This window comes from Apostichopus japonicus, chromosome 17 (genome assembly GCF_037975245.1).
Source record: "Apostichopus japonicus isolate 1M-3 chromosome 17, ASM3797524v1, whole genome shotgun sequence".
NCBI lineage: Eukaryota > Metazoa > Echinodermata > Holothuroidea > Aspidochirotida > Stichopodidae > Apostichopus > Apostichopus japonicus.
In genome coordinates this window covers 5,587,268-5,659,356 of record NC_092577.1, presented here as the reverse complement: position 1 = coordinate 5,659,356, position 72,089 = coordinate 5,587,268, and the positions used below count along the sequence as shown (strand labels likewise).

Genomic DNA, 72,089 nt, shown 5'->3' with positions numbered 1-72,089 from the left:
TATGTATTTGCGTTTGTGTGTGTGTGTGTGTTCCTTTAAGGTAATCGAACTGCGATGATTTTAGGATCGAGTTTTGACCAGACCACTTCATTAAGTCCTTGGGCTATCAACATTTAATCTCAATTGCTTCTCTTCACCAAGGTGTGTAAATGAAGTAATTTGTAACATATAGTTGTGTGCGCATGTTAATGGATGCAACCTGCAGTGGGCTGTCCCCGAGGAGACGCGTTAATGAGGCTCATGTTTATGACCCCACTTGAACTGTGTTAGAATTTGAGTGTATCAAGTCGATATACACACTTCAACTTTCAATTTTAATTTTATTACGACATTAAAATGACCAAATTGATTTTATTTAGTAAAATTGAATTTTGTCAACCCTCCGTGACCGATTGCTTTACTTATTTGAATATTTATCTCCCGAGAAAAAAAAAAGTAGTTTCTGAAGTTGAGCTTTAAATTGTTTTGTGTGTCTCGGTAGAAAGTTTACCACTACTTCTGCCTCTAGTTTGAACATAGTTGTTCCAATCTCTTGACACATTATGTGAAACTCAACAGTTTCCGAGTCCCAGTGAAAAAAAAGTTATATATTCCAGCATCATAAATGTTCTTGTTGACTTATTATTGCGATGTGATACGTATTTCTGAATATATCGTATCCTCTGTTTATCTAGATGATTCCATTGTTATATAGGAAAATATAATCATTGTCACGTACTTTGTCCTGATGACGTCATCCACGCTACAATCTCAAACTATATCAATATCAAATATCATGAGCGATTAGTTTTGAACTCTAAGTAGCAGAATATGTCTAATAAAGCAGCATCTAAAAAATTAATCCATAGAAATATCAACTTTTATTTATTCAAGCGATGGTTGCTCTACTGAGTACAATTTGTAATCAAACTGTAGTCATTAAGGCGTTCACGTGTCTCGGTTACAATGGAAAAATTGAGAGTAAGGTCTAAATATTAGTTAGTAGTAATCTTAGCGATTGGCCAGCCGAAATTTGGCCGATATAAAAGTCAAATTTCGACAGGCTAAGTTTCAATTTGACCTAGATCAAACTAGTTCGTTGAAGGATGAATATTATTCACGATCGCAACGGCAATTTACTTCAAAACAAAAACGAATTAAATAAAGATCAGGTTGTCTTTTATCCGTTGTAGGCTAATGAGTAAATATATACTTATAGTAGCCACCGTGTAGTATGAAAGAAGTCTTAAGAGGATTTTCTGGCGACAAAATAATCGTGACGTTCTAATATGTTTGATGTTAACTAATAACAAATTGTTTATATGTTCTCATACCTTTGTGACTTTCATTGAGGCATTAAGACATTTACTGATTTAGCACCACTTTGCGTAGTTTAGCTAATGAATTCAAGGAAATGATCAGTTTGCATTCTGGAGACGTAGTATCAGTTGAAGGTGAAAATCTTGGACTGAATCTTTAGAGAAACGTTTAATAGCACTCAGATTGTTCTTTTTTTTATTATATAGATATATATATATATATTTATATTTATATATATATATATATATATATATATATTTATTACTATTAGTATTATATCACGATAATCTGCAGCAACCACAATATCCCCTTTAACCACTTTACCACAACACGCAACAACGACGTAACAAAATGTGAACAATTGTGTACACATGTTAATTAGAGTATCATAATAACTGGTTCATATTGTTTAACGGATTACCAGACAGATACAGGTCTTGATGTGTAATTTTCTGTGTTCAAAATCAAATTAAGTGTGCACTCTATAGATGCATTGTATATTTTTCGAAGCAATAAATACTGAAATGTCCAACATGACTCCATCAAGTATTTCAGCTGAATACTCCCTTGTATGCCATAGGCAGGCAGCAACGTGAAGGAAGAAACAAATTTCAATTGCTTCCTCACCCCCCCCCCCCATGTTTTCCTTTTTTCTTCTTACTTTTCAGACCTCTGGAGCGAGACAGGAGCAAGCATCACTATTCTTACCCGTTTTTAATCAACTTTAACGAGATTCAGCACAACGCTCTGATTACATTTTTTTCCCAATCGATTCCATTGTTGGCTTAGGGTAACGCCAGCAGCATATTTTGTTCAATAAAGAAGTCACAACGTACGCACTATAGAAAAAGGTAAACTGGCTGAGAGGTTCAAAGCCTGTCTTTGAGGATGTTGACTTCATGAATGTGTGCGTATACGTGTGTGTGTTTTTTTTTTAAACTTTTTTCCCCACATTTGTTTCGTTAAAACATTGAGTCTATAATCTGCAAACTATCTTCTCCTTCACCCTTTCGAATGTCGACATTTTTCAAGTCTTAATATGTGATGAAAACAAAAAGCTTGGTTTCAAGAGGCCTGTGTTTTTTTTCATGAATAAGCTGTTACCCTGGGGAATATTATACAACAGCCTTCACTCTCAAAAACAGTCCTTTTTAAAATCGTGTTTATAATGGGGCACGTTTAAGGGGTTTATGGATAACAGGAAGTAGATGAATAAGAATGGGACAACAACTGAAAAATATTGATTAAGCCATCAAAGATGTATAGATTTTTCTCCTTTTTTTGTTTTTTAGATCAATTCTTTTCTTCTTTAGGCAGAGTATTGTTGATTAAGGACTAGAGGATATTACACGATGACTTATTACCAAGCACGATCGAGTGCAAATAATTTATGCAAAGAAGTATGTTTCAATCTTCGTTTACTTTATTCTTATGTTTATTTGTCTCTTGCAATAGGCCTATATGTGCAGTAACAGTTGTAACGGCTGTTAAGGTAGCATAATCCTATTAGAGTCTATATCAATCAGCCAGAATCTTCTCCTAGCTCAGGAAAAGTGCCAAAAAAAGCAATAGGAGAACATTTTTTTCTGATACGTTATCAATCAGGATCTGGTTTGTTGTGCCTTGCATGTTGAAGAGCATGAATGGAAGTACAATAATTGTAGACCACTTTAGGCCCGCCCAGGAGCAGCGTGCGAAAATTGTTTACTACTGAGTGAAGAGGTTTGTTTACAAGTGACGAACACTTCAGGCTCTGATAGCAAAAAATCTGCATTTTCATACTACGGAAAATTGATGGTGCCATGAAAGGCCAACTCGTCAGCTATCCAGAGATGGGTTACGTTCAGCTAATGAGAAGTTTTATATAGACTTAGAGACCACATTACTTTCGTAATTCAGTGTGTAAGTCAATGGGGCTTTTAATGGGCGTATGCTACCTTAATGTATGTAGCTTACTGTCGAACGCCGTTTGAATTCAGATTCTATTTTAATAAAGCCTATGCATTCAACCTTGACTCTCATAAGAAAAGATGGCGTTCAGAAGACTGTTCATTTCGCATGAATATATACCGTTCCGCGTGATTATTAAATCTATGCTAAAAAAAAATAGAGTCTCTTTTCCGATTTCTAAAGACATTGTAGTTTTAAATGTACTAATCACCTCATTTATTTTATTCAAGAGAATAATTTATTCTTGAAAAATGAAAAAAAAAGGACGAAGGCAGTCGGCCGCTGATATCTTGCCCACTCAAAGTGTTGGAGTTATTACCCATGACCAAAATGGCGGCATTTGGTTTCAGTCTCACAACTAGCTTTCAGTAACCTTAGAAGTATGAAATTTGAAAATGAAACAACGGGAAATTGTAAAGATTCAATCCCCTATAGAGACGCTATGATATTACAAACTGTAGCAACTTGTAGGCCCCTGATTCGACGTTTAAACCGTGATATTTCCCAAACGTAACAACATTTTGTTTTCGATATTGTTGGGAGTTATCCGTCACACCAGGCGCGGCGGAACGGAAAAATTATTGGGGGGGCTAATGTGTGGAGACTATCTAAGCGGAGCGCCACCATCGGTTGGCGCGGAGCGTACAAGAAAATTTTGGTTTTTTTCAAACCCCCAGATGGCCGGAAACGGCACTTTCCGAGTGTTTTATGCTGCGAATACCTAGCCCTAAAATATGGGTCTCAAGCCTGCAATTTCTCAGATTGCACGTAAAAGTCTGTAAAAACATTGTAATTTGTATATTCGATGGTTTTTTAAGAGAGTAGCTATTACTCGTAGTGTACTCGCAAAGATGTTTTTGAGTGTAGTAAGGGCAGTGGCGGAGCTAGAGTATTGGTCAGGGAGGGCAAGAATGGTCTGTAGGGGCGCTCTCGACACTATCCAAGCGGAGCGCCACCACAGGTTGGTGCGGAGCGTACAGAAATTTTTTTAGTAAAGATACTCCCTAGATTGCAGAAAAAGACCCTTTCCGGGGCCTTGCTAATTTGCAGATAAACGGAGAATAAATAGGTGTCGTCGCCATTTTGTCGGAAAATTACACCAACAGAATATGACAAATGTCAATAGGTATATGAGAGCGCAATAAAATAGTCAAAAATCGCGAATAAGTAAAAAGTAGTGAAAAGCTGAAAAGGGCGCCAGCAGTCCATTTGAGTCCGTCAGGGGGGGGGGGCATCCTCCCCCTGACTGTATATATGGACGCTCCGCCACTAAGTAAGGGGATGTTGGAGAACTGGCTGAAATGAGGCAAGTCATTGGCCTAAGACGAAGTTGTGTTACGCTTACCGGTACTCACACTCACTGCTTCCACTTTTCACGGGGCGTGAAGACGCGGTTGGGGTGACAATGTGGTCTATAGCCAGGGGACGGGCCGAGGGTCCCCCAGCAATTACTAAAATTATTACACCTATAGAGTATACGTGTGCATCGGACAGATCGACAAGTATGCATTGAAAAATGGGCAGATGCACGTTTCGCAGCCTTGGTAAATATTGGGGGGGCTTATCATGCATTTGCCCCCTCAACTTTTTTATTGGGGGGCTGAGCCCCCCCAAGCCCCCCCGGTTCCGCCGCCACTGCGTCACACAGAAATATAAAAGTAAGATAACGAAAAAAGCTTGGAAGGACCTCTTCTTTAGTAGTAATAAAGTGAAATTTATATAATATATGTAGCCTTGCACAACTTTATTGACGTTAATAGGCAATATTTTATTCCAAACTCTAACCAGATATCTTCAAAACTCCTTTTTTTTACATTTTACCAAAAAAAAAATTACATCAATTATTTAAGCACTAATTCCGTTCTTGAGCTATAAGGAGAAGTTTTTATCTTTGAAGTGATTGGCATTTGCCATATAGTATGAAAGGTTCTTTTCGCGGTCGCTGTCATCGTAACACGTGATTTTCCACGTTATTTATAATTCAAAATATGATTCAGTTTATAGCACATAATGACAAACACCTCAATGTTTGTAAACCTATATATTTACATAATTTATTGCACAACACCTAATAGGTAAATCAAAACAGCGTTGCAGATTTTTTTTTGTTTTTTTTTTTGCTTTTATGCCGTCGTGGTTTCCTTAAATCAGCCTAAGCAAAGATAATGACAAGGTCAAGCGGAGAATTTGATCTCTTTTCATTTCCATAAAAGCCAACATGTTGAGGCAATTGACGTGAATTAATATATACGAGATGTCTATTTGGATTTCAGCCTAGAATTTAATCTTTATAGTGGTTGTAATGTATTATTTAAAGAATCTCAAAGTGTGTATTTGAACTCAGGTTTGTAGTAAATAACATCGTTGCTCGCTTCTTATTTTCATATTTAAGATCTAAAACAACACCTGCCAAACGTTTTCCTATACATATTTATCGCTACTTTTACTGATGAAACGAAAGATGCTGTATTTTTCATTACTCTGTAGCAATTATAAAACCACTCATATTTCCGTCTCATCAGAAATGAAGCAACGCTTAGCTCATATTATATTGTTACACCAACGCAAAGAAGTTATAAATCTTTCCCACCGAAACTGAGTCAGTGTGTTTGTAATTAGCCCAAACGACTGTAGTGCTATACTGGTTTGTCAACGGAAGACACTAATGAAACAAGCCATAAATCTATAATGTATTCTCATATTAGTATGAGGCGTGTGTCGCGGAATAGGTTACATACACACTCTCTGTACGCAATTCAAACAAAAGACGGATCGATACAGTTACTATGGTATGGACAAAGCCCATATGACGGACAAGAATTATTATTGTATAAGATACAGCAAAATGAACACGGTGATAGCGTGACAAGAAAATGCTTTAAAACCGATGAGTATTATTAAATACATGCATATGAGAATACATTACACGTATATATATATATATATATATATATATATATATATATATATATATATGTTTACAGAATGCATATTCATGTTGTTAATAATATTGATAAACAAGTTAATATTACAGCTAGACATTATTATAGAGTGATTCCGAAGTAAACATGAACCATTCATGTTTCATGAACATTTCTTATACACATGGGTCCTCCTAAAAAAAAAGATTAACGTTTCCTATGTCGCTAAACCACAGCGAAAGACCTAACCAGATTAGAATTTGAAGATAGGTTAGCATGCCACAGGTTATACTGACTAAGGAATACGGTACCAACATTTGAGCTATGCAAACAAGATTGTTCGTGAAGCTGAAACGCCTGCTTCACAAGGCATTAACCGTTTCTTGAGTGTATGTGGGAGTTATGGATATATATCCGCAGGGTAGTATATCTATGAGAGGCCACCCCATGATATCCATGATATTTGTATTAATTTGTATTTTACATTTTGATGACCTTAAACCTGACATCGAGAAACCATAAAACCTGGACATAGTACGACCGTTATAAACTATACGGTCACGTGACAGATCTTACTATTATAGCGAGAATGGCCCATTAGTGGCGGGGGGGGGGGGAGGGGTGATACAGTAGCCTAATATATATTTACAGCAGTAGTAGTAGAACAGGTTATAGCTTCCATTTTATGTGAAATGAAATAATCATATATTTGTGTTTGTTCCAAATCATTTTTCCCCCTTCTAATTGTTGTTTCTATCTTGTAGAAATGTCTCATTTATGAATAAAGTAAATCACTTTCCTTAATGTAACGATAAAGAATACAGTTAAATGTGTAGGCACAGCTGCTGAATGAACGTCTTACCAATGAATTAACGTATGGGGGGTGGGGGGTGTTAATTTCTTTTCTTATTTTTTCTTATGTTTTTTCTTTATTTATTTATATAAATGTTTGCGGTTCTAAAACATTGAATATGCCCAGGAGAAAATTGGGGAGGGGAGATATGATTTTTCTTATGATTTTTTTGTTAGTTATATAAATTTGGACAGCTTTAAAACATTAAATAAGCCTTGGAGAAATATGGGGAGGGGAGGTGTTATTTTTTCTTGTGTTTTTTATATTTATTTATATAAATTTTGACAGCTCTGAAACATTAAATATGACCCTGGGAAATTTGGCTATGTATCCCTCGGTAAAACATGACAATACATAACATAGTATTTATAGTCAAAGCTCACGTAGACGAATCTTACCAACATAGCACTACTTTATTGAATAAATATTATAAGTAACCTAATGTGTAGGTGTTTTCAGTCCTACAACGTACATGATATAATCATACTGTGACGTACCCATTATAAAATTCACAATGATAATCCCAATATTCCCCATCAAAACGCCACAAGAACAACGAAATGACGGAGCATCAAATGGTGTCCCTATTAAACCATGCGTATAGCTTGTTGCATGTGTATCTGGGTACAATTTAACAGTCTTTTTGATATATATATATATATATATATATATATATATATATATATATATATATATATATATATATATATATATATATATATATATATACTCAAACATCTCTGCTGGTAATATACATTAAAAACGAAGACGAAAAAGATTTGATAGCATTTCTCACGATGACCTTATAAAGAAAATCAAGGAATAAATGTAGCTCTCTAAATATATATATATATATTTAGAGAGCTACATTTATTCCTTGGTTTTCTTTATAAGGTCATCGTGAGAAATGCTATCAAATCTTTTTCGTCTTCGTTTTTAATGTATATTACCAGCAGAGATGTTTGAGTATACATCCTTGGTACGAAACACGAGTTTTAAAAGGAAATTTTCTGATTATGTGCAAGAAGCTTAATGACGCAATTATTTACAAAATTCGACGAGAAAGAGCTGTTAAAATAAAACTTTAAAAAATGTATATTAAAATATCCTTCGTGAAAGACATCGCCTGCTGAATAAACAACCGCGGTCCTTGTAAAGCGATCACGCAGTAAATTGTAAGACCTATATCAGATCGTGACGCTATAACTGAATGACGTAATTAACAAAAGGGGTGTTATGCATCTACAGCGATTAAGTTACAAGTTCTAGAAGAAAATATAAATCTGAAAAGGTTCACTTTTATGTATAGTTATCAATTTTCATGAAAATTGGTATTAAAAAGATATAGTTAAAAAAATTGGGTTGATAAAGTCTATATGTTGGTCAAAACTGATGAATAAAACAGAAAAACCTCTGTTGAATGATGAAAGCGATAAAATCATCGCCCAATTTATGACGCGAATCGCCGTTATTACCATATAATTATACTTCTAATAAGGCAAAAGATATTAAGTTTGATATGTTTTAGATTGTTGAGAAACACTTCTGCTATCATTACCAGGCACTCTTTTTTTATTTCTGCCCCACATTTACCGCTTAAGAAATCACATTTTGACAACCAGTGGACAAAATGTATGCCTTTAAGAGAGATCAGCGATTGAAGTTTGAGTTTTCCAGGAAACATAAAATTAAAAAAAAAACACAAACATGATCAATTAAAGTGCTATTATCGTGACAATTCTAAATGTTGATTAACGACAAGAGTATTATCAATATAATATTTAGATAATGCGCACAATAAAACGACAGAGTTTGTTTTCGCTTTGTCATGCGCAGACGTAATGCAAATATTTCATTTCATATTTACTTTCATGAATGAAGAAAACATGGTGCTATAAGTTTATACCAATTTCTCACTTGTCATTGTCTAGCTCATTAGCTTGACTATAATTAAGTTTCATTTCAAATAATGAAAGTAAAATTTGAAAATTCCATACTCCAATATGTTTGTTTTTTATTACAGATAGTCAATTCATAGTTGATATTAATGTGTGGGTGATAACACGTTCCAAATTAGAATCAGATCCATTAATTAGTCAATTGATTTCATTCATTGATCTTAACTTGATGAAACAAATATAGGAGGATTTCTAGTTGGTTCAATTGGAGTTATATACTGTCTGATTAAAACAAATATCAAAAGGATACGTTAGTATCAAACACTGAAAAGGTCAAACACAGCCAATTTATTATATTTCATATTCATAAAAAAAATGAATTGATATGAGTTAAGACGAATTTTCTCTCTTTTTCCCCCCTCAATGTTACTCTATTTGTATTGGAAATTCACTTGGATAGATTTTTCCAAACGGTAAGGCCTATAGGGACTCGGATATTGACCTTACCAACTTTGCTCTTTCCACATTTTCTGTTGTTTTTACTGATGTAGATGGTAAGTGAAGTTTTCATTAAGTCACTCCAATTATACCATATAATTATAATAATGTATACTCTTCATTCCAAAGGAATGAAAATTCACTCTTTTGAGAGTTTCCAAGATAGTCATTCCTTTATTCTTCTTTTTATAACTCTGTCTCAATTCATCCTTTGGAAATCTACCAGCTAGACTGTATATGCTAAACTAATGTTGGCCTCTTTTGTATTATGAACAACTTGTGGTAGGATAAAGGTTCGTCTTCATTTAGATACTTTGTTTAACTTGTTCACTAGGTTGTGTGTGTTTTATTCCGAAAGAAGAGACATTTCTCAAAATTCAAACTTGTTACAACATTACAGCCCGGGGTTACTTAACCTGAGTTTTTTTGTGTGTAAATGTCTACAATATATGGAATTTAATATTGTGCCTACAGTCTTCTATTAATTAACGTCTACTGTACAACACCTTGGTTAATTAATATACCGTCATAGTTTTAAACTCTACGAAACTGGATAGCATGACACCTGCGACATTTTCAACCAATTGAGTCAGTATTAACTGTGCTTATATCTTATTTTGGTTTGTTGTTGTTCTTGTTGTTGCTGTAGTTGTAAAGCGAAACAGTAAAAAAAATCAAAGTCTTAAGATTTAGTCTTAATGTTAAATCTTAAGGTTAAGTCAGAAAACTTAAAGGGTGTGAAGACTCGCGCACAAAGAAACGTCTAAAGCCGTTAATTTGACCTTGTTTCGAATGAGGTGTAACAGAAGTGTTAAACACCACGATCGATCCCAGAAAATACACACACAGCTTACTAACGTCGGTAATTAGACACTAGTGTACAGTCAGTACATGTAGCTGCGGTCAATACCCACAGCACAGTATACAAACGATAGAGCCATGGACATCTCATGTCCAGCTAAAGATAACAAGGTATCACGTTTCATTACTGTCTGAATTTTGTAGCGACACGAACAAAACGTCACTTGCAAGCAACAGAATGTTAACTTTTTCAGATGGCCGCATTCGGTTTGGGGCGAGTCTTCAATGCCTTTAAGGTTAAGTCTAAGACCGACTTAGACGTCACATGAAACATTCTTACTCAATCATTCAAATTATGCGGTATAATTTTTACATGGATTGATGCCATCTTACTCTAGTCTAAATTACAGAACAATCCTATGATATACCATGATAATGTATTGAATTGCTGGCAGACGAAACGACTCATCTGTCTGTACAAAATAACTGACATTCAACATGCAATCGTACCTATCACTTACCTCTCACAGCAATATTCCCTTAGCAACACGTGCGTTAGTAAATATCATTTCCAAACCAAAAACAAGGGTAAACGTGGCCTCTGCTCCAAGCCATGTTAATAATACGCTACGTAAAGTGAGAGATTCTCCCGGTAAAAATATCATACGCCGGTTGGCTAGGCTGTGTTTTCTCCTTGCGACTGACAATAAAGTCTATATACTACAATGATCTAACGCTGAAGCCAATATTTTCTTCAATTCGGGTCATTGTTCAAAATAGTCAGTCGAACCGTGATTGTTTCTTGTTTTTGAGGTTTCTAATGGAGGCTCAATATCCGACAGTGCAATGTCAATGTTCAATCCATCTCTAAAAGAGTGATTGATCAAATTGCCTAAGGTCTTGTTTTCAGTCCTAACAATGCCACGATTGCTGCTGTTAATGAAAATTTCCACATCACATCTCGTTTATTAAAAGTACGGATGCTTTGAAGAAATGGTACACTGTGAGAGTACTGATATATATAGTTGTACGTTATGTTCATATACGTGAGGAGGAGGAGGAAACTTAATAATCTGGTGTGTGAAATGAAGGGTAATGAGTTACGAGTAAATAGATAAATCGGATGAGCATGAAGTCAAAGAAGGTCGCCTGCTGTGCAAACATTTGCGACAGTTGTTCTTTAAACACGTGTACCACTACTATCTTTGTGCTCATTTTTGTCTTGACATGAGGGAACCAACCAAAAGCAAAATGCTTTGAAAAGGTTAGCAGAAGACAAGCAGAAGAGGTAAAGATTGTGATCAGTTATTAAAAGTATAGTGTTAACTCTAGCAAGAGAAAACGCATATGTTCAACCCAAACATGACTGTAAGAAATGACGTTCTGTTTCCTGAAAGCGTAGTTGTTGCCAATCCAGTGACCTCAATGTACAACTCAGTCCTAATTCCTAAGTGAAGTGTGTATCCAGGTTAGCTGTTTGACCTATAGGTTCACGAGAATGTTTTATGCGACTCCATATAACTTACACTCACAATCCAACTCCTTATATCCATCCTCAATACCACCGATGCACGCCCCGACAAAAAACGAATAAAGAAGGTGGGCCTACAGTTCCTTTTGCATTTGCATATATATATATACTTTGCATATATATATATATATATATATACTTTTGCATTTCGTAAAATTAAGGAAATGTTTTCCAGGCTAGTATTGATAAGTTATACCTTGGAAAAAGTTTACTATTTGTAAAACATTGTGGATAAACCAAGCCTCGTTCTTAAATTGATATAATACACAAACACCACATTTTATGGAATAAGAAAATACCGTAAGTTATGATAAATTAACTGTAAATATATATTTTATCTTTTTTTAAGGAAAACTGGGTAAACTTCGTTTCAAGTGATCTTTATTCTCTTTTTATGTCGTAAAATACATCTGATCTGCCTTTCATGGATGATGCTACACCAGGTCAAAGATCAAACAACCAGTTCGGATAGTGTTCATGCTTCAAAGCACTCGTATTGCACAGTACAAACAGTTCTTAACCTTTATCTGAGAGAAGCATGATCTTCATACTGAAAATACAAGCTGGATGTCAATGTAGAGTATAGAAACCATTTTCCCAACTGGGTAATGTGAAACCGTAGCTTTATGAATAAGAGAGAGCCACAGAGAGAGACCTGGCTATGAAATGATTAACGAAAAAGTCAACATCAAAAGTGCTGATTAATCAGCAGCAGTTGCAAATAAATGGAGCCGAGTTCTATCCTATATAGCAGGGAAGAGGCTCAGGTTACATACTAAATTGTGTGTCTGCAAACCTAGCTCTATATAGTATTGTGTAAACGGGGAAAGTGCGGCTGCATTGAGGAATGGGTAGATCTCTGCAGGGAAACGTAACACCAATATAGGCAGAGATATGGAAACTAAACTGGCAATGATTGGTTTGCATCTTAGCCTTCCATCAATACCATAGTTAATATATTCACACAGTGGTAAGTTGTTTCATATATTTATACATAGGGAGACTACATTATTCACGAGGAGCTTGGGTTTGAATCGGTGGAGACTGGAAGTTATCTTCAGTTCTAAAATCTCCAACTCATTGCTATATAAATATATATATACATATATATAAATATAAATATAAATTTATATAAATATATATATATATATCCGCCCCGTTTACATCGGTACAAAGCTTCGCCATACATTTTCAAAATCTCTACGTTTACAATGTCGATTTCTCTCGATAGTCAATAAGACCTTCGCTGGGTATCGTTTTCGTCTTCGTTAGATTTGCGACATCTTAATGAAAGAGGGGAAAATCAATACGTAAAATGAAGGTTTTGGACAAAAAAGGGGGTTGTGTTTTCCGTTTCTTTGGTAACGGTTAAACACAAGCCGTTGCCGAGGTCTGATGTGATCAGAAGAGTGACTATAAAAGTTTTCGGTACGCAATGATGGCAAACGTGAAGTGTCGAATAGTGTAAACAATATATATATACATATATATATATATATATATATATATATATATATATATATATATATCAATACATATATATATCAATACATATATATATCAATACATATATATATCAATACATATATATATATCAATACATATATATATATATATATCAATACATATATATATCAATACATATATATATCAATACATATATATATCAATACATATATATATCAATATATATATAGTTTGTTTGTAGGGTCATGTGTGCGGGTGTGTGTGCTTGTGTTTCTTCATATATTGGTATATTTATTGAGGTTGCAAAGGTTTAAAACCTACGTTGAGTCACATATGGGTGGATTGCCATTGATGATAAGTATGATGATAAGCATAATGTTAATATGATGATAACAATGATAATCAATTTGATGATAACAATGATGAATAGTATGATGACTATTATGATGATAAGTATGATGATAAGTATGATAAGAATGACGATGATGATAAGTATGATAATTAGTATGATTATAAGACTGATGACTAGTGTGATGATAGGTATGATGATAAGAATGATGATGATGATAAGTTTATGATAAGTATGATTTTAAGTATGATGATAAGAATGATGGCTCGTGTGATGATACGTATGCTGATAAGCGTGATGATGATAAGTTTATGATAAGTATGGTTATAAGTATGATGATAAGAATGATAATAAGTATGATTATTAGAATAATGATAAGTATAATGATAAGTATGATGATAAGTATGATGATAAATATGATAATAAGAATGATGACAAGTAGGATGTCGGACAGACAATGGACGTACAAGGTGACACTTTTCTCTCAGTTGGTGCCTTGTGCATGGTAGTTCTGTCAGTAGGAGGGAGACTTCACTAAACTGACATGGCTATATAGTGTACAAACATGTGCATCGGACAATAATGTATTTTAGATCCTCCTGCAAGCAGGAGCTCGCGAAGAAGCCATCATTAGCTTATCAAAGCCGCAAGCTGACCGAAGTCGGTCTCTTAGATTCATATTTAACGTCCAAGATTATGAATTGTCAATTGTCAACAACTCTGTAACTGGACGACATATATTAATCTTGGAGTGACTCGAACCGGGGACCTTATGATTGAAAGGCACCGGGCGTTAACCACTGAGCTAACACTCCGTAATGGTTGGACAACTATTCTAAACTCATATGTAATATCTAGGGCGGATCCGGAAGAGGTTCGGTTGTTGAATCGGCATATTACTCATAGTAGGTGCCTCGTGTATGACAGATCGGAACTAGAATGAACTAGAATTTCATGAATATATTAGGGTTATCAAGTGCACTTGTGTATAGGTAAATAGTGGTTGAACAACAACAACAAAACACATATAAGCCACAGAGGGGGTGGGGGGGGGGGGCAGGGGAGAGGATCCAGCGGAAGGGAGGAACTAACATTAGTAATAAATATCATAAACACACGGTCTACATATTGTTTAGAAAATGTAAAACGTTTTGCATGCGGACTTTTTTTCACCGATGTTGTGTTATCCATCGCCATTGCATTAATAATTTCGGTTTCTACCGTTACTTGTCTCCTATGTGTCTCCTATGTGTGTGTCTCCTATGTGTCTCCTATGTGTCACATGTGTCATATGTGTGTCACATGTGTCTCCTATGCGTCTCCTATGTATCTCATATACGTCTCCTATGCGCCTCCTGTGTATCTCCAGTTAATCCCAGCTACCCTGGATCCGTAGCTGTGTTCCATCACGAAATGACTATTTTAACAGCCCTAGAGAGCTGATACTGCTTGAGAGGGTCACGAAATGTGAAGTGTTTAACAGTCACGGGGGCTACTATTCTCAAACATCTGAGAAGTCTTCCTCCGACGAGAGAAGTTGTCAGAATATAAGATGGATGATTCAGAAAGACTCGACGGTTCTTTGCTTATACTTGAAATGATTTCGAGTAACGGATAGACACGTTTCGCTGGAATATAAGTAAAAGAGGAAGATGGGAATGGAAGACGAAATCAGTCAATTTACCCCAAAGTCTCAGTTTACAATTTAAAAGCATCTACGGTGTCACGATGGAAATTAATCTCCTGACAGGTTGTCAAACGGAAAGCAATTACGAAAAAAATCAAAATGAAGTCCGCATTGACTTGATTTTCGGATCAAATAAACGATAAAGCAATATCAAGGGTTCACCCTCAACTTTCTAAATTTGATAGAACATAGAATCTTAGGGATTTAAGTCAAATCCTATCCTTCTCCCATGATATTAGGAAACTCTATATTTCAAATATAGAAATTATATAGTTAATTCACACGCGATGTTCATGTTAGTATGCATCGAAGGGGGGGGGGGGGGGAGGAACAGTTTGCAGGCTATCAAAGTTACGTCGGTGCATTACAAAATGCAAAGGTCAGTTAATGAATCACCTTATACACATGGCACATTTTCGGATTCAGTCAGCAATCACACAATATTAAAAACATATGGAGGTATTAGGAATAATTTACCGGTGTAATCGTTTGTAAAATTTCAGTCTTTTAGACCAACCCTATACCATGCTACATCCAAAATGTTCAATTATATAAATAGTGAAGATTTTCACGACAAGCATAATTTAGCTCAATCTCCAAGAAAAAGTCGTAATGATAATATATTTACTTTAAATTCGCATCGAGCCTCTCAAAGATCTTTAAAAAGTCAAAGAAAGAGTCATTTACCAAAAAATAAATTGGTTTTGAGTCTCCACACTCCAAACATAAATGATCACAATGTAAACACAAATATTTCATGTCATGTTAATGATGAATGGTTTGTTTACTTATCAGTATAAGAGAGGCGGGGATTGGTTCCTTATATGAAAGTGTTTTTACTAGAGATCAATTTGTTCGCACTTTTGTAGGTGGTTATCAGGGAAAACGTTGAACTAGCCTATATGTTATTTTAGAAGCGAAATAAAACAAAGATTATTTCACTAGGGAAAACTCAGAGAATAGTGTTGTGCGAAGATCATTATTAGTCATTATTTTAGAAGGGCACGGATAGGCATTATATATGTCTATCGGGAAATATATATAAAAGAAGTAAATTGAATGGTCGAATATTATAAATCCTGAAGAACATGTAATTTATGACTCTTACAGTAAGAAAATTAAAATATGCTTTTCCGGTTAGAGTTTACATCTCTGTGTATACAACATACGGGTAATTGTTACACATCGCTGACAAATATTCGGTAAGATACACAGACACACACACACACACACATATATATATATATATATATATATATATATATATATATATATATATATATATATATACCGCGGCTTCTTATTGGCAAAGATAAAAGATATGGTGAATAATAGTGAGCGCCACCAACTTGTTACTAGATATAGCGTTATAATTTATACATAGGGAAAAATATTTAAAAAAACAAGTGTCAACTTACGCTCATCTTCTTTTATTGAATGTTCTTTGTTTTGAAGTTTTCTAGTCTTATTTGAAGTATCAATATAGGACATCAAAGGTGGCATTCCGTCAAGCTCTCTGGTACCTCTATAAATTCAAAGTGTCAACAGGCCTTCTCAGGCCGAATCTCGACAGTTTCATCAAATCCAAGCAGCAGCCCTGAAGCTAAGACTCCATTCTTTCAAAATGTCAAAACTATCTGTCTGATTTTTAATCACGAGGCTTCGCTTTATTCTCTTACTTTTCAAATCTCTTCTGGGAAAGGCGGGCCATGTGATATGAAGGATAATTCGATTGCGTCTTCTCCCAATAGTCGGGGCACAGTAGATAGAGTCGCTTGTTTTTTTTTTTTTTTAATATATTGATTTGAATTAAAAATTGCCCCATGAGATCTGACAATGTTTTTAGTCGTCCGTTCATCTGCAAACAACTTTCGAAATTCCATTCTTTTTATAATTTGTATATCGTCTGAACATCACTATTATACATATGAACCATCAGAACGGCTGTCATAATATTACGAATGACAACCGACAGATTAATTATTTTCTGTAAAGAACGTTTTTTTTTCATTTATTTTGTAGAAATCATTCAATTTAGTATCATCATAACCATCTTCATTTTATTTTTTAGAGAGTTTTAGGGATGTTTTAGACCTATACTCTTCATCATAGTACAACGTAACGCGAACCAGTTAACATTATTGTATTTGATTTTGGAGTCCTTGAAAATGGACTGAAAAATTATCAACTTTGAAAAACGACAATAGATATGTATTATGTATATCTATATATATATATATATATATTTATATATTCTCTTGTTTATTCATACAATTTTTGTTGGAATAGACGAAAGATTTTATATAAAATCATACATTATTAATTACGAAAGAGAAAATCAAATAACACGAAATCTAGTGTTCTAGTAATTTTTTTCACTGAAAATTAAAATGTCATAGATTTAAATGCTTTCTCCAACATTGACAACAAAGTTATCTGAAGATCTCTGCTTAAAAATTATTTAAAAAACTGTTATTGTACCTCTTAACACATACAAAGATGCTGTGTATTGCAACTATGAAAGGCAAAGGAACCAATTGCAGGGATTCAAATGGCAAAATTTATTCTGAAAGTTGAAAATATTTTACGTATTGTTTTAATCGTAAGGCACTGTTGAGGAAGACTTGTTGACCCCCCCCCCCTCCCTCCAACCTTATTTTGCATTTCACTTCCATTCCCCTTATGTATGTCCCCGCTTGCGATTACCCGTAATCACATATTAAACACACTGGAAACCGTGACAATGTATAAACACCGGCGGAAAACCCAAGGGAGCATCTCAAAACAATCATGCCCTACGTAAATGACAAGAAACATGGGGCAAACGTCGCATAATATATCCGTGTATTAATTTGAATGTATACGCGTATTAATTTGAATATATCCGCGTATTAACTCGAATATATACACGTATAAATTAGAATACATATGAGGATTAATTCAAATACATATGAGGATTAATTCGAATACATATGAGGATTAATTCGAATATATACACGTATTAATTCAAATACATATGAGGATTAATTCGAATATATAAACGTATTAATTCGAATACATATGAGGATTAATTCGAATACATATGAGGATTAATTCGAATATATACACGTATTAAGTAATGTTGTGGTCTAGATTAACTACGTTTGGCCTGGGTGTACGTCAATAGATACTAACTTTGCCAGTTATTGTCTGATTTAATACACGTATGTTTGAATTAATATGCGTATATATTCGTATTAATACGCGGATATATTATGTAAATGCATTGCCTGTAATATATATATAACATATGATTTGGACTCAAAATTAAACACAACCCAGCAGTGATGCTTAACTGATAAAACGTTTCAGATAAACTGATTTTACTGTCTGGAAGTTGCCCAATCAGTACTAAACCTTAAACCTTTAAGATAACACACCAGTCATGATGTATACTATGGAAGACACATAAAATATGGAAGACACAAGGCATAACAAATTAGTACAAGGCATAACATAATAAAAACCCTGTGTGCTGCCAACTCAGAGGTTAACTTCTCCCGTACAGCAATTGCAAAAATGCTATTCAACAGGGCGACTCATTATGCAAGTGAAAAGAAGTAGCGCAGCCCCCCCCCTGTTTTTTTTTTTTCCCCCTTTTTTTTAACCCCCTTTTTTCCCCCTTTTTTTTTTTTTTTTTTTCATTTGAACCATAATATTTTTATTAGAGGCTAACTTCAGAACCCCTCGAAACCACTGATGTTGAAGTTTGATCAAAAGAAATATTCCCTGTAAAATTGTTGTTAAACTATGACTAAAATAACTTAGAATATGGTAAAACGTGATGAAAGAGCAATTGTGACTACAGAAGTGATGTTTACAATGTAAGTCAGGATTCGGGAGTGACTGGCAGTTTGCTGTAATATATTAGTATTAAAGGTTTTATCTTGGTATATACTTAGAAGTTTTTTTATTATTTTTTACCTCTTTTTTCTTAAATTTTATCATATATTTACAATGACAACGATGGAATGTGGAGTATGGTTTCAAGATGGGACATTGGCAAAATTGTAAACTTGATATTTTACCTTTTGTGCACTGTTTTTCTACCAGTTTGACACCCTTCCCACTGAAAAGGAATGTATTGGTCCATTGGTCTGTATTCAATCTACAAATATATCTTCTACCCCAAAATGCTTCACTGTAATGACAGTAAGGCCCTAATCCCTTGATCATCAAATATAAACCTTCTGGCTATGGTTCACTCGGTACGTAAGAGCGATTAGTTGATCTGTTTGAAAGACTGCAGTAGAGGAGGTGGGAGGGGGGGGGGTTAACAGGTAGGGTCAGGCGTTCATCTTCTTTCTAAAAGTAACAGCAAAAGCAATAAAACTGTCTGCCGTGATGCTAACACTACAGATATAACACAGTGTGATCATTTTTCCAGATGACCAGACTTATTGTTGCAAGTACCAGAAGCTGTTTCTTTAAGTGGAGACTACAAGCCCACGTGGTAGGGCCCAGGCGTCCTGTGCTTTCATGGCCCTGTAACTTCACAATGTCCTTACCCACATACCGTACAGCTAATGGATCTACAGTGGCATGTTCACTGGCAAACTAAGAGTCTATGGCACCCAATAATTTTCTCTGATTTAAAATACAGGCATGGTGTCAACACAATCAACACCTTCCCCTACCACCACCAACCCTCCCCCCCCCACCGCCCTCTCCCCATGCTCTTAAACTGGGCTGGTATCCTAAAAATGGTATTTTTATGTTTCTCCTCACAGCTGTTGAAATGTGCTCTCCATACCACAGCCAGATATCCCTCCATCCATCTCAAACCTAATGTGCACTCTCGGTAGATTGAAATGTGTCATACTGCTGTTGGCTTTCGTCTTTGTTGTGGCTCATGCCGAGTTCGTCTTCTTTCGGTAGCGGAGTGCGCTCCTCATCGACGCTCCTGCCTCTGTTATAATAACGTAGGACTAGTCTGTTCGCGATGAATAATATGGCCAGCCATCCGACCCACTGCGGAAAATTAAGAAGTTTTACCGTAACAAAATTTACGAAAAATTCCTTCCAAATCAATGGTCATAAGTGACATTATATCCTCCTCTTTATGCTCTTGTCGGTTGTTGTTCTCCAGCCGTCCCCCTCCCCCTCCATCACCAGCAAACCACCCTCAACCTCAAATAAAACTCCCCCACCCACCCCCCATCCCCACCCCCCATTCCCACTTTAAAAATGCATTCTGTACAGTTACAAGAAAGAGAAAACATAAAGAGAGATTAATAAATATTCATTAGCATTGTAACCTCACTTTAAACAAAAGGCTGTTGTGATTATTTTCAAAATTAGAAATCCAGTTTGTGACGTAAACAATTTACCATGTCAGATGCTTTATGGTGATATCTAGGTTAATTCTGTCTCTTTTAAAGTTAAACTTATAACAAAATAAAATATGATAATTATGAACAGTTGTATTTGAGCATGTGCAATGTGCACTTTTTCTTAACGACTTGAACATGAGAGATAAAAATTAACTCTGGGAATACATTAACTAACCTTTCACTTTGTGTGACCATTTTTTCTTCTGGCGGTTTATGAATTTTATGCGCATCAAGTGTTTGAAAGCTGCAATACACCTTGACATGTGTGTGCCCAATTTCCATAGCATTTTAATACATGATAATACCAGATAAATGATTCCCTGAAACACTGACCATTAACATGATCAAACGTCTTTTGCGGGGAAGTAGATTATATTACACTATTTTTTATTATTTTTTTGCTGTGAGGGACCCGGGACCACAGGCATCATGAGCCAGGCTGGGCACTGTGAAAAATGACGCCATCATTGTTTTAATTAATAAAAAATTAGAATTTAAAAAAAAAAAATTATTCATTAATTAAAAACAATTCTAGTAGCTTTTATTCACTGTGAACAATGCTGGCTTTTTTTAATGTCTTCATTAGTTATGAAAATAAGAATTAATTTTTCTTAATGTGCTGTTTCCCTAGAATTCCTCATTGTCGCTGGCCCCTGGAGGGTACAGGCCCAGATATGATACTTACTTGCACAAAGGTAGCCATAAAACTTTCCGGGGAAAATCCGTACCAGGGATGCTTCTCCGTTGAAGTTGCGATAGTATCCACCGTCCACCAGATGATTAAAACCAGGCCTTCCACTGGTGCTACAAATCTGAATTACAGGGCAGAAACAATGGGCTCATTAACAACTTATTGATGGAAAGCTACTTAAATTACTAACAAATATGTAATCAGGTCAGCGCATGGTGCTATAGTGGTGCAAACAGAGTGTAAAGTAACACCAATTCATCAAGACATAAAACTCAGTTAACTGATTTGGTTGTAATTTCTCCCTCTGCGTGAAACCTTATTGTATTGCTAGAGACCGTCCTTGATTTGTCTCAGAAATGTGCAAAAATTGATGATCATAATTTCATGGTCTTAAAGACAACCCATCAACAGTGAAGTAAAGTATGATCAATTGACGATAGAATAAACAAAATCTCCTTGACTAATGCCACAAATTATATGCGAAACATCAAAATTCATGGTGTAAATTAAACACCAGTCAATATTAACGATGTAAATTGATTAATAGCAAAAGCCCATGCAGGCCCCCATCTGGTTACCCAAAAATCTGCATTATAAGAGATGTTAGACCCCATGTACCAATCAACACCAATCTTTGAGGCCATGATTTGACGAATAGCATTCACTTATCTCTCCTTCTCATTCTTCTCATTTTAAGTTTATTCCTTCCCTTCCTGACAATAATGCCAGCAATTTTCAGGCTCCAAATAATGAATTACAATACCTTCAAAGACAGTTTGCACATTCCCTTCTTTCAGAAACGACATGTTTTAAATTCCTGCTAAGTATACCTTTACTTCCTTAAGAAAAATCCGTTCATATTGTTTTTATTCTATTTTTGGTATAATTTACTGGATGAGGCAAGTCTGAGAGAGAGAGAACCTCATTCTAATTGTTTTATTTTCAGAATGTTTTTTTTCCCCTCGCTTTCAGACTACCTCTAATTGGACAAAATAAATTTTAATTGCTTCACTTCGAGGCAAATCTTTGTTCATTTTGCATCGAGGGATTTAATCTCCACTACTTTTTTAAGTTTGATGGCGATTAAGGCTCGCTCCAATTTTATTTCTAATTTTCTTTTGTTGTCATCATTCTTTTCACTCTGCGCTTCCCCGGATGTTAATTCAAACTGAAAATAATGCTCTCGGCTGTGCGTGTGATTTGGGAAACGACCCAATTTTATCTAAAGTGGATGGGGGAATAAGAATACAAAACAAAGTACAATTCATTACAATTTGTAGCAAAGATTGAAAGCTTAATTTTCAGATAAATTGGCAGAGAAAGTTTGAATTCAAAACTTCACTCACTTTGAGGAATAAAATGTTATCAATTTCTTATTGCAGTGATAACAGGATATCAATCTTAAAGCAACTTGCCATGATTTATTAATAAATAGTAAAATCAAATGTAGAAAAAAAAGACTGGGAAGTTATTGACACACTTATTGACAAAATGAGCCCAAATAAAGTTTTGGCTAGAAAAGGATTTGGAGATCCATTGACCTCATTATTAGGAGCTGTGTTCATTACTGTGTTATCCAGCCCTTAGTTGGTATGAACTAGTGATCACAGTATTATCCGCCCTCAGTTGGTAGAGAACTGGTGACCTCATTATTACAAGCTGTGTGATTTCCTAAGTTATCTAGCCCTTAGCTGGTAGGGAACCAGTGGCCTCACTATTACAAGCTGTGTGCTTTCCTAAGTTATCCAGGCCTTAGTTGGTAGGGAACCAGTGACCTCACTAATACAAGCTGTGTGCTTTCCTAAATTATCCAGGCCTTAGTTGGTGGGGAACCAGTGACCACATTATTACAAGCTGTGTGCTTTCCTAAGTTATCCAGGCCTTAGTTGGTAGAGAACCAGTGACCTCACTAATACAAGCTGTGTGCTTTCCTAAGTTATCCAGGCCTTAGTTGGTGGGGAACCAGTGACCACATTATTACAAGCTGTGTGCTTTCCTAAGTTATCCAGCCCATAGTTGGTAGGGAACCAGTGACATCACTATTACAAGCTGTGTGCTTTCCTAAGTTATCCAGCCCTTAGTTGGTAGGGAACCAGTGACCTCACCATTACAAGCTGTGTGCTTTCCTAAGTTATCCAGCCCTTAGTTGGTGACCTCATTGTGACCTCAACCAGTGACCTCATTATTACAAGCTGTGTGATTTCCTAAGTTATCTAGTTGGATAGGCCTCAGTTTCGTTGGGGAAACCGTGAGGCAACTTTTTGAAATCCTGATGTAGCTGTAGTTTCTTTGCTCATTTCAAGTTTAGCGAACAAATTTGATAACGCCACGATACATTTCGGATGCAACCTCACTCATTTTTCAATCAAATATATAATACTGCAAAGTTTTTGCACAGTTACAACTGTGCAAACTTAATACTTATGATTCATATATATACATATATATGCTAAAACAAAGCATTTTTGGGCAGATGTAACATGTATGATACAGGACTTTTATTGCGGTGGCACTATACAAAAACCCAATAATCTTTGCTCAAATATAACCAAAGATGAAGTTTGGAGTATATAGTTTACAAAGGGAGATATAGACTGGTCATTTACCAGAATCTTCAGATGGAGGTTGCATCCCTCAAACACCCCCACCCCACTCCCCCCCTCCCCAATCATACCCCCTCATATATTACAAAAGCAACAATAGCAACAGAGGTTATTAAGCAAAGTGGGAGAGTTTATAATTATTGAGACTGGCCATGTTTAATATGTTTCTTGGTCCAATTACTTTCTGCAGTAAAAATATGCATACTACAGTTTAGTATACATGGAAAATTCATTTATGTAGTATCAAATGTTTTTTCGTTTTTCAATAAATTCACATTTCATGAAAGGGAAACTGTCATTTCCACTCACCAATCCTCCAGTCTACATTTTATATTGTTAGGTACGTGTGTTTTAGATAATAAAGAATCCACAGATCTACAGAAGCGTGAGAGCGTGGTGGCCAATTGGCTATTAAAGGCGTTGGACTCGTGATCCAATGATTGCTGGTTCGATTCCTGCCTAGTTCATTACATTGTGTCCTTGTGCAAGATGCTTTATCTCACTTGCCTCTCTCCACCCAGGGGTTAAATGGGTACCTGTGAGGTAACTTGTAATGGGCAGTATATAACTGCTGCCAACTGGAGGGTTTGTCTCTGGGACAGGTTATCATTGACCAGTGGTAATATAACGTCTGTAAAGCGCTTTGAGACCTATCTCTGGTATAAAGCGCCATATAAAAAGCAAATATTGTTATTACAGAACAACCCACTCCCTCCTATCTGCACCTTCCTCATTCAATAATTACACTGGGAATCTTGAAAATCCAAGATCAATGGGGGCAGCTGATTGGGCCATTGTCTGACTGGTTCTGAAATGGGTGTGCACTGCTGGGTCCAAAGTCCAGGTGCCCAGGGCAGGGTTGTCCTCTTCAATAATCAAGAAATTAAATGTGCCGCACGGTCAAGGCCCAGCCCCGACAGCAGGATCCCTGAGCCAGCAAGTTTATGACTCAGTCTGTCCCAGGACACCCTCTGAGGGCTTCCACCAAATAAAGGTTATCTAAGGACTAATACATGTAGTTTGCTTCATTCCTGAGCATCTGTTAATTCACTCACAAACTTTTCGTAGCAGTTTACAGGGATGTGCTCATGTCAGGCTGCGGAGGGGCGACCACGTCAGGCAGTTCCATTGCTGCCAACCCAGCACAAACAGTATTTTAAACAATTCCTCCGGAGACTATCTCTGATGATTAATTTAACAAATTTGCCATCACCAAAATTTGGGTGAATATTTGGCACAGAAGTCAGATCCAGAATAGGAAAAAAATTGCCATCTAAGCATACTTCATTTGCGAAAAATTTTCCAAAGGGAAGGGGGCAACCGCCAACCCTGAGACCCTCCCAGGATGTTAATCACACTTCTGCACAATTCCGACTGGCACTCAAAATATTCCTGAGCACATCCCTGAGTTTAGAATGACATGCAAATAACAAATTTTGGAATTTTCCCATATTTTTTTTTTTTCAATTTTCAAACTGTATATAATTTGATTTGAATGTTGAACCTAGCCTGACAAATGAAATACTAGACAATTTTATGGGTTCGGTATTAAGTATTGAATAGCGTCGAGACCATCGAGTTGCTTGAGACTCACTTTATCAATAACTGCCACAGTATACCGAGATGCCAGTCGTCGGTGCTGTAGTTATTGTACAGTGTCTGGCGGTAATTCCGGACTCCGTAACGAATGACCAGGTACAATAACATCAGCCCTGATATCAGCAAGGCAAATCCCCAGACAAAATCCTGTATGTAGTAAAAACACAGCACAATAATAAATAAAAAAAACAGCACACACAAAAAACAGTAAAATCTCACAAGATCTACTATGCCATAATTTCTGTATTAGTAATATTACATAAACCATGCATCACTGCTTATTATCAGCAAATAATATTGGGCTGCTCCTTTAAGCCTGTCAAGTAATTAATGCAAGCTGTAATTAAAGAAATATGAAGGTGAGCTGTTAATTTCAGCCAGGGGATTTTTGTTAAGGACTTTCTCTTTTTCTAGTAAGGGATTAAAATTGTGATATTCTATAGGCCTGAGAACCGCAAAATGTACGCATATTGGAGGTGTAAATAAATCAACAGAACTTTCATATTTTGCACAATCATGTCAAACTTTTGTTGGATTTCAAATTGGTGATCCCAGGAGTTCAATTGAAAGCCATTGTGTAAATTACCCAACCAAACGTGCAGGAGAGGAATTTTTTTTTTTCACTAGACCATCAACATTGGTGTCAGTTTGGTTGTGTTTACATATTAAACGGAATGAGCCTTCAATTATCGACTTGTTTTATATATATATATATAATGGTGACTACAAAACAGAAGCAAAAGATACTCTTGGAGTTACTCTATCATCTCTAATATTCAAAACTGTTGTTAAAACAGCTTAAGTATTTTTAATTCGCATCTATATATTGACCAGCGACATGGGGTGTGATGCCCCAGGGACAGCTAAATCAAAGTCTTTGTAAAGTAATAGTATAGTAAAAGAACATGTTAAGACTTTTTCTGACGGGTGGAAGTACTGACCTGGTACCTTCCTTACCTTTACCCCGGGCCCACTAATTGATCCAAGGACTTGCCTCCCCCAATCCCCTCCCCCATCGCCTCCCCCATCCCCTCCCCCATCTCCTCCCCCATCCTCTCCCCTTCCTCCTCATCATGTCTGGGTACACAAGAATATTTCATCATCTCCAAAGAGGGAAGTCTCATCTCGTGCAAAGTGAATGACGATGGGCATAGGTGTAGGAGCCCAATTTTACTTGGGGGGGCTGTAACGACTTGCCCGAAAATATAACCAAATTTATAAGCGCGCTCCGCGTGCGTTCAACATGTTAATGTACATATCATATAGGCATACATCGTTTATTACATTGCATGCCAATAACATACAATCATTCGCCGTGTTATTACCCTGACATATTGGTTATAATTATTGGGGAAGTTGTTACAATAACAATGATCATATTAATATTAGTTTAACCATTCACAAACACAATGCTAATTATTTTTCTTTTAGTAGGTGCCCGAAAAGTTCTCAGCATATTGCCCGAATTTTCACAAAAATTTTGGTTGGGGGGCTGCAGCCCCCCCCCCCCCCCCAGCCTCCCACGCCTATGACGATGGGACAGTTGATACAGACTAGCAGAGAACTGACAAAACACTCACCTGGTTTTCAAGGAAATTGAGATTTAAGGCGGATCCCAAACCGAGAAGAAATACAGCGCAACAGCCCCCGATGGTTGCAGGAATCCTCTGGGCTGTGAAGTCAATACCAGAAGGGCAATTTTAAAAGAGGCTAAGACATTTTATAACAAAATTATATTCTCTTGATTGAATTAAGGGCTACCGGTAAGTTTGCTGTTGAAGTCACAGTTGAGTTTAGGCAGCCTGTTTTTTCTGATAACACCTAACAATTTGTTGTGGCATCCTTGAAAACTACAACCACCAAAAATAATTTGACAGCATTGTGCAAGTTAAGATGTCAATGATCTCACCATGTAGTTGAAAGGTGCATTTAAATTAGTGCACATCAACTAATGATTTATCAATTTTGACGTTTGCTTTCTACAAAAGAGCATTGAAGAGAAACCCTGTGATAATTATAATTTGTTCCATATTCACAATGTTCAATGACAGTGGGTGGTTTTTCCCACCTCCAATAGGTACCCCACCCCTACCCCTCCCTGTCCCCTGTGGCCAAGTTTGTATTGCCTACTTAATCATATTAATTAATTAATTAATAATTGATATTGCCAAAGTCTTTGTCTTATCACAGTGCCTTTATTTAGGAAAATAAAGATGCAATATTCCTCTCTTGCCATCGCACCCTCCCCCTCCTCTCTCCCCTCGCCACCTCCCCATCCCCCTTTCCCTTCCTAGACATTACCGGTGACACACACCACACTGTTCACAGTACCCCCTTTCCTTTCCTAGACATTACCACACATCACACTGCACACAGTAACCCCTTTCCCTTCCTAGACATTACCGGTGACACACACCACACTGCACACAGTACCCCTTCCCCTTCCTAGACATTACCGGTGATACACACACCATTGCACACAGTACCCCCTTCCCTTCCTAGACATTACTGGTGACACACCCCACATTGCACACAGTACCCCCTTTCCCTCCCTAGACATTACATGTGACACACACCACACTGCACACAGTACCCCCTTTCCCTTCCTTGACATTACCAGTGACACACACCACACTGCACACAGTGGCACAGCTATGACAATGCCTGATATTGTTCTCACCTCCTAGATCTACGACATTGTGTACTAACATCTCAATCTGTGCGACCAGTGAGCTGAAGCCGGCCATGGCTAACGAGAAAAAGAACATCAGAGCTAAGATCCTACCACCGCTAATTTGTCTGTAAAGAATTGGGAACCTGAAGAGTAAAAGAAAAATAATGAAATTAATAAAAGAAACAAACAAAGAAAAAAATTAGCTAACAACTGAATATCATATCTCCAAATTCAGCAGCGATCTATTAATAAATAGTTGGAAATCTTAAAAAGCATAGCTTAAAACAAATAAACAGACAATTTAACTACTAAATAATATAATATTAATATATAATATTCCGTTCTAATTCAGCCGCATCTCCTACTTAAACTGCCAATATTTTTCTTAAATTGGACACAATAAACTTGTAAGGAATGACGTCAGTAAAAAGATGGTATACAATTTTTACATTAACTGAATATCGTATCTCCAAATTCAGCAGCAATCTATTAATAAAATAGTTGGAAATCTTGAAAAGCATAGCTATAAACAAATAAACAAACAATTTAAAAACTGACTAATATAATATTGTAATATTAATATATAATATTCCATTCTAATTCAGCTGCATCTCCTAGTCAAAACTGCCTGATTTTTTTTTTTTTTAAATTGAACACGATAAACTTATGAAGAATGACGACATTAAACAAAATGGTATCCATAATTAAATTAAAACAGGCTATTAACCAACTAGAGGAACCAAACCAAACATTTGGGCAGGTTCTTAACTACAGGGCTAACTAAACCATTTTCCATTTCATACAATTTTGGCCACACAGACGGCCCAGCCTCCCTTGTTTCTCAACCAATGAAACGCACGCATCTGGTAATAATTCTTAAATGCTCACCATACAAAGGTTAGTCCAGTATTTGCAGGACCGTTATCTTGTAATATCTCCAGAATTTCTGTCTCATTTTTACCCGCCTGGTACTGAGTTGAAAACACTGTTGAAAACGTAAGCATGCCGCAAGTAAGACTGCCGGAGAAAGAAGACAAAAAAATTATACCGTCAGATTAAAGGTTCATAGTAGATGCAAAATTTAAAGGGTGATCGACTGTCTTTGATTTCACTTAAAATATGTGAAATTTTAGCAAACACATTTTCTTTCACAGTAAGCCTAACGAGAGGGAAGGCCACATGGCTATAACCCCCTCCCCCACCCCCCAGAGATGGTGTCAACTTAGGGACAAGGGAAGGGCAGTATATATATATGTATCTATATATGGGATAAAGAATAAGGTATTCTCTTTTTCTTAAAGGTATTGAAGACTCGCCCAAAACCGTGTGCCGCCCTCTGAAAAAGTTAACTTTCCGTTGCTTGCAAGTGACGTTTGTTTGTGTCGCTACAAAATTCAGACAGTAATGAAACGTGATACCTTGTTATCTTTAGCTGGACCTGAGATGTCCATCGCTGTATCGTTTGTATACTGTGCTGTGGGTATCAACTGCAGTTGTATGTACTGACTGTACACTAGTGCTGCTGTGTGATCAATAGTAGTGTCTAACACTTCTGTTACACCTCATTTAGAAACTAGGTCAAATTACCGGCATTAGACATTTCTTTTTGGGCGAGTCTTTGCACCCTTTTATACATAGACGGAAAATATGGCCTGGTCATGTGCCATCGTACTAATGGCATATTTCCTTCAGGCCCAAAACTAAGCTCTCGGCACCCACATTTCATATAGTCAGGGTCACTTTTTGTGAGGGGTAATTTCATTTTTATAGTTGCTTTTCAAATATAAGGTTTACCTCCTATACTTTCAGTGATGCAAGGTAGTCTTTAATTATCATTGTTTGTTTTTTTATTCTGAGTACACAGGAGACACAAAAAGATTTACAAAAAAAATATTTTGAACCATAGCAAGTCAGATGTCCAGTCCAGAGTCAAGGCAAGGGCAACAAAATATTTCAATTTTGTTTTCTACTAGGAATATAGCTATGGAACTTAATTTAGTAGATCTTAACTCAGCACGTTCAGTTATAAAGATGCAGGCATACGGCGGTTTATAACATGACAGATGGTGTGATTAAAGGGTGTGAAGACTCGCGCACAAAGGAACGCCTCATGCCGGTAATCTGACCTAGTTTCGAATGAGGTGTAACAGAAGTGTTGGACACCACCATCGATCCCAGAAAATACGCACACAGCTTGCTAACTTCGGTAATTAGAAACTAGGTGTACAGTCAGTACATACAGCTGCGGTCAATACCCACAGCACAGTAAAAAAACGGTATAGCGATGGACATCTCAGGTCCAGCTAAAGATAACAAGGTATCACGTTTCATTACTGTCTGAATTTTGTAGCGACAAGCAGAAAACTTCACTTGCAAGCAACGGAAAGTTAACTTTTTCAGAACGCGGCACGCGGTTTGGGGCGAGTCTTCAATGCCTTTAATTTAGTAGATCTTATAAACTCAGCGTGTTCAGTTATATAGATGTAGGTACACAACAGTTTATTACCTGACAGATGGTGTGATTAAGATAGCTGTAGGAGTACCTTTGCTCGCTTTTATTTATCATCAAAGTTAAAACAATTATGAAGGATGTCTTAAAAATGAAATGATCCTGCTTTCCATACAAGAGAGAGATAGTGAGAGAGTGAATTTCAGAGAAAACTTCATAAAATTCCCCTTGAAAGTATACAATGCTTCAACCTAGAACTAATTACCCGTATGGTATTGTGATATGTTTTTACTAAACTTTCCCTGAGTGGGAGGATTTAAGGACTCTACATGCAACACTAATTATCTCTCAAAGTGTAGATGAGATATGCTGGTATCACAGAGAATAATAATGGGCAGTGCTGCTATTTGCAATTGAGCTACCACAAAATGTTTAACGGCAATGAAGACTCGCCCCAAACCGCGTGCGGCCATCTGAAAAAGTTAACCTTCTGATGCTTGCAAGTGACATTTTTTCTTGTAGCTACAAAATGCAAACAGTAATGAAACGTGAAACCTTTTTATCTTTTATTTGGACCTGAGATGTCCATCGCTGTACTGTGTTGTGGGTATTGACCGTAGCTGCATGTATTGACTGTACACTAGTGTCTAATAACCGACGGTAGCAAGCTGTGTGTGTATTTTCTGGAATCAATGGTGGTGTCTAACACTTCTGTTACACTTCATTTGAAACTACGTCAGATTACCGGCATCAGACGTTTCTTTGTGCGAGTCTTCACTCCCTTTAACCAGTCGCTTGGGACAATTTACTAATGCTAATACCACTCTATACTGTCCTCCCATAGCATGCTTCAAAGCACTAGTACTGACAGTACAAACAGTTCCTAAAACCTTTGATCTGATTCTAATGCTAATACCACTCGATACTGTCCTCCAATTTAATGCTTCAAAGCACTCGTACTGACAATATGAACAGTTCCTAACCCTTACTCCGATTCTAATGCTAATACCACTCTATACTGTCCTACAATATCATGTTCAAAGCACTCGTACTGACAGTACGAACAGTTCCTAATATTTATCTGATTCTAATGCTAATACCACTCTATACTGTCCCCCATATCATGCTTCCAAGCACATGTACTGACAGTACAAACAGTTCCTCACCTTTATTTAATAGAAAAACAAATGACATCATACTGCTCATACTGTCAGTATGAGTGCTTCGAAGCAGGAGAGGAAAATACAATATAGAAAAAATTGTCCCCACTGTGTGACTTCACTTTACCTTAATGAATGAACAATACTCATCCACTAATTAGACTACTCATTACACTAATTACTCACACTCATTACATTCTCATCACACTCATTATCTTACACACTCATTACGCTACGCTACTTCATTACACTACTCATCCACTAATTAGACAAGTTTACTAAGTAATAATTTAGGTTGCATTTATAATGGTAAGCAGCGACAACCTGATTGGTTGATTCAGACTATTTGCTGCATTTAGTAATAAATTTGAAATACTTCTTCTCCTATTGTAATTACAATTATCTTACATGAATTGTATGGAACACAAGTTTAATTTTCTGTTAACAAGATAAACAATATTCTACAGCCATTTTCTACTTCCGAAATTTTAAAAAATTTACCTGATTAAGTTATTTCCAATCGGCACTAAACGTCCGTATCTGACGACCCCATTGTCAGCGGTCATGAAGGTGGCGTACGTCACAAACAGGCCACCGGCGGCACCAGTGTCGAAAGCATTCTGACTGATGGCATCAACCCACATCCTAGGATTAGCAAATTCACCTGTGGATGCATATCAATCAAATATTAGAGAATCCTTGACCGGATAATTACTGATCAGGCTACAGATGAGGGGGAATTAATAAGACATATGAGGGGATGGGGAAGGGAGGAGTGTGGGGAAGAGAGGGTTGAGGGGAAGTGAGGGTTGATGGAAAGGGAGGAGTGAGGGGAGGGAGGGTTCAGGGGAAGGAAGCAGTAAGGGGAAGGGAGGCTGGAGGAGTGACCGGAGGGGAGGGTTGAGGGGAAGATAGGGTTGATGGAAGGGAGGAGTGAGGGGAGGGAGGGTTCAGGGGAAGGAAGTAGTAAGGGGAAGGGAGGCTGGAGGAGTGACGGAAGGGGAGGGTTGAGGGGAAGATAGGGTTGATGGAAGGGAGGAGTGAGGGGAAGGGATGGTTGATGGGATGGGAGGGTTGAGGGAAAGGTAGGACTGAGCGGAGGGAGAGTTCAGGAGAAGGGAGGGTGGAGGTGAAGGGAAGGGAGGGTTGAAGGGAAGGGAGGATTGAGGGGAAGGGAGGGTTCAGGGAAAGAGAGGGTTGAGGGGGGGTTGGGGGTTGAGGTGGGGTTGAGAGGAAGGGAGGAGTGAGGGGAGGGAGGGTTGAGGGAAATGGAGGGATGAGGGTGGGTGGGTTGATGGGAAGTGAGGAGTCATGGGAAGGGAGGGTTGATGGGATGGTAGGGTTGAGGGAAAGAGAGGACTGAGCGGAGGGAGGGCTCAGGGGAAGGGAGGGTGGAGGTGAAGGGAAGGGAAGGGAGGGCTGAAGAGAAGGGAGGGTTGAGGGGAAGGGAGGGTTAAGGGGGTTGAGTGGAAGGGCGGGTTGAGAGGAAGGGAGGAGTGAGGGGAAGGTTGAGGGCAAGGGAGGCAGAACACTCATAGCTTGCCATGAAATGTATTCTATCATTATGTAGCACATTTATATTTTACATACACCAACCAATCAATTACTGCAACTCCCTACTGATAATTGCTGTTATAAATTTTGATGACATTGTTTTTTTTTGGGCATTCAGTAAGTGTCGTCAAGATCAAGGAGTTTTTTGTCTGGTATAAATTTGTAGATTTTTCTTTAAGACTCCAACTTGTTCCGAAATATCAGTTGCAGCATGTTTCATTGACATGTTTGATGTTCAGGTAAATAATGCACATATTCTGTATTTTTTGTGCTCATAATGGCATGTGTATACAACCAAGTTGAACTGAAATGTGCAACCCAAAATATTTGTACCTTTTGTACCCTTTGCCCTTTCCTTGACATTGGCCAATAATGTAGTAATTCTAAACCATTGCTATCGATGTGTTTGTTGAGGAGAAATGTAAGCGGATCGTAGTCTATCAAATTACTTGCAATCATGTTTCCCTAGATATTGTGACTATACCAGTAACTTTACCAACAGATATTGAATAAGGGGTTAATCAACGGTCTAGCGTGCGTTACTCACAGGATTAATGCACGATCGGGGGATAATGCAAGCGATGCACGAGGGCGGAGCCCGAGTGCATCCAGCGATAGCACTAACACCCGGAGTGCATTAATCATGTGAGTAACGCACGCTAGACCGTTGATTAACCCCGTTCATTCATACACTACCATTTGTGTGGGGGAAAATCATAAAACAAAACATTTTTGGTTACATATAACCAAAGATTTATTAAAGTGATGCCCCGTAATTTTACCGTGCGTTACTCACAGGATTAACCACGGTCAGCTGACCTGAATGGACCGATAGGATTTAAGAATCTTTACTAAGTATGAATGAACAGTGGATTATGTATACTGACATGGGAATACATGCCAGAAGTATTTGAACTCTATTACCCCAGCAGTTTATAACAATTGAAATCTGGCAACCAAAAATCTGCCATCTGCTAAGATCCCTCAAATCAAGGGCATACCGCTTAAGAAGATTTTACAGGAAACTCATACAAAATTTGGATGACAGAATCTAGTTTGGCACAACATTTTTGCAATTTTTGACATGAAATGCCATCGACTTACTATTTAAAGTAGAATTTAAGATTCAATATGTCCAAAGTCCCCCCCAAAAAACGAGAAATAAATTGAGTGCTAGTTAAGATGTTTTTAAAGCTGTTCGAGTTTATCAACAGAGTTTCCTTTAATAGCATACTTAATGTCTGGAACGATCCTTTAAGGCAAAGTTGATGCGTACAAAGCCATTCTTTAACTCTGTGATTCATGGCATGATTTCATTATAAAATTAAATTGATTTTTATTTGTGACATATTTCTTGTTTAGTGGTTCTCATTATCTTAGTGAAAATTAAATTGCTGTATCATTTCAGCTGGTTTGACGAATGATGATACTGTCAGCAAAAAACACATCGCTTTATGTATATATATATATATATATATATATATGTATATATCTATAAACAATCAGCATGCATAGCCTAGTGTTTAGGGTGTCCTCATATAAAGCGGGAGGCCCGGGTTAGAATCCCGGTGGAGCCTGGAAGATTTTTCACTGTTCTGGGTTTCCAACTCACTACAATTTCAGTTATATATATATATGTATATCCCGTAGAGTAATATATCACAACAGAACTATTGCCCAGTATGTGGTATTAAACAATATCTTTATATTTGTGAGAGCGTGTTGGACAATTGGCTAAGGCGTCGGACTTGTGATCCAAGGATTGCTGGTTCGATTCCTACCTAGTTTATTACTTAGTGTCCTTGGGCGAGCTGCTTTATATCAATTGCTTCTCTCCACCCAGGGGTTAAATGGGTACCTGTGAGGTAACTTGTCATTGGGCGCAGTATATAACTGCTGCCGACTGGAGGGATTGTCTCTGGGACAGGTTATCATTGACCAGGGGTATAATAATAACATCTGTAAAGTGCTTTGCAACCTATCACTGGTGTAAAGCGCTTATATAAACCAAATATTATTATTCATAAATCATGATCTAATTTACCCCAATCGGGTGAAAACATGAAGGCGATGCCTCTGCCTGCGTACTCCAGGGTCAGACTCCAGACGAAGGTGATGAATATGAGGATGAGGAAGAACGGTACGACAATAGAGTTGACCAGCTCGATGCTCTTGACACTCCATAGGACAGAGAGAGATGCTAGCAGGATGGAGATGGCATGAAACAGGACCGGCATGTAAGAATCCTGAGAGGACAAAGAATCATGGGACAAAAGCAAGGACATTTGAAAAGAAATATATAAAAAAAAAATCAGACTGACAATGATAATTTGTAACAACTTATGTCTTAAAGTAACAACTTTTGTCTTAAAGTTGCTCAGCTTGTAATCGGTGCTCAATTACCATCGTTAGAGTACTTGTACCATGAGAGGGTCTGCAATAAATTGAAACATATCATGCAAGACCTGACACACCCTTTGTTTCAGCACTCTAATTACAACCGCTCTGGACTGCGTTTTTGCCAACCACTTACACTTAGGGCCCGCTACAGATACTCATATGTGCCTAATTCTATCCATATATTTAATTCACAAGTGAGAAGATAAGTTTCTTATTTGTAGGACTTGCTGTATATATGTTTGTATTACTGTTTGTGTATCGCAGTCTATTGATACTTATACTATTGATTTTATTTTTATTTTATTTTCTTTTTTCGTTTACGACCTGTGTAAGCCGAATTTCCGATTGTGGACGATAAATTCAAATTCAAATTCAATTCAAATTCAAATTGATGTTAAGGATGATCTGATGTATTATGTATTTTATATTTGGCAGAGGATACAACATTTAAAAGGCATGAAGCAGTTGGTGCTAACTGTATGTTTATATATAGAACTAACCCACTATAATGTACACCCGGATATAGGCCATGCATATCAAAACCATATGGTCCACTGAGGATTACTGAGAAGCATTGCCCAATTTAATTTGTCACTCATATGTTATCAGAGTATGGCAAAATATGCTATGATATACTCTGTTTGCTCATTTCCTTGTTTTTCGGGTGGTTTCAGTTTCCTTTTGTTAAAGGCATTGAAGACTCGCCCCAAACCGCATGCTGCCCTCTAAGTGAAGTTTGCAAGTGAAGTTTTCTTCTTGTCGCTACACAATACAAACAGTAATGAAACTTGATACCTTGTTATCTTTAGCTGGACCTGAGATGTCCATCGCTGTAACGTTTGTATACTGTGTTATGGGTACTGACCGTAGCTGCATGTATTGACTGTACACTAGTGTCTAATTACAGATGGTAGCAAGCAGGATAGATGGTGGGGTCTAACACTTCTGTTACACCTCATTCGAAACTAGGTCAGATTACCGGCATCAGACGTTTCTTTGTGCGCGAGTCTTCAATGCCTTTAAAAATCAGTACAAGTCAATAGTGCATGCCACTGTGGCTATTAATAGCTACTTTTCCCAGCCTCAAACCAAAGAATGTCCTAATATTTATTTTTCTTCTCTTGTTATTTTCTCTCCTTTTTTTGTGTGTGCTTTTCTTTATTCTACTGTGGTCTCACTCATCTTCAGTTTAAAATCAAACATTTAAAAGTAACTTTGCCTTTTGTGCAGTTGTTGTCAGTCCGTATACCTTCCTCACTCGACTGAACAAATACTCTATAAATACTGTGGCTACTAGGTACTAAAGTTGCAGGCATAAAATTTGTACAGCACTTTAGACACACATTTCTACATAGACTTGAATTACTATGCAACAGGCTAGAGTCACGTCTCTGTGTGACTCTTATTGATAGGAATTCGAAGTGTCTGGAAAACAATATTTTCAGACTTGGACAGAATTATGAAATAACTTGCTTGGTATGATGTTTATTTGGTGAAAATATCTAAGAGTTATTGCTTTTACATCGATCATCTACTATCTTGTTTTTGAAAATATTTTGCAAGTTTCGGTAAATATTGTCTGCAATCGACGCACACTTTATGCAAATCGATACACAAAAGGTTCAAAGTGAAATTAGTTTTTAGAAATTTACTTGTGCAAAGTCGTAAAACATCTGGAGACTTTCGTCCTGCGTCTCTGGTAGAGGTTGGTAAAGGAAGATGATGAAATAGTAAAAACACCAGCCGAGCACCACAGCATAGTATGCGCTGAAAAATACAAATGAAAAGGAGAAATGCATGGAAATTATCACATGTCGAGTCTTAAAATTTGTTACCCTTAGAAAGGAAAACTTTAAATTTCCAAATGCAGGCGTGGAAACACCTGCAATTATTACTGGAAAAACCCTAGGATTTTATGTGAAAATAGGTGATGTTGACATGCTGAAAACAGATTTGCCAGTTTTCATCCTTTGTCACCATATATTACCAAAAAACATTTTGTTTTTTTGAGAAAATTTTTGGAATTTCGGGAATGCAGAGCTTTTAGTTGACTCAGGAATCTGTGACAACCTATAGTAAGAAAATGTTATGTTTGAATCAGCAGGGTTGTCTGTGACAAAGAAATTTCTTTAAGTCTATGTATTCGAAATTTTCATGGATTCAATTGTCTCAGGTTTTCTGCAGGAATAGAGGTCAAATACACACTTTCATACTTTGTCACACATATGTCAAACCTTCGGGTTTCCACACAATTTGTCACAATTTCATATGTTTTAGTGACACATATGAATATGTGTGAAAACATTGGATTTTACTTGTGAGGCAGTTGCAATTATTGGTTCCAAAAGCTTTATTTTATTCATCATAGCTATACTTATTGTGGTCACTGTGTCCTCGATGTTAAGAAGTAGTACCCTAAGCAGACTCAGTCAGGGACAGTAAATTAGTAGGTCACAATGACATTACAAGTATGTATACTTTTACTGATGGAAAAGTAATGTTAACAGGTCTTACAGTGGTATCATTTAGTATGTGAGTAGCCAACCCTGCTGGAAATGGTAATAGTGTTATCATGTCACTGTGTCCTCATAAGCGAACACTCATGTACAGTATACCGAAAATACATCAGTTAGGTCATTGTGCACAGAAACTGGACAAACCATAGCAAATCTGAGACGGGGACAGTAATGTCATTAGGACACTGCATTCTTATATTAGCAAGTCAATATGGCCACTCATGTACAGTACTGACACATTATATGCATCAACTGTACTACAGCAACCAGAGGACAGTAATGTCATTAGGACACTGGGTCCTAAGTCAATATGGCCACTCATGTACAGTATTGACACATTGTAAGCATGAACTATACTATAGCAACCAGAGGACAGTAATGTCATTAGGACACTGGGTCCTAAGTCAATATGGCCACTCATGTACAGTATTGACACATTGTAAGCATGAACTATACTATAGCAACCAGAGGACACTAATGTCATTAGGACACTGGGTCCTAAGTCAATATGGCCACTCATGTACAGTATTGACACATTGTAAGCATGAACTGTACTATATAGCAAGCATGGGGACAGTAATGTTATAAGGCCACAATGACATGATCAATCAGACATAAATCTGTTTTATGCCTTTGGCTATAAATTATGAGTAGTATTCATTCATGATTAATTCCAGACAACAACAAAATGCATGATATAACAGCTGCATAAATTAACAGACAACTAGTTTGATTAAAAAGTGTAATATATGCAATTTTTATGCAAGGAAATCTCACCTTATCCCCACGGATACCAGGGCGATCCACGCCCCGCACCAGGCATTCTTTGGACCGAGGAGGTTACTGAATGAGAGGATTGTGGACCTTTTGGTGTAACGGCCTAATCCATACTCGACTATAATCATAGGTATAGACCAGAGAAACAGAAACAGCAACCATACGATCAGGAACTGAAGGCAACCTGTAGGAGAGGACATATGTATGAACAGTTTCAATTCAATTTCTTTATTACAAATTACAAAATTTATAAATAGGACACATAATAAACATACATAAAACACGTAAAAATGTACGATCATGAAAGCATGAACAAATAAGAAAGAAGATGGAGGATTACAAGGTTGAAAGATTAAAAGGATTATAACAGAGATTCTAAGAACCCATTTTGAATTTAAATGGTTGCTCTGTAGAAGAATGAGTTCTTCAAAAGCATAATTCTGAAAGTTGGCAAGATAGTAGGATTTCGTAGATTGTACTTGGTGGTTCTATTGCACAGAGGGATCAACTCGGAGTGAAGTGGGTGATCTTTAGAACTATGTATATTCTTAGCTAGTCTTATGAATGCATTTTTAGCAGCAGTGTTTACTTTACCAACCAGGCTCTCATAGTCGAGATTAAATATATTTGAGCAGTATTTCAAGAAACTTCTGATTCTTTTCTTGTCATTTTCAAGTAGAAGGTGATACTAGACAGGAACTGCATACACAATCACTGGCAGAATTGATGAGTTGAAAACCTTGTCTCTTACATTAGAATGAAAATAAGGAGTAATGTATGCCAACGTTGATACAATATAATACTTATATATATATGTATGTATATATATATATTGAAACTGTAGTGAATTGGAAATATATATGTGTGTGCTATGTATATGTGTGTATATATATCACAGCTGGTGAACAATTTCATGGTAATTGCTCTAAATCCACATGAGGACAAATTATTAAAACTGTCATATGTAATGTTACTCGACAATTAATATGTATATATATTTCTTTGGGGGGATGTATAATTTTTCGGATTATTAACAATAATTACTATTATGTAAATTTATGAATAATGGAGAATTGACTAGGAAGATTTAGGCAATGGAAAAGAGGAAAGAAAAAAATTATTTATTAAAATTGCTCTTTTCCAATGACTACAATTGACGTTGTTTGTTAGCTGTTGGAAAACACTATCGTTCTTATTGCTCGGATCAAGACACAGGGCCATTAATGTACAGCCTATCGTGTACTTTAATAGCATTAATTCCTATAGCAATAGGGACGTCTTATAACACATTGTACACCAAAACTTGACACAGATTTTAATGTAAGTAGTGTTTACACATAGCTGGCATGTACATGACATGTCTTTTTAAATTCCCTAAAACCTGTTCTGATTTTGGGAATGTACAATTTAACGCTTACAATCATACAAGCCAATCTCAAGCCAAAGCAATTACAACCTCTGTCCCATAGGCCTTAGTATATAGGATTGATCGATGACCAGCCTGAATAGATGTAAGCCTATACTGCAAAGTTACAACCTCTGTCACACAGGCCTTGAATTTCTAGAGGTTAGTCTCTTGCTGAAACTTGCAAGTGCTGCAAAAAAATCTGCTTGAATGCTGATGTGTGGAAGTTCCCACTTCCACACATCAGTTATACTAGCTGTATCACATTGTATTGATAACTGTTCTTAAGTATACTAGGACAAAAATGCAAGTTTGTTTCTGTTTTTCCACTGGCAATTAAACAGCACAGTGCAGAACTGCAGGTATTAAAATTAAACCTGAATTTACAGGCCTAAAATTTCACTCACCCTCCATCCCACCAAACCCCCTTCCTGTTCCCCAATAAAAGGAAGTTTGAATAAAATGGAAGTTTGACAAATGAAGAGCTTTTGGGAGTACATGGTTTACCTGTGATGCTATTCGCCTGTTATTCTCAAACCCTATGGACCATTTAATGTGTAGTCTAGTATTTACAGTAGTTAAGGTTTTCTTCAACAAACCTCAAACACAGCAAAAATTTGTAAAAATGTGGGGATCGACAAACAGCTTCATAAAAAAAATATCCTTTCAGTTGTTATTTACTAGTTGATATTTATTATTGTTTCCAAAATTTATTATTTTATCAAAAAAAAAAGGCCTTTCAGTTGTTGGGATATTATGTACAGCTCTCTATTGTATTACTAATGCAGTACCTAAGAATTATACTCCAAAACAATAGGACAGTATATATGCACACACCACATCACCACAGGCTACCTATATAGATAGCCTGTAGTATAGATATAGCCTGTGTTGATGATCCCCGGACATAGATATGGACATAAATGCTGTAGTTTTTATACTCAAATCTTGTCTCTATATTCTGCTGGTATTATCACACAGGTCTACATAAAAGTTGACAACACATGTTGTACAAATCCTGGGTTTTATATTATATAGTACAATATATGTATATGAACACAACAGCTGTCCAAACTAAGATACATTGAAAATGAAAGATCATTTTTATTGATTTCTAGTTTGGCTTCCAGGCAATTCAGAAGAATGAGCTGTATTTATATAAAAATATAGTGGGGTATTGTATATTGCTTAGATACATATCATCATATATGTTAAATTTTACCTATATTGTTCATCTTTAATGGTATCAATGGTAACATTTTGAGCAGTTCGTACACATAGAATTTTCATAGCAATTTTACCTTGACAAATGTTAATTAATGAATGAAACATTTTGAACGGCCCTCATATTTCTATTTAGTTCTGCCAGAATGATGCATGTTAAGTTAGTGGATGAACAATATATAAATATATATGCACGCAGTAACTTGTTGGATGTGGTACCATGCAATATGCATATATATTTATATAATGTACTACATATTGGTTGGTCAAGGCTGGTAGCTACAATTGTTGTATTGTATCAACAGGATCATATATTATTTTAAAAGCAAATCAAAAGGGCCAGTGTTTTATTGATGGTTTGGGTACGCAATTACAAACTTGTATCAATTTGATGATTATTTCAACTGCAATCGTAGGTTGTATGGTTTCTTCATTTGGTGAAATAAATGAACCTACTTTAAAGGCATTGAAGACTCGCACACAAAGAAACGTCTGATGCCGGTAATCTGACCTTGTTTCAAATGAGGTGTAACAGAAGTGTTAGACACCACCATCGATTTCAGAAAATACACACACAGCTTGCTACCGTCAGTAATTAGACACTGTGTACAGTCAATACATGCAGCTACGGTCAATACCCACAACACAGTGTACATATAGCAGCGAAGGACATCTCAGGTCCAGATAAAGATAACAAGGTATCACGTTTCATTACTGTCTGCATTTTGTAGCGACAAGAAAAAAACTTCACTTGCAATCAACGGAAAGTTAACTTTTTCAGAGGGCGGCACGCAGTTTGGGGCGAGTCTTTAATGCCTTTAAGACACAAGAGGCTCACTCATCAAAGTGGCTGGACTACTTAGTCTAGCTTTAGCATATGACTGATCAGCTTTAACTGATCAGCTCTGATGTTCAGAAAGAATACAAAACCCATTCATATTTGAAGAGTTTTAAGGGCTCAAGGAGGATGTTGTTGTTTAATGAACTTGTACTTAAAGGAGATGTATTCGTACAATTTCAAGTTTCACTCAGAAAGTGCATGCCTCAAGTGGGGACTAAAATTGCCCTCAAGATATGCTAACTATAGCTGCCCTAAAAACTCCTTTAGGATTGAAAACCTGAGGGTTGTTCTATACTTACAGACAGTCTAGTCTTATGTGCAGGTATAAGTAACATACATCATGCATGCCCGTATGTTATAATCTCAAATGATACATTGATGGAGTGATATTTGCACTTTGGGGTTTTAAAAATACAAAACAACCTTGAACATTTGTCATATTCTAATGATTGCAGTATTTAGCAGCTATACATGTTTTTGAATTTTCCTTTCCAAATTTCAGCATAAACAATATATTCACTTTTTCTATACATCTCTTATATAGTCTTTGTTGAATTACCATTTAGTTTTATTGACTAGGGTAAAGGAGGCCTATATACAAAAAACTACAGACATGTTTTAACACGATTAACACACAACTGAACAGTGATTTATGCAAGTTTAGCATGTTTCTACATGGAACAGGAAATTTATTATTTCCTGTGATATCTCTATAAACGGCACCATTAAAAGCCAAATATGTATGTTATACACAGACTGTGGACATTGCGCAATGATTGCGACGTACCATATAGGATGTGACGGCTATTCATCTCATTTTATTTGTGTCCACAAGAGACTTGAACGGTATACACACACAACGGCTCAACATAATTTTTACAAATTATGAGCAATCCACAAGCTCCATAGATGGGGGCGAAATATGGGGGGGGGGTCACCCTGGTATGAGTTGATGGGCCAGAGGTTTTAAACTGTGTGAATATTTTTTTTAATTTTTTTTTTATTAATTTTGAGTTTTGAGTGTTTTTTTTTAAGTTTAGATGGAGCTCTTACGAACAGATTATTATGTTATGAAACAAGCATATAACAGGGAATGTATTGAAAATTTGCTATTTGAACTGAAATAATCTTGTGTAACAATTTAAATTGCTCATATCATATATAATGTATGATTATATGAGTTCTGCAATGCAAAACATACCTGCAATAATTTCAACTTCGCAAGTATATTATTCTTAGAGGACTTTTTGCCTAGTTAAGAGCCGTAGATTTGATATTAATACTTGGCAGACTGAAATGTGATGAAACCAAATCGTACGATATAACACAATATGTGTGAGCTATGTAGGGGAAACCACCTTCAATACAGCAACCTTCTAAACATATACAACAAAAGTATAGTACACCGAATCAAGTCAACCCTCCTGAACAAACGCATACATAGTTATGCACTAGTCTGACTCATACATACACGAATACTTACAATAGTTAATCAATAAGGAGGGACAAACGCTGTACCACAATAGCTGGTAGTGTAGAATGTGTATTAAAAAGACTATACAAATATAAGTTAGTCGTCGGACTACCATGTAAAAATTTCCGTCTTCCGATAACGCTAGCGCTCAACTTCCAAAAACATTTCAACTGTATACTAATTACTGTAATGTTTACTGTACATATTCTAAGGCTCAGCGTGAAAATTAATTGTGCACATTTTTTTTATCCTTTTTTCATATGGTATGTATGACAGTGACTAATGGAAAGTTTATGATATACTGTATGTTAATACAGACAACTTTTAACTATAGCTTCAACAAGAATCAAGCAACCGGGGGAAAGGGGGGGGGGGGGAATCAGTCCCTCAGACACATTCAGGCCTTAAAATTTTTGTAAATATTTGCTTGTTAAAATATCCCAGTGAATTTTTTGCTGTTTACCAGTGGCAAAAAGTCAGAGACAATTTTTTCTACAACAATTTTGTTTTACAAGTAAAGACGTTTAGAACGTAAACACATGGTAAGGTCAGTTAAAGTATCTACCTACAGGCAAGACTTCCATACAGCACAATACAGCCCTTTACTACTACTATTTAATTATCAGCAAATATTATCGGACTTCTCTCATAAGCCTGGGCGGTTTTTAAATGACCTGTGTTGCAATTCAGGGCAATGCCTGATTTTAGCCGGTAGAATTTTGAAGCACTAATTTTAATAGCAAATGGCTAAAACTTGAGAAAATCTGGGCTGGAAAAGATTGAGACAGATGAAGTAAATTAAATCAATTAAATGAACCTGCCATTCATAACAGGCCTAGAATATCACCACTTAAACACAGTTTGCTAAAAAAAAAAGCCAGTGCCGCCCAAAATATCTATCAGCAATAAATCAATGCCCAGTTGCATTTTATTTGAACTGATGAATAAAGATATATTTATTTAATTTGTGCTGGACAGAAAAACTGCCGGTGATATATATATTTTTTTTCAACTGGTAAAACGGTGCAATCCACTTGCATATATTGCCCCAGTAAATAGCCTGTATTTTTGGAGGGCCTCCTTTGTATTCTATTGTTTTTGTGTCATAAAGAGGCACTGCTCTTAAAAGCTCTTCTTCTTCAGTCCTCCTCAGCCTAACTTAATAAACTATTCACCATTGTATTTATATTATGTATAAATACATCAAACTCAAACTCAATTAACTCAGCTCACCTTCCCCGCCACTGTTGTTGGCAAGGATTCTGGGAAACCGCCATATGTTACCGGTCCCTACCATGCACCCCACGCAGCTTAGAACCAACCCGACAGAGGTCCTGAAGGTACCCTGTGGATTTGATTCCTGTGGAGGAATAAAAAAAAAATTAAAAATATGATCATAATTGCAGATATATGGAGGAGGATAAGTCTGAAGGAGGTGCATGACACCATAACAATTTTAGTCTATGTTGATTAAATTCATGTTCAATTGGATGATTTAAGGCACTCCATTATTTCGATCTAGTTTAAATAGAACACAAATGATATCAAACTACCGTAACTGCGTGTATTTCAGTCTCCAAGGTAAACTACAATACCAATTTTTTGTTTTAGATCTACAGTATTTGTTACTGTATATGATTCATTTGCATATAATAATATAAAAAATTGTTTTGGAAAACTTGATGGAAAATGCACTTTTGGCCTCCTTGAGCATTCTGGCCTTACAGCCACTTTACACACATAACCAATAGGCCTGCCATACAAAAGCATACCTTACATCATGCATACATTTTCCAATTAGAGAACTATTTGACTGTGTTAATTGGCTGAATATATCCCACTATCCATTTGCCATAGAACCACTTCCCCTAGATTTTGTAAAATACAAACAGTGAGATTGGCACAAACTATTTTGGCACTGTTGGGGTATACATTCCCCCTCCCCCTCCCCCCCCCACCATCCCCACCTCTCCCTATCCAAATGTTGACCTACTGTAATGTCCTGGTATAAATTTCACAACACTTGCTTGGGATCGAGGGAACATACGTAATATCGAACATTATTTAAGAATCTTTATTTTAAAACTGTTAACAAGGTTGGAAGCAAGAATGCGAGCAGTATAACATTTTCTCCTTGATGAAGAAGTTAAGAAACTGATATTACCAGCTAAATGAATCCTTTGAAAGGGACTTAAAGGAAAGGGTTGACAAACACGGGGTTGGCTAATCAGTGCATGTGACGCTGTGTGTTGTATGTATGTATTCGTGTGTGTATGTATGTATGTATGTATGTATGTATTTTAGATCCTCCTGCAAGCAGGAACTCGCAAAGAAGCCATCATTGGCTTATAAATCAAAGCTGCAAGCTGACTGAAGTCAGTCTCTTAGATTCATATTTAACGTCCATGATTTTGAATTGTCAACAACTCTGTAACTGGACGACATACATTAATCTTGGAGTGACTCAAACTCGGGACTAGCTTATGATTTAATGGCACTTGCGTTAACCACTGAGCTATCACTCCTAAAATCCTGTGTTTATCCTGTACACTTTGCAGTACTTGAATATTGGTGTGAAATATTTGCTGGATGATGGCAGGTATACAGTAAAGGTATGAACCAAATTTCTGCAGTGACTAATAATAGCCATCAAGGTGAATTGTTAATTCCCAATATTTAAGTGCTAAAGTGCAGCTAGTATATTTAAAGCAGCTGTCCATCTGCAAATTTGGATAATTCTTATCGGTACTAACAAAACAGTCCAAGGCCTATATACAGGCATTTACAAAAATGGAAAAAATTAATTGTAACCTTAAAAGAGCTGACATAGTGATGTAGCAGTAAATTGCTTGTTAAAGGGGAGAGGGGGAGGGGGAGGGGGAAGGGGGGTTGTTAACTGCTCCAGTCAGCTCTAGTAAAACACAACTGAAGCTTCTCCGTCCCCCTAAATTTGCCAATAACGTGCACTTTTAAACATATTGCACTTCCAGAAATGTTTGCCCTCAAACATTCAGGTTTTGACATTTTATCGTCATAATTTGACGACATTACCGAAGAACTTTACATCCAACCGGCTTTAAAGATGTCAATGTTCACTACAGCTGTCGTGATTACAAATAGCCATACATGAGCTTCTGTATATTTATATACCAAAACAGATGTGTGAATTTGTATGTATGCAATACCAAAGCAGTGATACGATCGATAGACAGTAATACTGTACCTCCATGTAGAATCGTTCATGTTCCACTGTGATACTTAAAATGATTACATATATTAATTTAGACAGCATGTATGTGTATATATATATATATATATATATATATATATATATATGTATATATTTATATAGCCTGTATACAAATACATATAGACATGTATATATTAATAAATGTCTATGTGTGTACTGTGTATATATATATACAGGGCATAGAATGTCAGATGTGTGATTGTATTTGTATAGTCACTTAAGTATACATTACTGTACACATAAAGTGATGCCTTAATCTACTAATTAAAGTATAGTAATTCTTCCATACAGTCTGTTGCCCTTTAGATTTCCATATTCATCAGATCACTGTAAAATGGAAATATTTATACTAAACACAATTATCTACTGTATAGTGCCTATATAAGTTAGCTCTGAACTTTAATCTGTTGATTATAGAAAGATTGGTAAGATAAATGCAGGATTATTGTAGATGGGATCAAAGAGCACAATTTATGCATTTATGATAGTGCTGGGTTTTGACCATTTAATGGATGTTTATGATGTATATATATTTATATATATATGGATATATCATTATGCAACAGTTGCTAATTTGTACCTTTCAGAGAATAATTTATGTGGTGAAAAGAAGCTAAATGAAGTAAAATAACAAATTCATCACAAATGTTAGGGTGTATTGTCAGGGATGTGCCCAGGATTTCCTGAGTGCGGGTTATACTGATCGCCGTCCTGGGGGAGGGGTCTAAGAGGAGGGGTGACATTTTTACGTACGTGGTGCACTCGCGCTACAACTGCCAGCCTGACATTGACAAGGGCAAGTTGTATACAGAGGTAGTGTAGTGTGCAGCCTGACATTGACAAGGGCAAGTTGTATACAGAGGTAGTGTAGTGTGATACTGCAACTGCTGCAGATTAAAGCCATGCCTATACTCCATATCTCCGCACCTGTGTTTACGTGAATTTGACAAATGGGGGAAACGAGGATACATGTGGCCCAATGTATGTTGAATATAATGTTAGGAATGTCGCGAATTTAGATGATAATAGTGCTGGGCGGGATTCACGATTTTTAAGAGTGCTGGAAGGTAATTTTTAGTGCTGGGCGGGGCCGCCCAGTGTCACCCAGCGTGGGCACATCCCTGATTGTATATCATTTTTGTAGGCTACTAAGCTAGATGCACAACCTTATGAAAGCAATTCAAAGTAATTCTATAAAAAAATCCATAACGAACAAACCTCAAAAATCACTACTCAAAATGCCAATTGATGCTATGTTATTCCCGGACAAGTATACCCAATATGACATTATATATAATGTTTATTACTCCATGTACTAGAGCTGACAGTACATGTACACCATTAACAATTAAGTATTAACTGTGTATAACAATATGTACAGTCAGGATAAATGAAAACAATCAATTTTATAGCGCTACATTTTGCTGTGCTTCTGAAGCAAACTTGGGCATGCGAACCGCATATGTTCTGTATAACTATATTAATTAATTTCCCAGCGCAATGCACTGGTTATTTTCACAGTTTGACACCCCCACCCACATGCACTATGGGTGTTGCCATTGTTAGAACAGTTGTTTTTCATTAATTAGTACTATAAAAATACAGTGCTACAAGCTCTTTCATAAAATTGCTAAATAGCATTCATCATGAGGTAAGGAGAAGAAGTGGAGGTAGTAGGGGGGGGGGGGGGGAGGTTGGTTCTATGGGAAAATAGTGCTGGTGAACTACTTTGCATGTTATTGCAGGTTCTTAAATCTTATAAAATGTTGTTGACATACATCCAACAACCTAGAATTACCCCCTAAAAGGAAATGGATTTTTTTTTGTAAATGCTAGATACGATTCTGTTAAATGGCTGCAAAAACCGATGATCCTTTTTAGTTTTTCTTGTTTTAGGGCAGCTTTCTAATCTTATTGTATCTATGATAATCATTCTGTAGTTCAGTGCTGTTTTTCTATATTTTTCATATTTCTATTAAATTCTATATTCCACTGAACATTGAAGGCTGCTCAGTGTTCCAGTGCTATTAAAGTGTGTTACCATCAAGAGAGAGATCTATTGGTTTCATCTACAGTATTAGTCTGTTTAAAAATTCCATAGAACTGACAAATTTGTCTAAATTGCACAACACCTCCCAAATTTAATTTTACAGTCACTTACCAATTAGCATATATCATATATGTATACCAATTTCATTTTATTCATTTCATGGATTAGGCCTGTTGCTCAACACCAGTGCATTTTACTAGAACTAGGTTGTAATTTCTACTTTGAGCAAGGTTTCACACACGTGTGAAGTTTTTGTAAATATAAATTGATTGTTTACACCATCATCAATGCAGGCTGATGAGAACAACAACAGAACCATTCCCCCGACCTTAATAAACGACACAGCTACTGTACAGTGTGTTACTATAGTCATATGTAATTTACCAACACTTAACATTTTGAAATATCTATATTTATATTTATATCATGAAATAAGTCTTGATTTTTTTCCTCTAGCCTATATAAAATCTATGAATTACAGTAGAGTTATGGAGCACTTTTAACATCCTGGATAGTATATTTTTTAGTGTTACATACTGTACATAGCAATCCAAAACTGACATGCAATGTAAAAAAGTGTATTTATTTGTAATGTTATGTCAATGCATATACATTGAAGCTTACAAAATAATTTGGCATGCTTTCAGAATCAGCTCTTTTTTAACATTTTTCATTCCACTGTTATGGCCCTTGATCAAGCTGCAGGTACCAGTAGTCGAACTGTACTGGGCCAGTGCAAGGGCAGAGTAGAGTATATACAGGCATGCAGGTACATGTAGGCAAACTGTACTGGGCCAGTTGAATGGAACAGTAGATTGTGCAGGCCTGCAGGTGCTATGCCAGTGCAATGGTAGATCAGTTTATATGTGTATGGAGGTGAATGTAGGCGAACTGTACTATGCCAGTACTGCAATGGTAGATCAGTTTATACGGGTATGCAGGTAAATGTAGGCGAACTGTACTATGCCAGTGCAATGGTAGATCAGTTTATATTGGTATGCAGGTAAATGTAGGCAAACTGTACTATGCCAGTGCAATGGCAGGGTAGATTATACAGTTACAAGCTCTTGTTTTAATTTTGAGAATAAAGACAGAGGTATTATTCCTGTTTCATATTTGTTCATATATATAATAGGAAATATATTTTCAAGTTTAAAATAAAATAATATCACATATATTGCGGAACAATTTTTTATACATGGATCCTCATTTCTATTGATGTCTGTCCCTCACCCCACAAAAATTGCTCTAACTTCTTAAAGTGATATGCAATATTTTATTTTAATCCAAGGTGAATATTCAACAGTATACATGTACATAGGAATAAAAATCCTAATACTCTAGCATATTTTGGCATAGCAATATACGTGCATTGATATCCAGCCATCATGTGAGGAATGGAATCGGATAACAATCTCAGCATTGGCAATTGCTCTCAATACTTGATTTCTGAAGGACTTTTCACCTTCACTCTTAAGGGTCCTTAGATCATATCCATGACTGCCTCGTTACAGTTTTACGTTGTGATGGTATACCCTCAATCTTACAGCGAAAAAAATCCCTTAGCTTTTAACTTTGATGCTGGTCAGGGCTTTCCATTGACCAGTGTAACATCACTACGATCAAGGTACTACATCAGGGAATAGTTTATCCTGTATCGAATCACAAATGGCTATGCAAAATGGTCAGGTTGCTACACAAACTGTGCAAAGATGTATATATAGTTGTTTTTGTACACTGTATGCAGGAATCATAGTATTTCATGAGAGACAAACTTCAGTGTCTTCAAAATTAACTGCTATGTACACATCATTTGGACACTAAATTTTTTCCCTGCACGTAGATATAACCTTCCTCCAGTGTAAATATTGTGTATAACTTCAGATTATTATAATTATAGCATTCTTTATAGCTAATTACAGTAAAATGTTTAGTATGTCAGGCTGTAAAATTTGGGCTATTTTGTTATTGTTCACCAGTAAACAAAAATGGAAGCACCTTGCATTTTCCTACCAGTAGACACATGCTGCTTGATGTATTAAATTTAACCAAAAAATGCCAACTTTGGTGGGGAGATGATTTGGCAAGAAGATTTTTTTTTGTTAATGCAAATTTACATTTTGTAGCATTTGTTTGGTGTCTGACGAGGACCCATGGTCAAGAAGGAACAGTTAATTGTCCTACGTACCAGAGAAACTAAAATTTCTGATTACAAACTCTTAAAGTTTACGGCAGTCTTAACTAAAAAGAAGTAAGCTGAGTAAAAATAATCTCAAGAAAAATTGTTTTTGAAACATCTGGCACGGTCTTTAAAGGGAGTGAAGACTCGCATACAAAAAAACATCTGATGCCGGTAATCTGACCTAGTTTCGAATGAGGTGTAACAGAAGTGTTAGACACCACCATCGATCCCAGAAAATACACACACAGCTTGCTACCGTCCGTAATTAAACACTAGTGTACAGTCAATACATGCATCTAAGGTCAATACCCACAACACTGTACATAGCAGCGATTGACATCTCAGCAGGGATTTGTAATAGAACTCCCTGATCTCAGGTCCAGATAAAAGATAACAAGGGATCACGTTTCATTACTGTCTGCATTTTGTAGCGACAAGAAGAAATCTTCACTTGCAAGCAACAGAAAGTTAACTTTTTTCAGAGGGCGGCACACGGTTTTGGGTGAATCTTCAATGCCTTTAAAGTTCTAATCTATTTATATTATATTTGGGAAAACACTGCACAGGACCTTTATATACTTACAGGAACAGAAAGGATTCATAATTAAAGGTTTCATTGAAAATAGTTTCTTTCTCCAACAGAATTCCCTATAGACAGAATACATGAGAATCACAGACATTGACAAAACCAGGACAGGACAGGACTCATAGTTCTACTGTATATAACCATGTCATAGCTTGGTTTTTAAATTATTTTACCTGTGAAGTTTCTGGCATCTTCTTTGAACAGGTGCACTCTTCATCAAGTCTCCTTGCCACCAAGGTTTAGTAGGAATTGAAACAAACAGTTGGTTCAGGTATAAAGAAAGCAATCTGAATTCTTTATAGAACTATAAATGTAAGCAGAAGAAAAGATACTGTTAAATTGTAGTACACTTAACAGTGACATTCTGCTGTGCTCAAAATGTGTCATTGTGAACATTACCATATACTAGAATTTTGCAGGTGGTCTTTCCCACATCCCTTAAATGTTGACAAATATTTCTGAAGTGAAAATATTATCATGGGGGAAACCTGAAGCCTTTTTAAACTGGTTTTAAAAAATAAATGTAACACAAGAAATTGTACAACAAGGAAGCACAACTAAAATTTTGCCCAATGTATTACTTACTTTTAGAATTTTACTACACTGTTGTAACAAAGGCTAGACTATGACTTAGTTACAACTAAGTGATAAAAATATGCAGGCATATAAATACCAGACACTGTACTAAACAATGTACATGCAACAATAACAAACTAGGAATTAGGATACTGTTGAAATACTAGAAAGATGAAGTGGAATGAGGTGGGGATTGTTGGGGGGGGGGGGGTTGCTGGCATATGGAACCAAGGACAAGACTAGATTGTAAAATATTACACACATACTCTGCATATTGCTAAACATTGTTCTGATATATCTCCAGAGTCATAACATGTATCCTGTTTTTTTTTTAAATCTCTTCCTCAATATTCCTGTAGGCTACCAACCCTACAACAACATTTCTGATCACATCTAGCCTAGAGGCTTGCAAGATTATCCTAATGTTAGGAACTTAGGCCTAGCTAGGTCTAACTTAGTCTAGTAATTTCATTCATGCAATTCATGTGCAAACATTGATATTTTTTCGTCTTAGCCAACGAGTATGTTATGTGTCTTGTTTTTAGGCAAATTATTTACGCGTATCAAATATGGATTATGTGGCGTTAATTCCAAGTAATCTACCGGCCATACAATGACGATTCTGCTTTTCACTTCTGTGCCGCCTGATATCAATTTACTCTTGGGCCTAACCATATGAAACCATTAAGCACATATTCTTCCGTCAGCTTGAGTAACTTTTGTTAGGACGTAACTTTTAGGTTAACTGCAGAGTGCAGACCTGAAAAGTGAATGCTTAAACTAAAGTACTTTTACCTGTCCACTAACAACCTAGTCACGTTTCAAAAGAGACTTCATAGACGGAAGAGTAACGGTTGAGAGAATTATTTTCTTTCGCTTCGGAATGCCGTCAGTCGTTTTCGAAGTAAATTTGCGTAAATTGTTTTTAAAAGTAACTAAGCCGTAATTTGCTTTTTGCCTGACGGTAGCTGCTTCCTGTCTTGTATTTGGCAGTGCAATATCATACCTGCAATGTATACAGTGTGTGCTTAGCGTAATAAGTACAGCGGGCGACTGCTTCCATACACGGCTGACGGTCTCCTGCTGACTATAATCTTCATACAACTGTGTACTGGCAGACGTATGTAGCAGCAATATGACAGACGTCATTCCTATATCCAAATCGAACACCTGTCGGTAAAGGGCATGCTTAATTGGTAACAAAATATGAAAGTGAAACTACTTAATATACAAAATGTGTTTGTTTGAACTATTACAGTCGAGTCGCTGCACTAGTGCAAGGGCGCACATCAACGGAGGTTTAAAAAATAAATGGCGACTCACGGAACTGCGCCATAATGATATAGCCCAGGGTTGTCCAACCTACGGCCCGCGGGCCACAGTCCGGACCGCCGCAGGGTTTGCATCCGGCCCGCCAGAGATGCTCTACGGTGTGAAATTTTAGTGAGCAGATTTATTGATAACAATTTGAAGCTATATAATCAATCATACGAACCTTCTGGGTCCAAAAAATACAGGTCAGTTTGTGTGACACTCTCAGCGAAGGGGGGGGGGGGGCTGGACTTTATTCGTCTGTTTTATCAGGAAGGAAAATAAATCAGTGCGCTCCGCGCGCAGTGCTCACAGTTTGTTGCCTTGGGCCTCGGGCAAAATATCGAAAAATCGAGCGTAGGGTTCATGCGGCCCCTCCGGCTTCATCATGATCATTCCATGTGGCCCTCCTCTGCAAAAGGTTGGACAACCCTGATATAGCCTATATACCAGGGTTGTCCAACCTACGGCCCGCGGGCCACAGTCCGGCCCGCCGCAGGGTTGCATCCGGCCCGCCAGAGATGCTCTACGGTGTGAAATTTTAGTGAGCAGATTTATTGATAACAATTTGAAGCTATATAATCAATCATACGAACCTTCTGGGTCCAAAAAATACAGGTCAGTTTGTGTGACACTCTCAGCGAAGGGGGGGGGGGGGGACTTTATTCGTCTGTTTTATCAGGAAGGAAAATAAATCAGTGCGCTCCGCGCGCAGTGCTCACAGTTTGTTGCCTTGGGCCTCGGGCAAAATATCGAAAAATCGAGCGTAGGGTTCATGCGGCCCCTCCGGCTTCATCATGATCATTCCATGTGGCCCTCCTCTGCAAAAGGTTGGAAAACCCTGCTATATAAGTATCTAAACTTGGCCTATACGCAAGTCGCAATGACACGGTCGAAGTAAACGTTCACTGGTGTTCATTTTGACCTTCTTTGGGGAGCCTCCAGTTGTATATGTTGTAGCCTGGGAGAAGAGTTTTTGTTTACGATCAAGTGTGCTTAGTAGCAAAATTGTGTAACAGTTTGGAACTTCTAAAGTAACATAATGTTGTTCAAGATTTAACAGCATAGGCTAACAGTAATTCATTTTTTTCATCCGAATTTATTGGGCGACCCTCCAAACGTTTTCGTGACCCTTCAATGTGCATAATTGCCAACTTGAAACCAGCTGCTGGGTCCATGTAGGTGTCGAACCATAATCGTTCCATTGACTTAGTACACACTACATTCATCACTTTCAAGGCATAGAAAGAAGTTTTCAGCTGGCATGTAACCCTACCCACCACATGATAGCTGAGGTCTTGGCCTATCATAGCACCTGCAAGTTTCCATATCATGACCGTCGACGGTTTTGAGTTTGCGAGCTAGAAGAGGAGCAAGTTTACCATAGTGAACCCAAACCCTTCCGTCTGCTCACTCGGAGTAATTATCAACATTTAACCAAAGAATTTCTAAAATGGTTTCTATCACCTTCAATATCCTCCTTATTTTATTACTTTTGAAGGTATAGCCTATGCTCTTTAATTCACATGGACAGAAAAACCAGTGATGGTTACTGATAAACATGCTAAAACAAGCATTTCATTAGGTGAGAAATTAGGCAGAAAAATCAGTGATAGTAACTGCAACATGCTTAGCCTATTGGCAAGCATTTCATTAGGTAATTTAACATTCACAACTGCAAGTGACCTTAGTGCAGTTTTTCTGCATTGTTTTAAAAGAATGACTTTATGCACAAAATAAACTTGGTTGAAATGTTATGTTGTCGACTATTATTGCACACTGCATATCAGTCCGGGTACGGTATTTCGCTAAATGTTTGAACATTTTGAGAAAATGACCCTTGTAAACATGTGACGTCAATCAATGAAAGTGACTGGACAATCAAGTCTAACACACACCATTAGGTCATTGCACCATCAATGCAGCACATACAGTTGGACTTATGGAGGGAAAGTAATATAAATTCATGTATGGAAAAGTTCAGGTGACGTAAAAATATTAAGATAACTTTCTGCAATTTTGTTGCATTTCATCATTTTGCTGCAAAATGTTGAAATTATGACATTCTAATGTGAGCGTAATTAATTATTTGTTGTAAAATGTTGAATTGACGAGATATATTGGTCAATTTATATTGTGAAATGTTGAATTGACGATAAATCTTTGTCAATGAGGACAAATGTACTTTGCATGTTGTATGTCCTCCAAGGATGCTGTTGTTTAGATAAATTGAAAATAGGTGGGGCTCGTCAAAATTGCAAAAGGAGGGTGTGATCAAAATTGTCCCCAGCTGATTTAAGAAGGGGAACCTTTACAGAAATGCCAGCGGCGAACGTCGGAACGGTTCTATAGAAGGGAGGGCGCACTTTTGTCCATAATGCTGACTCTCATGTGAGGGTCTTGTCCCCCCCCCCCCCGCCCGAGCAAAAAATAAACTTTATATGTCAAATGGTGCAATATGAGGCATATTTAAATTCTAATATCTTGTTCTATAGGTAGATCTAAATGCAAGGTTGTACTAAAAAACACTCTTGACTTATTGTGTGAGGTTGAGAGGGGTGGGGATGTACACCCATAGCTTTGATCTAATTCTGCCCCTGCCTGGTATATAGGGGAATGACACCCTACCATCCTCCCCACCCTCCCTTGCATAAGGAAGATAAATTAGTCTAAAGTCATACCAATTTGATAAGGAAATTAAACTGAGGCAACATGTTGGTATCATCTGAAATTTTTTATTTCAAGCACACGGAGAAAATATTAACTTATACCAGACATAAGTATAATTGCCCTAACATGATACATTAAATGTTATATTTCAAAGTATGTGCCAAAAAGGATGATATCAGATGAAAAATTTGATTAGTCTGAAATTGTTTATCAAATGGTTTTACTGTCATTATGTAAAAGTATAAAAAAGTATATGCTTTAAATTTCACATAATAGCTTCCCCCTCCCCCTCTCCTCAAGCAAAATTAAATTAAAATGAAAAGAAGAATGGTATACTGATAATTTTAAACTAATTATGAGAAATTCTGCTTATGAGGTCTCAAACCAAAATGCCCAAACAAAGATAGCAGAAAATTAATACTGATACTAGAATTGTAGAATCTGAGAAAAATTGAAAAATATCCCACAACTTAATCAATTCTGTATTTCTGATGAAACAATGACATGATATATTTTCATGATCAAGTTAAGATTCCAAACAAAGGTACATTTAAAATTACCAAATACGACATGAGAGCATTTATGTACTGTATGTGAGGATATAAGTTTTTGAAACATTCTGCCAGTCAGGGCTGGGGGTAGGGGTGGGTGGTGAGACCCCTCCCCCATAAGAATACATGGTTACACCCCTGGTTTTGTATATATTGAGCACTTTATTACACACCAATGCTAAGTGGTAACTGTCTTGACCCAAATATCACAAAACCAGTTGGATGTTATAAAGTCACTAGATAACCGACACAACAAATGTCACCTTGATGATTATAACAGCAAATTAATTATTGCCCACATACTGCTGTACAAACCAATCACTGCATGGAATGTCCATCCATGCACAAATATCAAAATATATATAGTATCATCAGGGATGAGCCTGAGGTTAAAAAAAAAATCACGGAACTGTGCAAAAATTGCGGTATAGGCTACAGTTTTGCTTATGCTACAGTGTGTTAGGATAATAGTTTTTGTCCCCAAGGTAGAAAAGAAATCACGGATTTTCCGCGAATTCGTGGATAAAGCTCATGCCTGTATCATAATATACAAACGGCCAATAATTGTGAAATGTGAAATGTTTGATAATGACTTGGAGGTAGAGTTTTGTTAGATAAACTTAGATCCTTTCCCTAATTACCACCTCAAAAGGCTTAGGCATGTAGGTTACAGACAAATCACCCTCTAGGCTCGGCGGAGGGGTACCCTCTGGGATGGCAAACGAAAACTGACTCAGCATGCCGGTGAAGAAAAGAAAGAGTTCCATCTTGGCCAGAGATTCGCCCATACAAACTCGACGACCTGTGGGGAGGAGAACACGTGTGCAAGATAAAAGTGACATGATGATGAGGAATGGGGGTGGGGAAGGGGGAAGAATGAGAGGAAATATTAAGGACATTGAAGAGGATGATGTGATTTTTATTACTACAGAGATATTCTTCCACTCCCTTCCAAACGATGTTAGCGGGATGGATATTATTCCTAGTTTGGATCAATAGCAAATTAAAAGAAAAAATTGTGTAAAATTAGTACTTCCTGGGAATTTCTTAGTTTCAAAATAGAGCTAGTTACTACCTGATTACTAATTGCAATAAATTCATGAGTTCAAAACTGTAGAACCCCTTTCCTGGATCAGGAAACAGACTTTATTGCAGTGATACTACTAATTAAAGGATACCAGTTCCATCAAAGATTATGCAATAATACATGGCGGTGCAAGGTTGTCACAAAACCAGTGGCATATTGCAAATTTTTGCTGAGTGCTAAAAGAAAATTATCTATAATTTATACTTCATCAGAACTGTGTCATTGTTCTGAAATGGGAATAAAATGTCCCTGCACAACATTGGGATAGTTTCTTTAGTGTTTTTACAGTTGTTGGTCTTTAGCTGGAAGAATATGCCGCTGATCGGATGTTTGCTTCAGGAAAAACACAAAAGACCTAACCTATTGTTCAATTCTGTTATAAGTGCCGCTTGGATGATTTTACCATAAATATTTCATCTTGGAACTTTTAAAAAAAAATCTTTACCTGCACCAAACGGCATAAAGCTTTCGTTCTTCTTCAGGGAGCCATCTTCATTCAGGAACCGACGAGGGTCAAACTTTTCGGGTTGAGGGTAAAGTTTTGGGTCATGGTGAATCGACCTTTACATACCAAACGAAAAATAGAAATTTGCTCATTTGTTTTATGATTTACACTGTTTGATAAATTTAACAAAGACACTGAACATTTAAAAGCTTTTGCTTGTGCTCTTTTCAACAATTCCACGACTTCAGAAAACGTTGTCTCTATTAATCACTGAAAATTATTTTGCAAAAATCTTGCATAATACATGTAATAATCCCTGGTACGGTCTTAAATCAGATAGATAAATTTGTTCCACATCAAACCTCAAATGGTGCCTAAATCCTTGGCTAGAATGAATGGAAACGTTAATGTGCCATCAAAATGTTCAGAATATTTTCTGTAATTTGCTTCAATTCATCATCGCGCAGGAGAATGTTGGAAACGATCACATTCTGATGGGAGCGTTTTTGGTTACAAAATGATTAATTGAACAGAGTTATGAATTATATGTGATCAATTGATCATTTTGCTACAAATTGTTGCAATGATGACTTTCTGTTGTGACTATTATTTCCCTATGTGACCTATATTTACAAAAAGATCCTAATATTTTGATGCCCCCTTAAGATTTCCATAAGAATGATAAAATCTTGCAAACAAGGGTTGCTGTGTAGACACTAAAAGTTAGACTTTTTCTAGTGCTAATCTGTCACACAGAATTGATATGCCTATGCATATGTATGATGTATTTACTTGAAATGATATTGAATTCAAGCCAGTAGAGCAAAATCACGCAATACAGCTTGAAGACTTGGTCAAGTCTAAATATGACATCATCATATCATCTAGACTGCATGTCTAATGCTGACCTACCTGACAAAATTGATATCACTATATATATGATGTAGTTACTTGAAATGATATTGAATTCAAACCAGTAGAGCAAAATCACGCAATACAGCTTGAAGAATTGGTCAAGTCAAAATATGATATCATCATATTATCTACACTGCATGTCTAGTGCTAGACTGCTAGTCTTTCACACAGAATTGATATCACTACATATATGATTTACTTCAACTGATATTTTCAACTCATGTCAGCAAAGCAAATTCACAGAATTAAGGCTGAAGACTTGGTCAAGTCGAAAAATATGACATCACAGAGCAGCCACATGTGCTTCATTTTTCTTTATGTATTGATACAGTAGGCCTACTGTGTTTATTTTAAGCAACATGAGTAAATGGGTTTGCAGATGCTGAATGTAACATTCAAACTTGAAAATATGAAAAGATGAAAGATAGAGAAAGTAAAATGTCTTGGATCCTAGTGATACGATGACATCACAGCCTCCCAGACATTATCATTTTAAAGAAGGATAATTATAATAATAAATAATCATAATAATAAATTACATTTATATGGTGCTTAATACAGCGTTTCAAAGTGCTTTACAAAGTAGGAAAGAGACAAAGGAAACCAAGGAAAGAACAAGAAACTAGGAATCAAACAGAAATGTTTTAAGTTGTCTCTTGAAAATACAGAGGGAGGGAGAGTCACGAACGTTAAATTGGAGTTCGTTCCAAAGAGAAGGCGCAGCGACAGAAAAGGGCACGATCGCCATAATGAGTGTGGGTACGTGGACCAGGAGTTAATTGCAAATGCGCATGATTGGAAGAGCGAAGGGTAACTGTAGTTGACCGACGATATATCCCAATCAGAGATAAGATATTTCTTAGCTGTTTTTGGGGGGGCCCGGGGGGAACATTCTTCACAAAGATCACTGTCATATAATCTATTTAGATAATGGTTGGGTTTGTGTCCCCTCTGAACTTCTGGTATAGGTTGTATCCCTCACTTATTTCCACCATTGTTTTTAGAGGGTATCCGATAATAATTACCTGCCTTGGCAGAAATGATTCAAACAAAGTCACAAACCATCTTTAAACCCTAAGTCCAACCTGACACTTACCAAAGGTTTGCCCAAACTTCACAATTTGCTGGTAAGTTGTACCCCCTCAGTGTAGTAGCGCAAGTGGTAGCGTGCGGTACCACAGGGACGAGAGAGATTATCCGCTGCAACTCGAGTAAAGTCGCTTCGGTGTATGGACAGTCCCCCCGGTTTGAGTAACTTGGCAGTTTCTCTCTCCCTACAACCTGTACAATAGATGCAAAGAAAACCATGTACCAAGTTACTATAGTCACATAGAAATAATATATCACCATGACAACAAAATGTTATGATAGAAATAATCAATCACCATGACAACAATAAAAAGTAGATGCAAAAGAGACCATACCAACTTGATATAGTCACATAAAAATACTAAATCACCATGACAACCAAACATTATGATAGAAATAATCAATCACCATAACCACAATAAAGGTAGATGCAAAAGAGACCATACCAACTTGACAGTCACATATAAATAATAAATCACCATGACAACAAAAGATTATGATAGAAATAATCAATCACTATAACCACAATAAAGGTATATATGCAAAAGAGACCATACCAACTTGACAGTCACATATAAATAATAAATCACCATGACAACAAAAGATTATGATAGAAATAATCAATCACCATAACCACAATAAAGGTATATATGCAAAAGAGACCATACCAACTTGATATAGTCACATAGAAATAATAAATCACCATGACAACAAAACATTATGATAGAAATCATCAATCACCATATCCACATTAAAGGTAGATGCAAAAGGGACCATACCAACTTGATATAATCACATAGAAATAATAAATCACCATGACAACAAAATGTTATGACAGAAATAATCAATCACCATGACAACAATATATAAATGTTGGGAAGGCTCCCTCCCCTTGATCAGATATAGTTTTCACTCATCATGATGATTTCAGGGTGCGAGTTTGACCAACTTTTTCCAGCGATTATGCTAACCAATTAATTTCAGCCACTGCAATATATCCCTTTCAGTAATAAATAAAAAAAAAAAATAATTGAATAATTAATACTAAATAATTCTTACTTCATCGAGTTCCTTCTGAACATTCTCCTGTACGTTGGGATGTGTCATCATGTAGAGCACGGCCCAGGTCAGACTCGTGGAGGTAGTTTCGGTCCCTGCTGCGAATAAATCCATGATGTTTTGCTTGAGATACAGCAGCGAGAACTTCCCTTCCTTGTCCTCTTTTATCTGTTGCAGATAACTCTCGATGAAATCCCGGGGTTCCTCCGTGGCATCCGCGCTGTCCTGCTTCTTGGCGATCTGCGCCAACAGGAACGATTCCAACTTGCCGGCGGCCTCATGAACTGCACCCACCTGCTTCCCTAGGAACGGCTTGAGGAACGGGAAGATGTGACCCATCTGCAGGGTCAGGGAACCCGCTGCAGTGAACCAGTCTCGGATGCAGTTCATTGCTCTGAGGAACGCTGGATCCTCAAAGTGGTTGTAACGTTGGCCGAACGTTATGGAACAGATGATGTTGGCCACACAATTTGTGATGAAGTTACAAATGTCCACCGGCTTATTCTGGTTTGCCTGTGATGTCAAAAAACGACAAGAGAGAGAAATATATTTCAGCTTCGATAAATCTTTCGATAGCTTTTCTAAATTCATGGCTACGCATCTTTAATTCCATAGAGGTTCATCCCCTACCCAAACCAAACCCCCCCTCCCCACCCACATCCATCCCCAGTCTCCACCTCTTAGATCCTGGGCACGTCACTACTATGCCTCACCTTAAAATATTCAATGAGGAACTCCACTTCTTCCACGATTTTGCTCTCGAACGAAGTCTTTCCAAACCCAAATCCTCGGAGAGTCTTGTGCGTAAAGTGTCTCTGGTTGTACCAAGTCTCATTAAAATGAGCATCAAACAAACCTGTTATTTAATAAGGAAGAGAGAGGTGTGAAATCGACCACAGGGAGCAGTGAGTAATTTACATTATAGGTAATGGGTGGTGGGGGCCTAAATATGCTAGACAATCTTAAAATGGTCACCATTGGTTACATGTTTCACCTTGCATTTTACATACTTTTTCGATAGGTTTTTTCAAGTATTTTTCAAGTATTTTTTCATACTTTTTTTCTTTTTTCTAGTATTCTTTCAAGTATTTAAAATACTTTTTTCAAGTATTTTTCAATAATTGAGGCATTTCATAACCAAGCTTAAAACTGTTATTTCCATATTGCTTCCAAGGAAGATGTGAAAACAATATTGAAATCATGCAAGGTATCAAAACCTCTAGACATGTAACCCAAGAAGTATAGCGATTTATTAACAATTGAAATTTGGGAGGGGGAGGGGGAGGGGGAGACAATACCAACTTTCATCATTTTCTGTGTGATAGAGATATACTGTGACGACCATGGCCCGATATTTCCCAATTTATCTGGAGAAGAGAGACTGGAGGGATTCATGAATGAAAGACATGTGTCAATTGACGAATGGAAACTCGATTACTGAAATTGTATTCTCCATGCCGGCAATCGTGCAAATCAAATGGTCGCATTACCCATAGAATTACTGTAGGTCAGTCATCAATCCACATGTGTCCCCTGACCCCATCCTCTCCCCTCTGCCCCCCACCCCTACCCATCTCTCTCCCCTTCTCTTACAGTTCCTTTCTGAGATCATAATCATTCTATGACACTAGATCACTGGCAGTTAATATACTAGTGGAGTGTTAGCTCAGTGGTTAACGCCAGTGCCTTCCAATCACAAGGTCCCCGGTTCGAGTCACTCCAAGATTAATGTATGTCGTCCAGTTACAGAATTGTTGACAATTAACAATTCATAATCATGGACGTTAAATATGAATGTAAGAGACTGACTTTGGTCAGCTTGCGGCTTTGATAAGCCAATGAGGCTTCTTCGCGAGTTCTTGCTTGCAGGATGAACTAAAATACATATACTAGAGGAATCTCACCTAGGTATTGGGGATTATAGAGTGTAACAGCATAGTTTTCTGGCCTGTCTGCAAAGTCGTTGCCCTTGGTAACCAATGCTTCTTTAATACTCTCAATGCCATTAAGTATCACCACATTCTTTCCTCCTGTATCAGGAAGAAAAAAAAGTTGAAAGAAATTGACTTTATTATATAGCCATGCCGGCCGGCGGCGGCTGGTGGTAACCGCCACTCACGCCTGCCGGCCGGCATTGGAAGTGAATAAACAGTCCACTGGCCGGCACAAAAATATAGTAAAATGCTTGTGAAATACAACAAAAGTAACAAATTTATCTTTCCCTTGCCGTAAAACATGATAATAACGTCACCTTTTTCTGTTATTTACCTTAAGCGGGCCCCTGGACGCCCGGCCGTGAGATGCGAGAGCTTCGCTCGCTACGCTTGCTACGCTTCCCAAATTTATTTAACCAGCACTCACAATCTCCTAGCTATAACCCTGTACGCCGCCAATGTCCCGAAATGGGCAACATATACCAAAGAATGAAGATGAGAACAGTATACAATAAACAAAAAACACAATTACAACAAAAAATAGCTTAGGTTTAACTGGTGACGTCTCTGTCTCTTTTTGATGTTTCCCTCTCTCCTGCACTGATCCATCTTGACAGCAGTGTCAAAGGTCGTCCGACACCAGCTTGATCTGTCATTGACCACTTCGCTCCATGTGTGAAGGACATCACCTTTTTTCAATAAATCCTGCAATGTGTCCTTTATATCGGAGCAGTGGTCGACCGACCCTACGCTTTCCGAGCTTTTCCAAGTTCTCCATAAAGTATTTCTTTGACAGGACGGTCGTCTGGCATGCGAGCGACGTGGCCTAACCACCGAAAAGGGTTGCGAGGAAGGACAGCTTCAATGTCCTCAGATGTGGCCAGATCCAACACTTCACCATTAGTAACAAACTCATCCCACTTGATCTTCAAGATAGATCTCAGATGCCATTGGTGAATTGTTCTCAACTGTCTGATGTTGTGGTGGTACAGAGTCCATGACTTTATTAGTACAAATTATATTGATGTCAATTCACAGCTAATGTAAAGGGATTTTCGTCCTTCAAAGGATATTCTGGTAACTGAAGTAGATTGCTTTAGCAAACTGGTGATAAATTTCTGCATCTTTACTAAATATTGTACATCTTTATGTGAAAACCACATCCTTAAAGCATTTTGTATGGCAAAGATATGAATTTTCAAATTGTGTGATATTTTTTGCATCTGGCAACAGTGGCATCAAGAATAATGTTATCGGGGTGATTGAGTTTGAAAATGTCAGCTTTTTCGCTTTTTAATCTTGCAATAATTTATCCAAAGAGAGCATATTTATCATATTTCTACAGAGAACATTGACAACTATGCGAACATTCAAGATGTATCAGGTTTCAATAAGGGCTGTAACGGTTAAACACTTAACCGATTAAGTGGTGGTTAAGTGGTGGCGCTCTTTCGGAATTATAATCTGAGCTATATAACTGATTTTCGGCTCTTATTTTGAGGCAACAACACAGGTTACGTTTAAACGTTAACCGTTCGGTTTATAGAAACGGTTAACCGGTTAGTGAATTAACCGGAATGACACAGCCCTAGTTTCAAACGATAAATCAAGAATAAGATTATTATAGCCTAATGAAATCTTTTCTTACTAAGAGCATTTTGCCCGGATGACAAGAAAGACCCCCACCAACTGTGATTCAACTTCCTGGATTAGTTGAAGGCTAAGCCAGAAAATATAACTTAAATGTAATCATGCGCTAAAGTAACAAGTACTGATATTTTAGTTTTCAACTAGAATGAGTGTTTGTTTGTTTCTTCAATTAACATTTTACAGTGCTTGCGAACCGAATATATCCCTCTATCAATATAGACTTTCAAATGCAGCGACTAGTCTGTCAGTGCAGCTAAAACAGTACTAAGCCTACCATTTTCATCCTCATGAAAAACTTCAAAACATCCTTTTCCTTCTAAGACTTCATTATCGCAAACAACTAATTACTCTAAATTTAAAATCAAACAAAAACTGTTAGCAAACTACTTATCCACTCCAAAGAGTCTGTCCACTAAAGAGAACATGTGCACAAGTAAGTGGGCCTGGCCTTTACAATTACTTTCTAAATTTGTCTCAGAATGCACCCGCTTTTGGCTTCTAACTTTTCTTTATTACTACCCTGGAGGTTCCCCCCAATGCCTCCTCCAGCCCCACCCCCCTCCCCCCAATCATGGGAGTCGGCTACAACATTCCCAAAGATACACCTCCTCTTTTCCAAAATGCTGGATCCAGGTCTGTGAGTACTAGCTTGAACACCTTGAGGGTTATAACTATATAACCATATATTATAACCACATTATGACCGTTACTACGGATATCTGCGGATCTTCTGTATGTGCAGTACATTTATTTCTTCAGATTCATATTCTTCTCAGACTTTTAGAGGAATTGTTGAATACCAAAAAAAAAATGAGAAATATTACCTACCAAACATGTAACTACAAACACCGCCATATTTATCTCCCAGCTTCATGAAATATCTCTGGTGATCTGTCTGGAATTGCAGAAGACTGCCCAGAAATGGTAAACCCCAGGGCCCAGGAGGGTAGTTGGACACCGGTTTTCTTGCTTGAATGTAACGAAGCACCACCAGGGCGACCGAACCGGCCAAGATGGCTACAGTCACTGTTCCGATGTCTACGACCATGACTGTTTTCGTTTTGTCTAAAAGGTAAGAGAAGAAAAATTAAAGAATAATACATGAATACAGTGTAGCAAAACTTGGTTTAAAAGTTAAAAACACTTTCAATCTTGATTCTGTTGATCATGAGAGAGTGAAAGGGGAAATTGAAATTACCAAATTAAAGGGTGTGAAGACACGCCCACAAAGAAAAGTCTCATGCCGGTAATCTGACCTAGTTTCGAATGAGGTGTAACAGAAGTGTTAGACACCACCATCGATCCCAGAAAATACACACACAGCTTGCTACCGTCGGTAATTAGACACTAGTGTACAGTCAGTACATACACCTACGGTCAATACCCACAACACAGTGTACAACAATACAGCGATAGACATCTCAGGTCCAGCTAAAGAGTTCTATGTATCATGTTTCATTACTGTTTGCATTTTGTAGCGACGACAAGCAGAAAACTTCACTTGCAAGCAACGGAAAGTTAACCTTAAAATCCTGATTAGGATTGTTGCACCATATTTGATCAGTAGAAAGGAGGACTAGTTATCTTGACCCTGGGGAACCATGGGCAGGGGTCAACTGTAAGATGAGGGATTCCAGTTCCCATAAAATTGTGGTGGAATGAAAAACAATCAAATTTAAAGGAGTGCAGATCTACTTGAAAATGGTATGATTTGGATTTGAAAAGATCAAACTCAATTTCAGATCAGAACTGCTAAAGCTGGGACTGGTCATATTAAAGGGTGTGAAGACTTGCGCAAAAAGAAACGTCTAATGCCGGTAATTTGACCTAGTTTCGTATGAGGTGTAACAGAAGTGTTAAACACCACCATCGATCATAGAAAATACACACACAGCTTGCTACCGTCGGTAATTAGACAATAGTGTACAGTCAATACATACAGCTGCAGTCAATACCCACAGCACAGTATACAATCGATACAGCGATGGACATTTCAGGTCCAGCTAAAGATAACAATTAAGGTATCACGTTTCATTACTGTCTGCATTTTGCAGCGACCAAACAAAACGTCACTTGCAAGCAACAGAAAGTTAACTTTTTCAGATGGCCGCACGCGGTTTGGGGCGAGTCTTCGATGACTTTAACTATTGACAATTTTGAGGTAGGATGATCAAATGGAAGTACTGTAGCTAAAGTATGTGGCCATTAAACCACTATAAAGACTGACCAGTACTTGCACTGCATGTATCATTACAGGTGTCTTTAAAGGTAGTCAGTATAGGCCCCAAATTATAGCAAGCTATAATTGCTAGAAGTTTTCAAAAGTATATACTTTTCCTGGAAGTCTTTATTCTCCAAACTTTTCTCAGACATTTTTAAGGATACATTGTAAGATGACTGAATGTCCGTCCCTGGGGGGAATTTTGCCCTGAAGGTTTTAATATATAAAAAGTTTAAGAATTTTGACCAAGGTGTCCATATTTGAATTTCTAGCAGATTTGGGGCCAATACAGTGCACCTTTAAAGGCATTGAAGATTTGGCCCAAACCGCGTGCCGCGCTCTGAAAAGTTAACTTTCCGTCGATTGCAAATGACGTTTTCTTCTTGTCGCAAAATCATTAATATTGACAATGTAGCTAACTAACTGTTGGCCTTCGGTACTTTTGCGTTAAATATAAAGAAGCAACTTTTCTTTGGTTGGCAATTTGTTTTTTTAAGTTCCTTAGGCTATGCTACTGTATGTACAAATGCATGAAGTTATAACCCTAACACTTAATGGTGAAAACCTTAATTAGGTCTTAATTACTTCTTTGCAAACCAAAGGATTATTACAGCCAATTTGACAATGTAGCTAACTAACTGTTGGCCTTCGGTACTTTTGCGTTAACTATAAAGAAGCAACTTTTCTTTGGTTGGCAATTTGTTTTTTTAAGTTCCTTAGGCTATGCTACTGTATGTACAAATGCATGAAGTTATAACCCTAACACTTAATGGTGAAAACCTTAATTAGGTCTTAATTACTTCTTTGCAAACCAAAGGATTATTACAGCCAATTTGAAATGAATACTTGGCAAGGATAGACCAGACTGTCTGCTGTTAACAGTACTGAGGGCCTAGAGCCTATGCCTACCGGCACAAATTGGATGTCTAACGTACACTATAGGCTAAGGAAAGAATTTGCACTGAAATATGCTTGCATCACACAATTACTCACCAAGAGAAATAATTATTTCTTAGTCGTACAGTATTTAAAACTTGTGATCCTACAACTACAGTACCAATAAACATTATGGTGTGTAATATTAACCTTTATGTTATCAACAGCAGCAATTAAGCAACACTTCACATATCTTTAAAGTCTGAAGATATACAGTACTAGGGGCACCCAGATGTAGATATATGTAAACAACCTAGCAACTACGTATTAAGAAATTATTAACTAGACTACTGTAGGCCTGAAATCAAATAAACGAGGACTTGAGTTCAGTTGGACGTAACCATGGCTACGCTACAGTATAGGAATTAGGCCTTATCAGGTCTACACAGGTTACACAGTATGCCAAATGTTTAGTGTGGGCTATTTAGTATGGCCTAACTTTAGTCTAGCCGTTGACGAAAATTTCAGTCCTGGACTCTGGAGGCTGAAGTGGCGGTTCACTAACGCCAAAGTCCCAATGATTCAACACAAGAACTTGAAGTTAAATGTATCGAAATTGTGAAATGAATGAAAGCCCTACACTGTTAGTTTTAAGTTTACCTGATAAAAGCCAAGCTTTCCAATGTACAACATGCAGTCATTAAGTTACCGGTTAGGGGGAAAATAGCACTGATCGATAGTTTCATCAAAATCCAGATGATGATGTGGGTTTCATGTCGCGCAATACAACCAGGCCAAAGCTTCAGTACAATGTCACCGAAATGTATGTGTACAATACTCAGCGCAAAGGTGAACAACAACAAAAAGGAGTTTAAACCCCTGATCGACCTCACGAGAGGTACTACGGGGTATAATAGCATTGTTTTTACAGAATAGACACTTTTTTTCTTGGGAAAGTTGTCTATTACTTTTTAAGTGAAGTCGCCCAGGAAAGACCCTGGGCACGATCATTGTGTAGTCTATTGTTTCAGTCAAGGGGATGCTGGTAGGTGAAGTATTAATAGAAGTCATAAATATACCCGAGGTCGAAACTAAAGAGGAGCACTGAGTCTAACGTACACGAATATCGACTATGAATGAGGCTCTTGCTGAGGCTCTAAAGCAGAATTTAGCCTTACTGAACAATATGATAGGATTAAATACAAAAAGTGAAGATTTGAATCACAACTGCGCCCTCAGGAAAGTTTTTCTGCATTGTTTTTTTTCTTTTCTTGGGAAAGTTGCCTATTGTTCAGTTAAGGAGGTCTGCCCAAACTTCCCTCCTTGATATATCGTGTTTACAAGGTTTTCACATTTTGACCCCCGGTGACCTCAAAAGACCATTGACCTCCACCAAAAACAATAACCTTCTTGTAATTAAAGTGGCACTTCTACACACCAAATATGACTTGGTCCAACCTTCCCTTCTTCAGATGTCGTGTTTACAAGCTGGACGTCACAAACGCACCCCCACCCCCCCCCCCCACACACACACATACACATACACCATCATGAAATCAAAGGTACGATTATCATCGTATCCGAAAAAAACTCGAGTTGCATTAATATGATTTTGTACGAGCTTGCTCAGACTTCCGCCAATAACGTCATCATCATGGCATTATTTTGTCAAAGGAATTTACATGTAACCCGATCATGATGTAATAATATACTATCAGGCCAATATAGTATTCCTTTTCGCATGATAATTGAACAGAGTTTTGTCGGGTAACCGGTGGATATAAAACACATAATTATAGGCCTATTAATGACTAGATAACAGAATTAAGTTCACCCACACCCAATATAGGACCAAATGTTGGGGCTCGGACTAGCTACATGGTGTTCGGAATTCAAAAGAACAAGAGAGTCATGCCTGCATATAAGCTAGGCATATGGGTATGCAAAGCCCCAAACCATGTCACCAGGCCTAATATCTGAATTGTTGGGGGCCCAGTGGCGTCACCAGACTTTTCAGTCTGGGGGGGCACAGGGGGGGCACCAGCATTTGATGGGGGGGCACTTAGATGGATACGGATCGCCGTCCTGGGGAAGGGTCTAAGGGGAGGGGGTGCCCCTCCAGGCGCGGCGGTGCCCCCTCCAGGCGCGGCGGAACGGGAAAATTATTGGGGGGGGGGGGCTATTGTGTAGAGACTATCTAAGCGGAGCGCCACCATCGGTTGGCGCGGAGCGTACAAGAAATTTTTGGGTTTTTCAAACCCCCAGATGGCCGGAAACGGCACTTCCCGAGTGTTTTATACTGCGAATGCCTAGCCCTAAAATATGGGTCTCAAGCCTGCAATTTCTCAGATTGCACGTAAAAGTCTGTAAAGACATTGTAATTTGTATATTCGATGGTGTTTTAAGAGAGTAGCTATTACTCGTAGTGTACTCGCAAAGACGTTTTTGAGTGTAGTAAGGGGATGTTGGAGAACTGGCTGAAATGAAGCAAGTCATTGGCCTAAGACGAAGTTGTGTTGCGCTTACCGGTACTCACACTCACTGCTTCCACTTTTCACGGGGCGTGAAGACGCGGTTGGGGTGACAATGTGGTCTATAGCCAGGGGACGGGCCGAGGGTCCCCCCAGCATTTACTAAAATTATTACACCTATATAGTATACGTGTGCATCGGACAGATCGACAAGTATGCATTGAAAAATGGGCAGATGCACGTTTCGGAGCCTTGGTAAATATTGGGGGGGGGGGCTTATCATGCATTTGCCCCCTCAACTTTTTCATTGGGGGGGCTGAGCCCCAAGCCCCCCCCCCGGTTCCGCCGCCACTGTCCCCCTCCCCTTTGGAAAATTTTCGCATACGGAGGATGGGCTAGATGCAAAATGCTGCCACATTTGATGCTAAATTCGATCTGAAGATATCTCCAGAAATTGCTATTTTTGAGGTAATGAATTTTAACAAGGCGCAGAATTTTGCAGAGGATATGAACCACATGCTGTCGATATTATGCCTAACCCTATATCAATAGAACCTACATTTGTTGAATTAATGTGTGCATGACCCCCGACTCCTTTCTTGTCTTTCTCGTTTTCGCCCATTATCTATTAAGATGTAGCCTAACAGGTTCCAGCATCGTTATTGGCTCCTATCAGGGATCTCACCATGCAATCCAAAGTTTGATCACACATCGAGTATGGCTCAGTATGCAGGTGTGAACATTCGCCATTTGTTCCTACAAGCATCTGACCTCAAATGACCTCTACACAACAGGGTTAATATATGGGTCCACAAATATAGGCAAGTATGGTGCCTGCGGACCCTCACATTCTCACATTTCGTCAGCTCCTAACCTGTCAACCTCAGACCAAGGCAACATATTGCAGTACGGTACCCTCCCTTCTCACAGTCATGTAGCTCGCGAAGCGGACGTGTATATCCGCTGGTATGGCGTGAGCACTGACACATTCAATGTAAATATCGGCACCTGTTGTGATGACGCGGGCTACGACTTCGATACCCGACGTTCAAGGATAAACTTTTTCATTTTTTCGCAGCTCATTTGAAGAAAATACGAATTACTGTGCTTCTTTGTCCTTATGAAAAACCAACTCAGATGATGGGAGTTGAATATAACAAAATATATATATAT

The 72,089-nt window shown here is 37.4% G+C and overlaps 3 protein-coding genes across 5 annotated transcripts in view; all 3 read right to left on the bottom strand.

Annotated features, from left to right (window-relative positions):
- Positions 1 to 11,139, bottom strand: part of LOC139984539 (adenylate cyclase type 3-like) — an 84,501-nt gene extending 73,362 nt beyond the window's left edge. Inside the window, exon 1 of the mRNA XM_071998471.1 lies at positions 10,742 to 11,139. The gene's annotated coding sequence lies outside the window, so the exon portion shown is untranslated. The remainder of the gene's footprint in view (positions 1 to 10,741) is intronic.
- Positions 11,140 to 17,469: 6,330 nt separating this feature from the next.
- On the bottom strand, positions 17,470 to 53,734 carry LOC139984749 (uncharacterized sodium-dependent transporter HI_0736-like). Its single transcript, XM_071998780.1, has 13 exons — positions 53,433 to 53,734; positions 52,235 to 52,365; positions 45,227 to 45,353; positions 39,050 to 39,233; positions 37,409 to 37,523; positions 35,401 to 35,602; positions 32,304 to 32,466; positions 29,082 to 29,210; positions 28,200 to 28,336; positions 27,100 to 27,191; positions 25,515 to 25,666; positions 21,312 to 21,438; positions 17,470 to 20,264 (listed from the first exon to the last, which is right to left on the bottom strand). Exons 2-13 carry the CDS (start codon positions 52,250 to 52,252, stop codon positions 20,079 to 20,081), a joined length of 1,632 nt encoding a protein of 543 aa, XP_071854881.1. The 5' UTR covers positions 52,253 to 52,365; positions 53,433 to 53,734; the 3' UTR covers positions 17,470 to 20,078.
- A 2,929-nt stretch (positions 53,735 to 56,663) lies between these two features.
- On the bottom strand, positions 56,664 to 69,463 carry LOC139984798 (cytochrome P450 2U1-like). 3 transcript variants are annotated; one of them, XM_071998852.1, is made up of 8 exons: positions 69,106 to 69,463; positions 66,177 to 66,413; positions 63,669 to 63,794; positions 62,478 to 62,620; positions 61,765 to 62,277; positions 60,713 to 60,897; positions 58,702 to 58,817; positions 56,664 to 57,971 (listed from the first exon to the last, which is right to left on the bottom strand). In XM_071998852.1, the coding sequence occupies exons 2-8, from the start codon at positions 66,394 to 66,396 to the stop codon at positions 57,790 to 57,792; spliced, it is 1,485 nt and encodes a 494-aa protein (XP_071854953.1). In that variant the 5' UTR covers positions 66,397 to 66,413; positions 69,106 to 69,463; the 3' UTR covers positions 56,664 to 57,789. The 3 variants fall into 3 exon arrangements, with proteins under 3 accessions (XP_071854953.1, XP_071854954.1, XP_071854955.1); XM_071998853.1 differs by lacking the exon at positions 69,106 to 69,463 and adding an exon at positions 68,563 to 68,665; XM_071998854.1 differs by lacking the exon at positions 69,106 to 69,463 and having other exon boundaries at positions 66,173 to 66,349.
- Positions 69,464 to 72,089: the final 2,626 nt, after the last annotated feature.

Bases quoted from the DNA above. Each gene is read 5' to 3' on its own strand.
- LOC139984798 (XM_071998852.1), bottom strand. From the start codon at position 66,396: ATGGTCGTAGACATCGGAACAGTGACTGTAGCCATCTTGGCCGGTTCG. The intron at 62,278-62,477 runs GTGAGGCATAGT...TTGACATCACAG, and splicing joins TCCTCATTGAATATTTTAAG to GCAAACCAGAATAAGCCGGT. The intron at 58,818-60,712 runs GTAAGTGTCAGG...TGGTATGTAAAG, and splicing joins GAAGTTTGGGCAAACCTTTG to GTCGATTCACCATGACCCAA.
- LOC139984749 (XM_071998780.1), bottom strand. The intron at 37,524-39,049 runs GTGAGATTTCCT...TGTATTTTTCAG, and splicing joins CTGGTATCCGTGGGGATAAG to CGCATACTATGCTGTGGTGC. The intron at 32,467-35,400 runs GTAAATTAGATC...ATGCATCCACAG, and splicing joins CATGTTTTCACCCGATTGGG to GTGAATTTGCTAATCCTAGG.